General features: G+C 46.9%; 1 long non-coding RNA gene across 1 annotated transcript; it reads left to right on the top strand.

The window, feature by feature from the left end:
- The first annotated feature begins 15,786 nt into the window (after positions 1-15,786).
- On the top strand, positions 15,787-45,523 carry LOC142852957 (uncharacterized). Its single transcript, XR_012911036.1, has 3 exons — positions 15,787-15,869; positions 32,923-33,032; positions 45,102-45,523. It is a non-coding gene; the product is annotated as an uncharacterized LOC142852957 (long non-coding RNA).
- Positions 45,524-72,089: the final 26,566 nt, after the last annotated feature.

The raw sequence follows: 72,089 nt of genomic DNA, 5'->3' as shown, positions 1-72,089 counted from the left end.
AACACAAGCATTTATTTTACTTTGTTTTATTCCCTGAAGGCTCTGAGATGACTTAACAGAAAACATTCAATAAAGTCATAATAACATATGAATAAAAGCAACAAGGGAAGACATTGTTCACATCAGACGGGTGTATTTCCTGTATCTTCTGACCCTTCTGAACTGTGTTTCCCTTCATTTCTCAACTCTTGGGTATAAAGAGGTCTCACAGTCTCGTGTCCTAAGGAAAACACATAACACTGTGTGCACTCTGAGGCTTCAATGTAAAGACGCAAGGCTTCCCCAGGCTCTCTTGGGCATATGTGATCAGTAGGTTCCTTCCAGTCAAAACCACTAATTCAGAAGGCGAGCCACTGTCAGATTTTTCTAACACTCTCATCTCCTCTTCTTTATCAGCCTCTTCCTGATGAGGTGATGAGATGGCTCTGCCTGCTCCCTTTAATCTGGTGTCTACAAAGGGACAGTGTCAAAAGCACTGGGGACAGATCCAAAAGCATGGACTAGGAGTTCCATGCCAGGCACCAGAAAGGGTTCTTCTTAGGGCCCAGAGTCTGGGCTGCTGAGCCACAGGAGCACTGGTCCACCCCATCCTCACAGATGAACATTATCTGGAAGCCACTTCTCCTCCTGGAGCCTTACTGAAGGATGAGGATGCTGAGCTATGGAGATGCCAACTTATACTCGCTCGGTGACCATGAGGTGTGGGAACCTGGAGCAGGCTTGACTGAGCTCAGAGATCATCATAGTGATGCCCATAGAGACATCTCTCTCTTCTGTTAAGTAAGTGACCTGCAGCTCCAGCAGCAGAGGTGATTTGCTAGCATATATGTGATGAAGCAGGGGACTGCACATCAGTGGACTTGGCCACTAGACATGAAAAAGGCGCTTTGACGGACATCCTATCTGTTATTCCTTGGAGGTGTGGATTGGGAAATCCCGAGGGAGGGATCTTAGAAAGGGCCAAGTTCAGCCTCACCTTTGTTCTTGATTGCTCTGTGGCCTTTGACATACTCAACCTTCAGGCATTTGGAGTGGGACTGAGATATTTGAGCTTGACACACATGGCATTTGCAAAAGATCCAGCCACCATAGAAACCTTTGCTCTATTTTTTTTTGTTGTTGTTGTTTTGTTTTTTGAGATAGGGTTTTCTGTAGTTTTAGAGCCTGTCTTGGAACTAGCTCTTATAGACCAGGCTGTCCTTGAACCCACAGAGATCTGCCTGTTTCTGCCTCCTGAGTGCTGGGATTAAAGGCATATGCCACCACTGCCCGGCTCCTCTGTTCCTCACCTTAGGTGGGTAATTTATAAGCAGCAGAAAGTTTTTCCATAGTTCTGTAAGCTGGACAGACCAAGATCAAGGCACCAACAATTTGATCCAATGAGGATCCTGGCTCCAGCTCAGCTTTGGGCTGTGTCTTCTTCAGGGGCCAGGTACTAGGGCATCACAAGGTGGGAGAGTGGAAGAGGTAGGCAGGAATCAGCTCTCTGAAGCCTACTAACAGGCTACTAATCTCATTCTCGAGGCCCAGCCCCTTACAACTGTGACATCAACAGTTAAATTTCAGTCCCAGGGGATATTTAGACTACAGCAGAGCTGAATCAAACAATCCTTGGGTCAAGTTCTTCCATTGTAGGATGCTCCTGCTTGCATGTTTGTTGACACCCGGTAAAAGCTATGCTCTTGGCAGACAAGTTCCAAATCATTCCTGGAATCCGAGAGGTGACACTTGGCCCGCCCAGAGTAGGCAGTAGTGGTGGGTGGGGTTTAAGGACAGGTAAGGAGTTCGAGTGTGTGGTCAGCGGAAGGGCCTCTTAGACCTCTGAAATGGCGTGAAAGAAGTGAGCCAGTGAGACAGCTGGACACGGGCGAGGGGATGCCAGGGAGCAGGCAGTGACAGAGGAGGCTGGATGCATACCAAAGGGTGAGGTCAGGCCCTTGCGGATTACCAAAGCAGGGGCCTTGGGCCTGGCCCTCTTTCAGCCTCTCTTGACTGTGGTATCCTAGCCAGCCATCTGGGCTCTGATCCCCAGAGACATTTGAAGTCAGTCTTCAGTGGCTGATGTGGTGCTTACTGTCTGGACACACACATGGGCTTTGTCATGCTCCGGCTTAAGATCTTTTAGTGGCTCCTCACTCCCGTGACTGAGGCACTTCATAGCTGGTCTTCAGGGCCCTGTGTGAGCTAACCTCCACTTCCCCATCACTCCTCCCGTCTGCTTTCCTGACACATCCTTCCCACGTCCCTTTCCCGATCCCTCTGTGGATCTTTGGAGCTCAGCTCAGGCGCTGCCTCCTCCAGAAGCCCTCCCTGACTCCCAAGTCCCAGGGTCTCCCATAATTCCTCATCTTAGCACATTTCCCTCTCCACCTTGTCCATCTCCCCCAGCAAGCTGGCAACACCCCTAGGCAGGGATGGGCCTGTCCTTTCCCACTATACTGGCACTTAGTTGATGCCCATAAATCTTTCTGTAGGAATAACTGATCAGGGCAGACTGTCTATCTCCTGCTGGATCTCTGCTCCCTCCCAGATCCCAGCTGGGACCCTGCACACTCCCTCCGATGCTTTAGAGATCCCAGAACTAAGGTTTTCCGCCACAATTCAGCACAGGTTTTTATTCTGTACGTCCCTATTTCTGGCTTTTCGTTTTCACTGCACAAAAGCACTCCACTTCCCCACATCCCCCCAGCCCACCCACTTTGTTTCTGATGCTGGAGACCCTCGAATTCTTCAATGTGAGGACTTTTCATCTTCTCGGGCACAGCCTTCACAGCCTTCTTAGAAACGCCTTTCAAAGCTGCTTGAAAGCCCGGAAGGTGCGGCTTTGATGTCTGTGTTGGCTTCACTGCAGGGGACAGGCCAGCTTACTCAGGTCCCCTGGGGCCTGGGGCTAGGGAGGCAGGGCCCCTGTGGGATCCTGGGGAGGTATGGAGGGTCCAGGGCCAACCAGCTGGGCTGAATGTGGTGAGGAAACTTTTCCCTGCCGTTAGGGAGCTCCGGTCTAGACATCCTCAGAGCACTGGTTCTGGGTCCCGGCTGCTGCACAAAGCCCATCTCAGGACCTTGCCCCAGTGTCTAGTGCTGGAATAGCCTCCCAGCTGCATTCCCCACTAGAAACTGTCCTTGATCAATGAGAATCTTTTGTCTCAGGTCCCTCAAGGTTGAATCTGTTGCCATAACTAATGACTGGCAGATACTCTGTGGGGAGTAGTTATGAAGGCCTGGCTCTCTGGCCTCGATTTGGGCTAACTTCAGAGGGGCCAACTCCCCCCTCCCCCCAAGCCATTCCCTGGACTCAGCTGTAACTGCTATCACCACCCACTGTGGTCCACTTTGACCAGCCCACCCCACTCACACTTCCTCAGGGGTCTCTCCTGGGCTCTCTATGATCTTCTCTAGCCCACGGGGTCCACTTCCTGAAGTGCTCTCTTGTCCCAGAGATATCAAAGCCTGGAGTCCTCCCATAGGGAAGAACTCTGGAGAGGGCCTGACAACGTGAAAGTCCTCCTCTGCTTCTGGTCCCAGCCCATTTCTTTCTCCCTGTCTGCTTCTTGTAGGGTCTGAGCTGGGGCATCACTGCAGCCTGAGGTGCTGGCTGAACTCTTTCAGTTGGCTTTCAGAGAAGTCTGTGGTAGCTGTTCTGGATTTTGCAGGAGCAGTGGGCAAGGCAGAGTGAAACACAGGCTTGTTAGACGTGGGACCAGCATGTGACAGGCGTCCCACAAAAGGCGCAGTGGACCACGGCTTGGCTCTTAGGTCTAAAGGAAGCCCCTGACTCCCATTGCTGCATAGGAGGTCACCACATCTGCAAAACAAGATGGCTGTCGAGTCTGTTCTTGCTCAGACAGGATTCAGATGTGGGAATTACAGAAGTCTCCTGGCTGGTTTTACATCAACTTGACACAGGCTAGAGTCATCGGAGAGGAGGAAGCTTCAATTGGGAAAAATGAAGCTGTAGGACATTTTCTTAATTAATAATTAATGTGGGAAGGCGCAGCCCCTTGTAGGTGGGGCCATCCCTGGGCAGGTGGTCCTGGATTCTATAAGAAAGCAGACTGAGCAACCCTTGGGGAGTGAGCCCATGTGCACCCCTCTCAGGCAATGCTGATTCTAGCGCTCTGCACCATTTCCCAAAGTCTCCTATAGCCATTGGGACTTGATTCTGTCACTGCCTTCTGATGATACAGTGGCTGAAAACAGAAAGGACCACCTGCAGTTCCTGCAGATCTAAGCCAATGTCAGGGTATTGCAGGAGGCCCTTTCCTTGCTCCGCACTGGCGGCCTGCCTTCCTCAGCTTGGGACTTCTCTCCATCTCCAAACCCAGTAATACAGATGCATCTTCTCATCCTTTCTCTCGCCCTACTTAGGGTATTCCAGGATCCTCAGGGCTAGATGGTCGCCAGTCTCGATCCCATCTGCGATTTTGATTTCCCTTTGCCCTGTAATAACACCTAGATATAGGTTCTGGGGATTAGGAGGTGGCCATAGGGGACACTCTCCTGTCTCATTCCCTCCGCGGTGGCTGCTCTAGGAACCCACTTTTTCTGGATGCTTCCCCGGAGTCACTTTGCCCAGTTTTCTTCTGGTGATCTCCTGGGTGAGCAATCTGCACTTGAGCCCTTGCCTCGGGGTCACGTTCTGGAACACACACTAGGGGGATGGAGCCAAATCACATGCTCAGCAAACATGAATGACAACGTCCAAATTAGTAATCCTCGGTGACGAGATGATTTAGAGCGCTGTGTGTTTCCATTGGACACGGCCCTGCGGCTCCCGGATGGGCAAGAAGCAGCCTTCCCAGCCAGCAGAAGGAAGTCCAAAGGAGGCAATGGTTACCCCCCCCCCTGCACATCTGTCCCCACCTGCAGGCCTCCCTGATCCTGCCAGGTAACGCACATGACTGTGCTAATAAATGCCTCTCATTCTCCTCAGTTAGCAAATTCCAATGAGAAGTAATTGCTTGAGTCAACGTTATTAATTGGGTCTTCAATATACTTCAGAGTGGAAGTTGGTTTTGATTCGTCCCCATCGCTATTAAAACTGAAATGTTTTTCATTAGCTGGTGATTTTCCTCCGTAGTTTAGTCACCATTGGGCACAGAGTCTGTCCTGCACCCTCCCAACCCCTCTCTCTTTCAAAGAAGTGTTTCATGGTCACATCTCTTCCTTGCTATAGTTAGGCAACCAGTGGACACCTACTCTTGGCCCTTTAAGAATGAAACTCAGAAGAGCATCAAGTCAAAAGTAACAATTCCCCTCTTTCCCCCCTTAACATTTAGCATAGTTGCCCCGAATTGCACTGGTATTAAATGTCTAAAAAGCTCCATTGCTCATGAAAATATTCAGAATATAGCAGGTAAACCTTTGGTCTCCCTCTCTCTAAATCCTAATCCCCTCTCTTCTTCCCAGCGGTATTCTCTATAATGAGTTTGATGTATTCAGCCCTGAAAGAAAGAAAAGCCGTTCACAGGCGCTCACATATCCATAGGCAACAATGACATCCCCGTGTGTGTTTTCCGGTTCATAAATGGCCTTATGTGATTCTCCTCACTCCGCAACTTGCTTTATATTTCGTTCCACAATGTGATTTCTGGTTCTATGTCCAAACTGGAAAGTCTAGTTGATTTAGAAAAAAAAACCTACTGTGTTCTATATATATATATATATTTTAAAAATTCATCCTATTAATGAATGTGCAGGTTGGTTCCCAACTCTCTCCACTCCGTGAATCAAGCAAGGCTGTAGGGAGCATCCTTCTCTATGCATCTTTGTGCGCATATGTGAAGGGATCTACAGAGATCCCAGGGGGAGAAACCATGCAACATTACCATGGGATGGGATTCACAGTCAAAAGCGAAGCCACTGTTCAGAGAGACTGTGACAATTGTACCCCACCTGCAGCCTGTGCGAGTCCCTCTTTCCCTACGGCCCCATCTGCCCTTATTAGTGTCTGATTTGTCAGCCTGAGAAGACACTATATCCCATATCTACTTGGAAACCAGGTTAGTCTTCCTGGAAGGCTCCCTGTTTATTATCCCCACTTCCCCTCAGCTGCTTATGGGAGGGAAGGGTTGGTTAGGGAGGCTTATCGGTGTAAGATGTGGGGTGAGTTGGGATCCAGGGCTACAGGGTAGGTTCAGGATGGAGAATACTGACGAGGGTGGCCAGGATGAAGGGGTAAAAGACAGAGCTGGGCTTGCATCGAGCCTACAGCCCAGGAATTCAGAGCTGGGAATGCAGGGCTCAAATGCAGCTCGGAGTCGAACAGGAGGGCTTTGACGGGTGCACTGGTCTGGAAGCTGGCTCTCCTGGGACTACAGAGAGGTGCATGAGTGGAGGGGGTTCTGGGGTCCAGAAGCAGGACAGATACGAAAACAGAGAATGAAATGAAGGCTAGACCCTGGGTATCCTCTGCTGACCCGTGGCTGGAACAGAGTCCAAAGGATGGTTTGCACAGATGCGGTATGCAGATGACATAGGGGCATAGCCCATCAACATCGAGTACTGTGTCTGTGGTCTTGGTACAAATCCCATTTCATCCCCATCAGAGACCTCTGGGCAGAGTCACCAGAGGGCATAGCACCAATCAGAATTCTAGCCAAATTCTTGCCAAAGAAGAGTCATGGTGGCCCTGGTGACCATTTCACAGGGAGACTCAGGTAAGAGAGTTTCTTACTCGAGAGAGGCGAGTCCTGGTGTCTTTCCTGTTGGCCTGTCCCCTTTGCAGTGAACCAGAGGCAACACTGGGCAGGAGAAGCCTGGGCAAAACGATGTCTCCAGCTTCACCCACTTTCTCGTGCTCTTCCTACTTGCTCTGGTCTGCCTGGGCTGGCGAGAGTGTGGAGAGGAAGCTGCCTGTGTGGGTGAGGGTGGATGCTTCCCTAGCTCAAGAGCTGGGGTGGGCACTTAGAGAGAGGGTATGGGTGCAAGGGAGCCCAGGGAGCCCAGGGAGTCCAGGGAGCCCAGGGAGCCCAGGGAGCCCAGGGAGCCCAGGGAGCCCAGGGAGCTTCAAAACAATTCTGACCTGAAATGTGCATTGGTGGCAGAGAGGCGGAGATTCAGAGAAGTGACCATCATTAAAGGAAAACGGAGGCATGGTTTATTCGCCAAACCGAATTTAGTCTTGATTTTGAAAGCAATAGAAAACCTAAGTCATTAAGTAGGGCATGCATTATGAGATCACCCGTCTCGATACCTTATCCTGGAGACTGGCAACGAGAGAATTTTGGACTGATGATGACAACTTGGCTCTTGGCTTTGCTCGAAGGATTCACATATATTACTGTAATTATATAATTTTTCCCAAGAGAAAGGTGTGTCTGACATCTGTGGCCATGAAGTTCACACAGCTGCAGTCTGTCTGGGGCATCTCGCCTCTGGGCATAGATCAACTGAGGTCTCTTCTACCTGTCTTAATCTAGGTCCCCTACTGGAGGCATAGTGTCTTCTCATAGATATACTTCTTGGGGTGGTCACAGCAGCCTAAGAAAGCAAGTCTCTGATATTCATGTTCAAGTCCTCTAATGTCCCCGAAGGAAGTGACACCATTCCACCGTGAGGACACAGAAATTATGGGAAAGGCTTTTTGCAGCTGGGACCAGCATTCACTCCTCACAAAGGGACTTACTGTTGTCTCCATTTTACAGAGGAGGGTAGAGAAACAGTTTGTTCCAGAGATCATAGCCAGCATGCGATGACCCAGGCTAGTTTTGCTTTGGGGTGGGACTGGGGATCTGCCTTGTGGATTCTTCTTGGCTCTTGTGCTGATGTTACATTGAGGTCCACCACGGCCGTTGATGTACAGTCCCTAGGCATGGGCCTTCTCGTTGCTCATTCCCATCAAGGAGGATCCCTTTCTCTGACAATGTCCCTTGTCCTGCCCAGTGTGTGTGCTGACCAGCCAGTGTGAAAGGGTTCCACGCTGCTCCGGGAAATGAAACCACCCAGTTCTCTGTCTGAAACTGACTCGTCTTGCTGTCTAAGGCCGTGAGGCCATGGACACTGTCCCATCCGAAAGGATTCTTTTGGGGAGGCTTTTCTGGGTCTTAGTGAGTGAAAGCTTTGTGGAAACTTTCATTCAGAGGCATAGAGCTGGGTCCAGGTCCTTAGGAAGAGCATGTTTTGAGAAGAACAAGCTCCCCTCCCCACCCCATACACTTGGCAGCAAGCCTCTCTGAGGCAGAATAGTTCATTTTATAGATGTCTGTCTGCTCCTGTGATATTATTTGCCTAGTTAACAAACAATCACAGCACATGCTGGCTCTAGCCCCGGCTCCATCAGTCAGTTATATGCCTTAGAAGGAACAGCTTAGAGGCCCCAGGACACCCTGGATCCTGGGGAGAATATGACCGTGGGTGGTCAGTCTTGAGTGGGACCCTGCCGTGGCTCTGAAAGCACCCATTATTGCTCATGATGGCTCATGATCCATTGGAAGTGAGTCTGGGGTCACCCAACGAGCATAGTAGCTTCAGGGGATGGTGGTAGTGGAACATACCCCCTCTCCACCTTCCGCAAGGCTGGGTGAAACTGGTCCCACCCCCTCAGGATGTCAGAGGTCATGTTAATCTGCCGCTTTGTTTTTCAAACATGCTGCAAGCCCTGCTGAAGAAGCTTGGTCTGTTTAATAGGAGTCTGGGGAAAGATTCTCGATTATGGAAACACACCCACACAACAAAAACGCCTAGGAGTTCCTGTTGCCAGAATCAGCCTGAGGCCAGGGTGAGGCAAGGAGATAGGATCTTTTTTATTAAAGGCAACACGATTTTCCTTTGCTGCCTGCCTGGGGGAAGCAGACGCTCAGGAGACTGGCGAAGTCCCAGGGCACGGGGGCATCATCTAGGTGGAAGAGTGGGGAGTGGGCTGAAGTATAGACTCGCTGAACTCCTTGGCTCCTGTCACTCCCGCTAATCCTTTCCAGTGAATCCTCATAAGCACCGATTTGTGCATGCTCAGTGTCTGTTCTGCGACCATGAATGGACGATCTCATCCAATCTCCTGTTAGCCTTCTCTGGTAGATATTAAAATGCTCCTCCCCCACCTTATTCGTCTATAAGATTCCAGCTTTGTCCTGCCCCGCTGGCCTCCCAGGCGCATCTGTGCGCACGTGGATGTTTCTTTGATTCTCTGGTCTCACCTGCTACAGGACCCTTAAAGCTGGGAACAAACCACCTGGATTTTCCCCTTTCGTTCTCCCTTCTGTCTTCGTTCTGCTTGTTGGTGTCCTCAGATTGTAAGGTCTGGTTGGGGATGGGGTTCACTGAGAAATGCAGCAGCTTTGCTTAGCATTCTCTCCTCGTGCCCCCCAGTTCCTTCTCTCTAGTGCCTGGTTCCTCAAATCTTTTCTGTTCGTCTCTGGTCTATCGTGATGCTACTCTTCTTGTTGCTGTGAGCAAACACCCAGTAAGGAACGATGCAAGCACAGAGGGGTTTTATCTGTGCGTGTGTGATGTGGTGTATGTACAATTGTGTGTATTTAATGTTAGGTATTTTCCTTGACTACTTTCTACCTGAGTTTTTTTGAGACAAGGTCTCTTACTGTACCCGGAACTGGTCAATTTAGCCAGTGTGCCACAGGGTCTACTCGTCTCTGTAACAGTCCCGCCCCTCAGTGGGGTTGTAAACATGTATCACACACCAGGCTTTTACATGGGTACTAGTGATTCAAGTGCAGGTCTACCCACTGAACAAGGTGCCCTGGCCTGTTAGTTCTGGCGTGCATATAGAGTATGGTGTATGATAATCCTATTGGTTGTTTAGCTTATAGCAGAGTACCACAGTCTGGGAGTTCTGAAGGCAGGAATTTAAGATAGAAGTACAACCGGGGCTTGTTTCTGGTTAGGACCCTCTTCTTGGCTTGTAGACTGACTATATTCTTACTGTATCCTCACCTACCTTTTCTTTGTATATGTGCAGAGAGCAAGAGAAAGAGCAAGAGAAGAGAAGAGAAGAGAAGAGAAGAGAATGCATTGTGATATTTCTTCCTGCTCTACCATGGACACTAGTCCTGTTACTCCAGGGCCTTGTCTTATACATATGACCCGTTTTGTTGTTTTTAACCCCTTTCAAGGCCCATCTCCAGTTGGGAGATAGGGAGATCGGAACTTAGGGCTTCAGTATGCAGAGTTAGATTTCAGTAGTGAGTTTTGGGAGGACACAGTTCCAGGCTCTCTTTTTTATTCTACAGGTCTATATACTCTTCAGCCAACTGGGGCTTTGTAATGTGTTTTCACACTATGGAGTCTGAATTTTCTGATTTTTTTTTTCAGATTTTGACTATTGGTGAGTTCTTCTAGATTTCATATACATTTTAAGATGGAATTTTTTGTTAAAAGTTCTTCTAGATTTCATTCCTAGATGCATTTTAAGATGGATTTTTTTGTTGGTACTGGGATTTTGATGGGGATTACATCGATTTGTATTATCGTTATTTTTAATTGTCTTCTATTAAGGTTTGTTAGTGTACAAAGCAATGGCTCTAATTATGATATTTTCCACATATATAAATCATTGTACTTTGCTTGTCTTTGCCACCCACTGTTCTTTGACCATCTTCCCTCTTTCTGGTCCCTTCCCTTTCTCCAACAGTATCCCTTGTGTTGCCAGGATAATTCCCAGTTCCATCATTTTTTTTCTGTTATGATATAATTCCATTCTTCTTTATAACTGGATAAAACTTCATTGTGTATATACATCACACTTTCTTTAACAACTTGTTTGTTAAACTGCCATGTCAGCAATATAAAACTTTCAAATGCACGAACGTGAGATGCTTACATTTTCAAATGGCTTCATGTTGTGGCCTTTGCTTCAACTTTAATGATTTCATGTGGAGTTTTCCCTGCATCCCCTGGTCACCCTTAGTGGAATTAATGCTTTCAGTTTTTATTTATATAAGAACATTTTAGCTGGTCAGTGGTGGTGAACACCTTTAATCCCAGCACTTGGGAGGCAGAGGTGGGCGGATCTCTGAATTTGAGGCCAGTGTGGTCTACAGAGTGAGTTTCAGAGCAGTCTCCAAAGCTACGCCGAGAAACACGGAAGAACATTTAAATTTTCTCCTTGGTTTTGAATGATCTGGTGGTTCGGATGTGTCTCCCCATTGCCATACACCCTACGAGGTCACTGCTGAAAAATCTGCAGACAGCTATAGAAGCTTCCTTGTATGTCATGAGTCACTCTTTTCTTTGGATGTTCTGAAGTTCTTTTCTTTATCTTTAACTCTTATAGTTTGATTATAGTGTGACTGGATATAGGTCTCTATGTAGTTCATTGAATTTGAATTTGTATGTTTAGCTCTATCCTCAGACTTGGGGAGTTTGGGCCATGTGTCTTAGCCCCCCTTTGAAACTTTCAGATTTATATAATATATGTATTGTTATTGTGGAGTTTGGTGAAGTCTCCCAAGTACCATAACTATTCTCATCTTCCTTCATTCTCAATGCACAATCTTCAAGAGAGTTGCTTCCCCACCTGTCCTAACCTGCTGTTGAACTATTTAACTATAAATGATTTTAGTGCTTTTTTTTTCCATTTCAGTTACGGTTATTTTTCAGCTCCAGAATGCTTTTGAGATCATTTTGGTGGCTATTCTAATTTTGTTCATGTGTCATCCTGATTTTCTTTTCTTGTCTATTTATGTTCTTTTCCAGCATTTTGAGAATTTAGCATGGTTATTTTGACTTCTTTGTCATGAGTTCAGCCATCTGTATTGCTTTAGGGCTGTTTTCTGCAGTTTTATTTACTCACTGTTTGCCGTGCTCATGTCTTTATTTAAGGGTCTTGGGGGCCTTTGCTGCGATGTGAGCATCTGAAAAGAACAACCTCCTGTCCTAATGCACAGGGACTGGTTCTCGTGCAGATGAAGGCTTCTGCGCGGATACCTTTCAAACCTTCCCTGGGAATATGTCTGCTCTGGGGTGTGGAGGGACCCTTTCTTTTCAGGAGATGCCTCTCTACTGCCTACTACTGTCCCTGTGTGGAACTGCATAATCTTTGCCTTGGGTTGCATGGATGCAGGGGCTTCCTATGCTTCCATTCGTATCTGTGCTTAGGTCTGGAAGAAACCCTGGGCAGGTCCCAGAGAGTCCAAAATATTGAGTGCATGGCTCATTCTTTTGTATCACCTTGAGATAGGAGTCCCGGTATGGGGCATTTTCTCTTGGTTGTGTCATGCCGCACTAGGTCCAGGAATTTTGTAATAAATAAATAGTATGCCAGTTGGTAACACTGTGAAATAGTTGTAATGTCTTTTTTTACATAGTCAAGAATGACTAAGTTTATAGAACATATGCACAGTTGTAGGTGACTGGACTCTGAGCTTCCCAAGTCCAAGGGAAAAAACACAGCCTCCTCCTCCTTCCAGCTTCCGTTCGGTTGCAGTTTTGTTGCCCATTGCTTTTCTTACACCGGCCTTCTGGCCTTTCTCGACATTTTAGATAGGCCTTGCTATTCCCATTACACAGACAAAGGAAGTGAGGCCCAGAGAGCCTAGCACGTCCTACGTTAGAAACAGTTGGAGATGCATGTGAACGCGGGTCTATTTTACTGCAGGGTTGCTTCTCGGTGTGACACAGGGACCCGATCTTAGTCATATGTGTCCTTTAGTCACCTCCACCATGCTTGGCAAACTCCAGGAAGTGTTTACCACATAAATAGGCTCCGAATGGAGGGTGTTGGGAGCATAACACGAAGGTTCTTGTGCCACAGATCTCCAGAGAAACCAGGAATGTTAAGCATTCAGGATTGCCTTTCCAATGGGAAAGATGAAAAGCCCTGTTCTTGCATCCAGGAAGCTAAGAATTGGAAGAAATTAATAGCCTGGTGATCTGTGTTATCTGTTGGACCAGACTATATAAAGCTAGACAGACACACACAGCCAATCAGGACTGGAGGTGACCAATATTCTGAATGACCCTTACATTATCCATATAGTAGGGGTTCCCTCAAGCTCCCACAAGCAAGACCAGAGGTGGCTAATGGCCCAAATGATCCCTATGCTATCTGTATGGTAGAGAGCAGGCCAGACTCTTTCTTAGGCTTTTAACCTAGTACAGGTAGCCTATCTCTAGAAACCATCTTCTTGGAAGAAATGACATGTACCTCAAGTTGAGTTTGGATGTAATTATGTTTCCTTGTGCACAGGGGATTGTATTACTCCAGGAAGCTTTCCCCCAGATTATACTGTGTTTAAATTTGTTTGTAATAAACCACCTGGGATCAGACTCCCCAAAGTCTTGATCTAGGTTGACAAAGTCAATCTGAACCGAGTTTTCATTTTTACCTCTTTATAGTTCACTTCCCGGACTGTTGTGGCCACTCTTCTGGCACCCAGCATGGGGTCAACCTTACAATATTCATTCATTCATGCAGTCACTTACCGACTTACAAACTAACCAGGTAATCGCTGTCTCTCCCCCAAACCATCCTTCCTGTGGTCTCTGAAGGATCAGCAGAAATAGAAGCTGGGCAAATGTCTGGGCTGCAGCAGGGACCTCTGGTCCCTTCTCATGCCAAGCCTTCACCAGCTCTGATGTTAGCTCACCGTAGCCCCTGGTAACCATTTCCTGTCAGCTAAGACTCACCTGGCCCACACAGCATCTATGCCAGGAAGCTGCTGTTCCTCAATCCTAGGCCTGTCTGCATTGCGGGTCCCTCTTAGTCCACGTAAGCTTGGCCACATGAGTCAATTGTTAAAATGCGCCCAGGATTTGTTTTTAACAAGCTATGATGAGAGACATCTAAAAATGGAAGTGATTGTTACATGGGAAGGCATTCCCATTCACAGATCCCTAGGGACAGAATGGAACGAACTCTGGAAATGTCAGGTTTGGTCTGGGGCCAAAGAGGCGAGGGAGAAGAGAGCAGAGTGCGGGGAGTTCATGGAAGGGGCGAGAAGGGCAGGGGGACACACTGCCAGCTAAAGATTGAATCGTTTGAAAAAAAAATTGGAGTGTCCGGCTCTGGGTGATGGGGGGGGGAAGGAGTGTGGGGTGTGGGTTGGTTGGTTTGTATGTCAAAGGTTCCACGGCTTCACTATCCCCAGAAACCAGGCAGTCTCTCCTGAGTCAAGGCCTCAAATGGTAGAGCATACAGAACACAGAAAGTAGAAAAAGAGTTCACATAAGGCACCGCCTCCTCCTCCAGAGCTTCTGGCAGCCAGTGGGGCCTGGGGCTGATGGTGAAGCGCTCCACTTGCCGGTCCTTCAGGGGGCCCATTCCTGGGCCTTCCTTCCTGCCTACAGCGGCTACCCCAAACACTTTGAAGATTTTGTCTTCCTTCTATAGCTGCTCCTTGGGCCTTCACTCTTATTTCCTGAGATTCTAGTTGTACCCCCATCTTAGAGTCTTGCTGTTGTACCTGCTGGGGAACCCACATAAACTACCTGGCTTCTCCCTACAGCCTTTGGAGCTGTCATTATCATCGTCTTTTTCCTCCTCCTCCTCCTCCTCCTCCTCCTCCTCCTCCTCCTCCTCCTCCTCCTCTTCTTCATTGTGGCCCACATACATCTTTCTTTCCTCCCTCCCTTCCTCCTTTCCTCCTTTCTTTCCCCCTTCCTTTCTTTTTTTAATGTTTTTAATGTTTAATGTTTTGCCTTCATACATGTATGTGCGCCACACGCGTGCCTGGTGTCCTCATCCGATCCCCTGAGGTTATGAGCCACTGTGTGGGCGCTAGGAACTAAACATGGGTCCTCTGCAAGAACAAGTGCTCTTAGCCACTGAACCATCTCTCCACTCCCCCCCCCCCCCACACACACCTTGGAACTTCATACAGGCCTCAGGAAAGCACCCTTGAGAAAGCCGGAGAATGTTTGATATTGTGTGTAAGGGCAGCTCAAGCAGGGAGAGCTGCAGAGCAGACCCCCCCCCGGGGGGGGGGGCTGGAAGGAGAAATAGCCTAGTCCATGAAGCCTTTCAGAGGATCCTTGGACCCTGTTCCTGCCAGTTTCTTTCTGTTCTCACCACTTCACAGAAACAAGATTCCCAGCATGCCTTGTACCAAGATCTAGTCACTTATCACAAAGGGCCAAGCACGTCTGAGTGTAGACACACGCCTATTCAATTCTAAGGTGTGTGGAGGTAGGTGAGCTCCTGTACAGTCAAGGTCAGAAAAGCATAAACAATTAGATTTAAGAAGCAAATGCTCGCCTTGTTCCACAGGGTAGCGGGAAACAGTCTCCTTTGCCCTCCTTCCTTCTGTCCCCAGAAGTTCATCCCTTTCACTGTCCTGGGGCTGTCACAGAGGGGGCTGTGCCTGCTTCCCAGACCACTGGCTGCAGAAGGGCATCCCCGATCCTGGTCAGTTTAATGTGGTAAGCCCACCCGGAGCTCTGACTTCATGTTCAAATCGGGGATGCCAGGCTCTGAAGAGCCGGAGACTCAACAGTGTTCTGCCCTCGCACGCAAGCTGTGGTGCCGGTACTGCCTTGTCTTAGAAGTGGGTTTTGTTTCCCCTTGTATCCCTTTAATTCTAAATCTTTTGGATCAGAATTGTGGTGTTTAAATCTTGACGGCCTTGGTAGGACTGGGTAGTTCCTTTTGTTATCTCACCCACATAGAGATGGCACTGCACTTGACCCCAGCGACAGGAAGAGGCCTGATGCCACCTGGCTGGCCCTTTCCCCACTCACTCTCCGGGTGGAGTGAAATGTCTGAGGCTGCAGCTATTCCCACGTATTGTTGCCTGCACAGGTGTCCTCGCGCGAGGATTCCAGACGCCGCCAGGGGGCGCTGTGGTCACGCGGCCGTCCGCTGGCGTCCCCCGCCTGCTGAGCCAAGCCTCCCTGCGGCACCCGGTGGAGCTCTGACTCCGCAGCGCAGACTGGGCTCTTTGCGGGCACGCACGTTCCAGCTCTGTCCGCCAACACAGGTGGGAACTCTGATGAGATTCGTTACCCTTCTGGTCTCTGTTTGTGAGTCTGGAAAGTGGCTCCGTGCCGCTGCCCACTGCTCCGTGGCCACTCCTCAGCTCCATGGAGGCTGGTTTTTCTTCTCAGGTTCACTGGGCTGTGGAACTCGGACCGTAACTCGGGTCCCTTCAGTTGTTCAACTAGAGAAGGCTACTTCTTCTCTTCTCCTTCCTTCCTCCCACTTTTCTCTCTCTCCTGTAACCCCTTCCCCCCATTTTTTCTTTCCTTTCCTTCTGGTAAACTGGGGACTTAGTTCAAGTCTGGCGTCTTCTCTCCAGAGGAAACCTGTGCTCTAGACCATGCATGTCTCAGCCCCAGACCCATTCCACAGTTGCAGTTGTCTACAGGGTGGAAACTTAGACGCCTCTTACAGCAGCCTTGCATCCGCCGCCCCCCCCCCCCCCCCCAGCCCTTTCCCAGGAGGGAACAGGATCTTGGGACATCTGAGTTTCAATCAGACCGGGTTCTTCTGAGAACCACCTGGCATCTGCATCGGAATGGGCGATAAAGGAGGCTTAAGTACTTGTCCTTAGGGGGTGGCTCTGGACCACTGCTGCATGCTGCCTCTGAGAAATGGTTACTGAGCTTGCGTTTTAACCTTTCGCTCCCCAGCGATGTTGACCCAAGAGACCTGCTGCTCCAAGGAAAACCTCTGAAGTAGATGGGAGGTGTCGCTCTAGCAATCCCAGAAGGCGCAGCGGCCTGGATCCTAGGGAAGAAGGTTGGGAACCTGAGATAAAGGGGAGAGGGAGGAGCCACTGCTGACTGCAAGGGTTGAGAGGCTTTCCTGGGTCGGCAGGGCCGGCGATGGGAGCCCCTCCATCACTTTTTTTCCCCAACCTTCTTCACATTTAGAGCATAGGGGAAAGGCCCAGAGAAAACCCTGAAGTGGTGTGGCCATGAGAAAGTGGTGATGGGTAGCCTGGACAAGGGCCCTTGTCCATCTCTTCCCGGGAGAGGTAGCAATGAGCTCCAGACGGTTGTGCCTCCCACGGAGTCTCCTACCTGAGGGCGGAGAAACAGAACAGATCTGGAAGCTGAGGTTGAGTGAAAGGGGACTTTGACACCAGAGCACACACTGTGCTCCCTGCTGCCCATCTTTGGGATGCAGGCCTTCCTTTACCATCCGCCTCCTCGGGGGCTTTCCTGAGGAGCCTGCTATGACAGGGTTACGGGGAAGATGACAAAGGAAGGAGGATAATTTAGAAACGCTGGACCGGGGGCCTTCGATTCATACATTTAAAGGCAGATATAAAAATGGAAAGGGTGTAAAAGCGTGACTCTCCCCCGTCCCCACCCCGACCCTGGCCCCCCCCCCCCCAGTGTCTTCCCCCAGGCAACAATTAGTACCAGCTTCCTGCGCACACAGCTTTCCACATACCGTGCCGCTACAAACACGTAGGGCCATATGTCTCCGTTTTAAAAATACAGCGCATTATACAGGCTCTTCTACACCTTGCTTCGGCCTAAAAATACATTTTAAAAATATAACTTCCAGACAGTTCGGTGTCACCCTCTGAGGCGGCTCTGTGTCTCCCCGAGTGGTTGCAGCTGCGTCCCTGGGGACCGGGGCTCCTTCACTTCCCGACTGACCACAGGCAAGCTGCTTCCACATCCTGTTCTGGGCACCAGTTGCTCACTTAACAAACAGACAGCGACAGCAGCGATAATCCGTGATTCAGGAGTTCATGAGAATTCAAGATCTTGAAAGCAAACAGTTGGTACCAAGCCTGGCAGGCAGCAAGGGCCCGCTGAGTGTCGGTTGTTCAGGTCATCCCTCTTTAAATTTGGACGTCCTGACCTGTACTGGTTTTTGGACTTTGGAGGCCTTCCTTCTATACTGGCCTCGCCTCTCATCAGCTGTGCGCCTTTGAAAAAAATGATTTTCCATCCTCTCTGGTCCTTCCCGACCCATCTATAAAATTTGGTTTTAGCCACTGGCAAGGTGGTTGGGGGAGGGGTGCGGGTGGATGAGATAATGGAGAAAAAAGGCCCCTGGAGCAGGGCCTAGCCTGTGATGGTGATGGCAGTAATATAAGAAACAGCAGTAGTAACTGTATTTTAAGCCCTTACCGTGGCCCAGAGTGGGACATAAGTGGCGTCTTGTGAGCCCCTGGTAACCCTGTGCCATCTGTCTCCCTGCTTTCTCCAGCCCTCCTGTGTCTGACATGTTTGTGTTTCTCTGTGGGGTAGCCACTATATTATCGCTATTTTACAGCCAAGGGGTCAATAGCCATGAAGAGTCTAGTGTAGGAGCTGGGAAGAAGGTTCAGCAAGAGTGTGTGTTGTATACACACAAGAACCCGAGCTTGAATCCTCGGTATCCACATATAATCCAAAAGGGCGGCTATGGCTGTGCATGCCTATAACCTCAGCATTGGAAGGCAGAGACGGGCCGATTGGTTCCCAGGGCTCCCTGCTCAGCCAGCTTTGCATACATGGCAAGTGTTTGGTGAGAGACCCTTTCTCAAGGCAATAAAGAGAGCAGTAGAGGAAGACACTGGACGTGTCCTCCTTCGGTCTCCACATACACAGGTAAGTGCACACTCACATTCGTGCAACACAGACAGACAGACAGGGAGACAGGAAGAGAGAGATATTAGAGTATGAATGATAGGTAGAGAGAGAGAGGGAGGAGGGAGGAAGAGAGGGAGACGGGGGGGGGGGAGTGAGCGAGCGATTAGGGCATGAATGATTCTAGCATTGAGGGTGTGCCTGAGCATCTCCTGAGGTTCATAGCGACCTGCCCCAGGCCTTCCCATCTCTATCTCTCCTCTTCCCTTTCATCTCATCCACTCTCCTCTCTTCTCTTTTCTTCTCTCTGCCTCTTAATTCCCTTCCGCTATGTTCTGACACCCCTGGCTTGTTAGACTCGGACGTGTCCAGCTGACGTGCGCATGGCCTCTAGGTATAGGAGCCGAAATCCATGAGCAGATGGATTCTGCAGCATAGCCAGCCTGTGCCCCATCACAGCTTCTGGGCAGGCATGCCCGGACATGCTGTGTGTGGCGGCGGCGGCTGCCTGTGGGTAGCAGGTTCTGAAATATGCCCCATCCACGTGTAGAGCAAATGGCCTTCCGTGCCCAAAGCTTCCCCCTGTTATTTCAGATTGGTTGACCAGTAGGCCCTGGCCACCCAGCCGAGGAAGGTGACCAGTCTTTGCTTTCATTCAGCCTGGTGTACCTTTCTCTTCTGTCGCCTCCATAGGAGTCAGGCAAGCACAAGGGGGAGAGTTCAGCAGCCAGGAACTGTACCTGGTTTGGGGTGTGTACACCCCTTTTCTAATAGTCACTTGGCAGCCTGAATCCTTGACTTGCATGTACTTTATACATTCCTCTGTGAGCAATGCCTCTAGAAACCCGAGGACCCCCCTCACCCCACCTACAGTGGACTTACATACATCCCTCCCTGAACATCAGTGTAAGTTCCTCTGTGCCTCAAACAACCAAATTTAGACAGTTTTCCTTCAAACATATTCCCGATAAATCCGGGTAAGAAGACCCGGATCGGACCTGAACTGGATTTTGGTATATGTGCTGTAAAGGCAAACCGTGTCCTCACAGTTAACTTCTAGGGAGAGCCGCTAAGTTACCACCTTATGCCTATGAATGATTGGCCGCGCATGTGATTAAAATTAGATGCACCACAGGAAGGGGCATGCGCAGTAGGAAATGACGATTTGATCTAGTCTCTCCATCAAAGTAGAGAATCACCTAACCTGCACCCCTTTGGAGCCAGCCTCTCCTTCCTGTAGACCCCACAAAAAGAGACCCCAGGTTGAAACCTGGGACCCTTGAGCACCCTCACTCTTGTGACCCAAGGCTCCCTTCCAGTGTTTCCTTATCTGTTCTATTGGTTTGTTTGAAATGAACTTTCCTTGCTACCTCTGCAAATCTGTGACGGCTTTTATTTCAAATCTTTGAATAATATTAAGACAAGAACCTGGAAACACTTGACCCCCGACCCAAACCACTGGAGATATTTAATAGTTTTTAACTATGCAGCCTGGGTGGAAGTGGGCTGGTTTGGGGTGTGCACACCCCAAACCCTAACAACTGTGGAGTAGATCCGGTTGTGTTTGCATAGAGTTTGTCCCCCAAAGGCTCGCGCCTTGGTAGCTTGGCCCGCGGAGCGGTGGCATGAGAAGTAATGGGACCTTTAAGACATTATTCTTATCCTGTCCCATCCCCCTGCCATTGTGACACCATCGGCTCTGAGGTCCTCATCTGAGCTGAGCCATGCTCTTGAACATTCAGAACTTGGACCTGGGTAGACCTCTCTTCTTTCCTCAAATTAGCTTGCCTAAGGGATCTTCTCATAGCAGCAGAAGACAGACTAATACAATTGAGAAGACCACGTCTAGAAAGCAGTTTTCAAAGCACAGATTGCCACAGCGTGCCTCGGCCCATCTGACTGTTCAAACCCACAGTTTGCTCTTGCAAGGGTTATGGGAGTGTGTACTTATACTCCCCCTACAGTCCAGAAAAGCTGGCATCCCCAGCTGGGAGAAGTCTCCTGCAGGAGCCAAACTCAGTCCCTGAGACTGTAGCAGCAGTGAGCGGGTGAGCATACACAGCCTGTGGAAAGAGCCTGGACTCAGCATTGCAGTCTGTCTGGGGCCTCAACTGATGAGGATATGAAGTCATGTCTACAGAGGTCTGTGGGTGTGGCCTGGAAGCCTGGTGGCACCAGTTGCTAGGTTTTCTAGCCCTGGCTGCCGGCATCCTTCCTGACCAGCCCAGTGCGCACACATCTGGATACAATTGTCCGAAGCTGCTGGGGTGGGGCGCAGGCTGCGGCAGGGGACTTGTGCTGTGCAGACCACACAGGGTCCTTCCTTTCTTGGATACTCAGCATGGGTCAGGAAGGCAGAGGGGAAGGAATGAAAGGCCTGGGGGTGGGAGGATGTGGGACGTGCCAGGCAGGTCTCTTTCTTCTGACTTCTTGGCTTTGCCCAGCTCATCAGCAAAGCCGAAGGAGGAAGCCGGCAGTGCCGTAGCCACACCGTGCCTAAATCAAGCAGACCCGCCGCACACATGTTTCTACTTCTAAAGCCATCAAAGGCTCTCAGGCCTGCACAGAGTCCTAAAAATACACCCGAATGCTGCATGCTCCACCCTCCCCCTCTGATTTTTCTCCATCGTGACTTCAACATTATCAGCAACTTGCTCTCTTTCTCTTGCCTCAAGCGGCAGTAGAGCCTCATTCAAAGGTTTACGACAAATAAATTTACTGGTTTAGTGGGACCGGGCTGGGGAGACACTGAGAGAAATGAGTTTTCTTTGGCACAGGGGGGTGGTTAACAACTAGAGAAAAATCCAGCCCAGAGAGGAGAAGTGACTCCTCTCAAGATTCACCCCAAAATGATCCATTGCAGAAGGCTTGGAGCTGGAAGCACAGCCCCACAAGCCATTTATACCCTTGCTGGCAAAACTGGGACAGTGTCTTAAGTCGTTGGAGCCACAACAAGACAGAGCAGGGAGACTTTATGGCGGGAGGCACCAGGTATGGCTGGAAGAGAGACAGCCTGGTCTGATTGCCTGGATTCAGCTTCCTAACTTGTTGGCTTGGCTGTAACGGACCCTCAGGTCTTTTATGGGAAGTAGTGGTGTAATAGGGATGATGCTAACACTTGTGGCTTACTGAGCAATGAGCATGCACGCCCCCACGGCTCTTCCCAGCTGATCTTCCAATTTCAGACAAGTATTAGCAGTTCTAGGCTGAAGAGAAGGAAGCTGAGGCTCAGCCAAGTAAATTGGCTTCTTTAGGACGCAGAGTCAGTCTCAAACTCAGGCCTCAGTGCCCATAACCTTCTCCCTGCCTGCTGTTTCTTTGCTCATAGATTTGAGGGGACGGTTCGCAGGGATCTTGGGTGGGGTAAGGTAGAAAGGCTGTGTTCACCATTACAGCAACAGAACCCTGCAAGGAATGGAGGTAGAGGAGCCAGGGCAGAAATCCTCTCTTGCTGGGCTGCTCTCCCTTTCCTCCTGGGGTCCCGCAGTCTCTGCAGCTCAGTCCTAGCCCCTCCCAGGCCTCCTGACTCCCAGACTACATCAGGGATGTCATCTGAGGATGAACTTGTGGGGTGGGCACTTCCATGCTCAACTGAGCCAGCGAGGCTCATGGGCAGCCCCTCCCTGAAATCTGCCCTTGACTTCTGGTTCTGTACTTCACCCTGGGGATAACTTAGCCCGCTGGCTGCTAATGCTTCTGCCAATGCAAAATCAGCTTGTGCAGCTCCCGCAGAGAGAGGGCACTTGACCAAGCACTCTGCTCCCTTCCTGGTGGCTGGCCTGCCTAGGTCCTTCCAAGTAACTGTCAGGAGGTCAGGGATGACAGCTTGGGGCCAGTGCCCACAACATTCTGGGCAGCAAGGAAATCACTCTGGACTGCTCTATGCTAGAGTTGCAGAGGGCAGAGCTTCTGATTGCCACCTGGCTTGGGCAGGCTCTTCCTACGCGATACTGACTAAGCAAATGAGCTAGGGGCTTCCCAAACAATCTTCCCTCGCTTGTGTACCAGGTGGGATCTATGAGGCTGGCTTGGAGCACACCGTTGCCTGCTGCTGCCTGCACATATTATTTTACTAGGTTTAAAAAAAAAATCTCCCTCCTCGGCACTGGGCATTTATCTATCGCAGATGAGATAAGGAAGATGGGGTTGCAGGAGGTTTGCAGCTGGTAATTGGAGGGCAGCTCAGCCTCCGCTTGGAGCAGCTGCGTGAGTTCTGCAGTACGTTGTGTTCTGAGGCGCTAGCTGAAACAATATTGGAAGAGAATTGTAGGTTACCTTTCAGGGCAGCAGGCAGAGCATCTGTAGCCTCTACCACCCCAAGGCTTCATTTCCCTCTTTACCCCTGGCCCAGAGGCCTAGGGATCAACCGTCCTTGGCTGTTGGAGCTTTTGTGTACTCCATCCTTTCTGCAGGATGACTGTAGCTTCTGAGCTTTCTTTACCAAGTTCTCCTGGATGGATGACATTGGGGTAGAGTCTAATGAGTTGCTGATGAAGGATTCTTTCCCCAGCAAAGTCCAGGCTCTGACTTGTCTTTAGTGGCAGCTTCAAGGAAGTGGTCTGGATAGCTCTGAAAAGGCATCTCTGTGATGCCCTCCTAACTGAAGCAGTGAGGGAGGAAGGGTGCTCTTAAAGCTCAGGAAGCTAAGAAAACTTAGCACTGCATCATCTCGTGAGGACGGGTTGTTAAGGAGTCCCTCCATCTGTTGGTGGACCTTGGTGTCTAGCAGAATCCACATTTGTGACTTGGTGACTGACAGGGCCAGCTCTCCAGAACTGAGGGGCACACACTCTGCCTGTGCAAAGCTGACCAGCTGCAGAGCTAAATCAAATCTCTAGGTGAATCGTGAGCCCACACTGGGGTAACATCTGTTGGGGGGCAGCCTTGCTAGGTTCATACCACGTTCCAGGGTAGGGGGCTGTGGAGTGGAAATATCAGGCAGAGGAAACAGAAATACAAAAGCCAAGGACAGAGACACGTTTATTTTTCACAAGCTTTATATACCCCAACCTAAAAGTCAGGAAAAAGGCAAGTGCAAAGTCTCTCAAAGGGGAGTTGATGGGCAGACAGTGGGATTAGCTGCTATTAAGCCTTGGGTTTTACAGTGTCTCTCTCCCAGGAGAGCCAGCAGTGGGTTTGCTTCTTTCCTCTTCCTGAATAAGGCAAGCCCTATAAATAGCAGCTGGGGTTCCATCATGAGTGTGTGTGTGTGTGTGCGCGCGCGCATGTGTGTGCATGCGTGTGTGTGTCAGTGCATAGGTAGAGATGCCCAAGTGTCCATTTATTTGGTTTGGGCTGGGCACATCCCCCTCTTCTAACAATGCATTTGGCAGCCTGAGAAACCTAACCTGCTTGTAGTGTGCATGCACACCCCATCCTGAACAATGGCACACATTTCTCTTCCCCTTAATAACCACCAAACTTTGCTCTAAATGTGTTCCCAGCACATCCTGGTTTGGTAGGAAGGCTGATCTGGCTGGTCTAGACTGGCTTTGGGTATATTTGTGAGAGGGCGAAACTGCTCACCTCTGTGAACATTTGTGGAGAATCTCCAGTTTGCCACCTTAAACCTATGCATAATTGGGCAAATATGTGATTAAAATCAGATGTTTCATGGGCGGGGAACAAGAGCAGACAACGACTATTTGATCGAACCTATCGAATCAAAGTGGAGAACTTCCCTCGCCAAACCCCTCCTTCTCTTAAGATGCCAAGCAACAATCCCAGCTCTTAAGTATCTTCACACTTGGGCCAGGCCCTCTTGTGTTTTCTGACTTGTTCTGTAGTTTTGTTTAAGTAAAGCTTACTTGACACTTTTGCAAGTCTATAAGCACTTTTATTTTAATTCCGTGAACAAGAGGCCAAGAACCTGCAAACACCCAGTGCATGTTACCAGTAATCCTATTACGTAGAATATATATATATATACACACATATATATATACATATATATATGTATACACACACACACACATATAATGAGAGAGAAGAAGGAGGGAAGAAGAAAAAGAAGGGAAGGAGGGGTGGGTGAATGGATGGATGGATAGATTATAGATAGATATAATGTAATGGATATCATGTAAAGGTGGGGAGCCTGGATTCAGTTGTTTGTCAAGACTTTTAGGAAGTCATCCAGGGCCCTTTAGAGATGGGTCGGAAGAACGGTGACAGGCTGGCTCCCAGCCTATCATCTTGGCCATGTGTGAGGGCCTATGTAGCTTAGCTTGCAATCACTCCACCCTACGCCCTCTACCTATGAAGCTCTTGGGGCCAGTGTTAAACGAATCTTCAGATTCTTCCAGCCCTGCAGATCCTGGTTCTGTCCCCCTTGTGGGTCTGGTGTAACTTAACATCTTCATAAGTGTCTGCTTCCTGTCTTTAAGATAGGGTGTTAAGAACCCCATGGATTGTTCTGGAAGCTAGAGGAGACCTTGCAGAAGGATACTCTGTGGCCTTGGAGCTTCAAGACCTCTCTGTGCTTCCTTCTCTGCTCTGGGCAGAGGGGTCACCTACCTGAGGGGGAGTCCTCAATTGGGAGAAACATGTCTGTTGGGGTTTAAGCAGGCTGGGGCTGTCCCCTAGTCATCAGCTGCATAAATACAAGGTTGCTCCTGGTCTTAGGGCAAAAGCAAGGACCCTAGAGGCAGACATACTAGACTCAGGCTCCTGTTATACCCCTGTGTGACTTGAGGCAGGTTCCTTGGCCTTCTGGGTCTTGGTCCTGTGCCTGTAAACATGCTCTGCCTATTTTACCTGCCTGGCTTAGCAGACACTGCTTTGAAGAGTTCTAACCAGATGTCTGTATGTCTGGCTACTATATCAACTTCAGTGTAGTCTACACATGCTGTCCTGAAGTTCTGGAAGTCAGAAATCTGTTGAGCCCCTTGAGCTGAGGATCACATCTGTAGGAAACAAGATGCTCCCCCAGAGTCTGCTTTCTTGCATGCCCGTCTCCTCCTTACTAACAGAGAGTACCCAGTCCCAGCTTTGCTTCCTTCCTCACGTCTCCTCCTGAGACTCCATGCCTCCTATCCCTCATATGAGCACCTGTCAGCTCCCTGGGATCCCATAGTCTTGGATACTCTCCTGTCTCCAGATCACTAACTTAATCCTATCTGCAAAGCTTATCACTTAAGGTACCATGTTCCCTAAAAATTAGAGCATGGCTGTCTCTAAGAGAGTGGCTGTGGGAAATACTACCCTGCCATCCCCCACTGAGAAGAGGCTGCTACCACCAGGAAAGGAAATGGAGCCTAGGCGACAGCAGCGAGCTAGCCCCGTGTCTTTTCAGTCATTGCACAGACTTCGACCGAGTGCCTACTGTGCGCCTATTAAATCTCTGTTCCCAGAGAGTTGATGCGTGAATGAGGGACTTGGATAGTAAATATATTAATGTAGCAGATGTGACAAAGTTAGGAGGAAAGTCAAGCTGGGTGGGGGGAAGCAGCATTGGGTGAAAAAGTGAGCGTTCCGGGGCAGAGCCTAGAATGAAGGAAAGGGGCAAGAGAGCCATGTGGACTCTGGGGGCAGCAGGTGTTGCTGTTGTTTGGGTTGAATTGGCACCCCAGAAGTTACATTCTGCCCTGATGCTGGCCCATGAGTGTCATCTGTCGGAAAATGGCATCACTGTAGATGTAATTAAGGGGTCAGATAAGATGACACAGGACATCCAAACCCAATCAGGATTGAAGCCTTGAGCTAGTTTTTCTATAGGAAAGATGAGCACATTGTCCTGATCTATGCAGCTTTTCTCTGTCGCCGTAAAGAAACAAACAGTTACAACAGCCAGTCTTGGTCGTTCACGGTCAGGCACACCGTGAACACACCTCATTCCCTCTCTCACAGCTCTGTGAAGTGCTTTTTCTTATTGTCCACTTCACAGGCAAGAAAACTGAGACTTAGCGACTCAAAGTGATAGGTGTCTCCACTCAGCTACTCAACTGGATTTCTGAGGCTTGAGCCCACGTCATTTTTGCATCCAGGATTATGCTATTAATCTCAGCACATCCCTGTTCCACCCTGGAGCAGCTTGAAGGTAGGGACTCTTTTTTTACCCCCTCGAATGTTTCTAGGTATCCAGCCTCTCACCTAACACTCAGTTAAAACATATTGATCTTTGCATTCGCTAATGGGCTCTTAAGTCTTGACAAGAGAGTTTAGTTCAATCAGAACTTTTGACAAATCCCAGACCAATCTTCCCTACTCCGTTGATTTATTTATTCTGTAAACATTTGTGCAGAGTCCCTGTGTGCCTGGGATAGGTTGTGGTGATTTCTTTTCTTTTCTTCTTTCTCTCTCTCTCTCTCTTTCCTTCCCTCCTTCCCTCCTTCCTTCCTTCCTTTCTTGTTCTATCCTGAACAGACTCACTAAATCTGCAGTTTGAATAAGGCGATGCTTTCATTAGTCTTAGAGTAAAACACCTAAACTGTCCTTTTATATTTTGGGCCTCATGGTGACCCAAGATAGAGAGCTGGAAGCCTGCCTCTTCCACAGGGACACATGCTTTGGTTCCTCCCACTTGTGGCTTTGGGACATTTACATGGCTTTGGATCAACTAGACTCCCCTGGTGGCTGTCAGTTCTTTCTCCTGGGTGAACAGGGTGCCTTCCTGGCCATTAAGATGTTGCCTGTACCATTTGATCATAAGGTTTGGTTGAAAAGTCTTTCTTTTAAATACATACTCTTTCTACTACTACTTCTGACACTGTTGATAGCAGATTGCAAGGGTCATCAGGTTGGCCATATTCTGGGTATCTTTGGTGGCCTTAGAACCCCACATCAGTTGGTCTAAGCATCTTGGTTAATGACTAGAAAAGCTAGCCTGTGTCTGAGTTAGGATGTGTGGGCAAAACATACATGTTTGGTGGTGATGAGTGCTGAGGAATGGGGCATGAGAGCTTCCTTGAGGTTACCAAAGAGAAACCAACTCAAAGGATGAGCTTTTGTTTCTTGCCCCTCTGCAGCAGAGAAATAGCTGCGTGACAATGCTCAGGCTGCATGGTCTTTCCTCGGAACTGTGAATTATAAATGGTGCAACTCCTCCAAAGAGCAGTTGAGTATCGTGCGCTGAACCTTGAACAAGCTCATGGCCTTTTATCTAGCAATTGCTTCTCCAGGATGGAAGTTGGTTAAATCACAGACGCAAAAAGCTTTAGATGTAATGTTGCTTACCAGTCACTATAGTAGCTGAGCTTTGGAAAGACTAAGTGTCCAACAATTGAGCAAGTGGTTAAATAACGTCCTCCAATCATCCATTCAATAGATGCTCACATGCATTCTTGTTGCTGGGGAAACATAACCATCATGATACTTGCTTTTGTAATGTGCCAGGCACTGTTCTGAGGGTTCCCAGGAAACGACTTAGTTAATCCCAGCAACCTTTCCATTCAGGCACAGTGTCACACTGACGTCACAGACAGGGAAATGGCCACCTACAAAGGAGACAATTCAGGACTTACTTGCCTCTGTAGCATTGTGGATCTTAAACCCCAACTATTTCTTGGTCATTTACCACTCTGTCTTACTGTGACTACAGAAGTAGAAAAACAGAAAACTCTGTCCAGTCAGTTTCAGTGTCTCAGGGAAAGAAATCTGTTACCTACTGAGAACGAGCAGGAAAGGGCTGAGGAGGCTACGCCATTGGTACTGTTTGCTGTGCAGGCGCACGGACCTCATTCAGTTTCCGGTACCCTCATAAAAAATCAGGCACGGAGACATGAATTTGAAACCCTAGTGCTGGCGAAGCGGTGACGGGGATTCCTGGAGTCTGTTCGTCAGCTAGTACTGCCAAAGTGTGGGGCTTCAGGTTCAGAGTCCTAGTGCCGAAAACTAAGGTGGGGAGTAATAGAGAATGTTACCTGTTGTTGACCTCTGGCCTTTACACACATCCACACTCACTTGAATGTGTTCTGTGCACACACACTAACGTGCGCACACACAGAGTCACACACAGACATACACAAAGCTATCCACATAGCTCCACACACACATATATAGCTCCTCAAACCACACACAAACACACACACATACAACTGCATACAGAATCACATGCAAATGCAGCCACGTACACATACACTTGTACACACAGCAATGCACACACATACATACACATACACACAGCTACACACACACATACATACAGAGCTGCATTCGCAACCACATACATACAGCCACACACATAGCCACATGTATATTCATATACATATACATACAGCCACATACAGTCCCCCCACATATACACACATGTATATGTGTCCATGCATACACACACACAGCTAAGCACAGCATACACACACAGCTATATATAAATACATAATCAGACATACAAACACACACACCATTACACATACACACAGAGCTACAAGCACAACCACACACAAACAGTCACACATACAGCCACAGCCACACACACATACATAGCTATACATACACACACACATACATAGCTATACACACACACACACACACACACACAGTTACACATACAAAGGAAAAACAAAGGCAATAAAATCCTCATTTTTTTTCATTGCTACTGTCTGTAATAGTGGGCCCTGAGTAGCTCAGGTTAGGGGACATTATCTTCTAATTTTGGCTACCTTATAGTGGCTACTGTAGCTATTCTCATGGTCATCCTTTCTCAAAAAACCCCCAAACCAGCCAACCAACCAACCAACCAACCAAACAAAAAACCCTTTCCTCCCTGAGTACCCAGCCCTTGTCAACATTTAAACGAGTAGCACAGGGCAGATCCACTGAGAGCCTTCCTAATTTTTCTCTTCCCCATTAAGACGGACATAAATGAAGACTGCCAGCTGCCAGGTTTCCTTAACCATTTCCTCCTAAAGATAAAAGCTACTTCATGTATCTGGGATGGTGGCTCATCTGGTAAAATGCTTGTGCTACAGGCACAAGAACCTGTGTTCGAATCCCCAGCACCAATGTAAGAGCTAAGATGTTGAGTCAGTGCTGGGGTGGGGGAGGGGTGGATACAGGGGCTTACTGGCTAGTCAGTCTAGCTAAAGCACAGTCTAGTTGAAGTGGCGTGCACAGGCACCTGAACATACTTACGCAGTGCACACATGTGTACACCAATGCACAAGAATATTGTAAAAAAGCTGCAGGAAACCTGGCTTAGGACAGCCTTGCAGAACCTCAGATGGTCTGCCATGCCTGCCTTCGTTCCCACTGTTTTGCCAAATGCATCCTTTCTTTGCCCTCCATCTACTGGGCTCCTTTTCAGTGGTGAGCGAATGGGCTGGATTTGGTAACATCGCTCTTTGTAGCGCAAGCAGGAAGGAAAGGCCCAGGAGTATCTGTCCAGGGGGCAAGAGAGCCGGTTACCCTGCTCCTGGCTGTTCATTTCCTCTGAAGTGAAAATCAAAGAACCAAATGCCTGACCCTGTTGCAGTGTACTGGGGATTGTCAGGTCTGAGGTGTGAATTCTCTTGAGAGGCTGGTTTGGGGGCCTTCTTTCCTCTAGGATCTCATAGAAATACAGCATTGGGGTTACAAAGAGGCCTGAAGGTTGTGTGGGGAACTGGCTGGTCTTCCCTTCCTTTTTCTTAGTGACAGACTGCTTCAAGTGAGTCTTACTTTTGCAGCATGGCCAAAACAATGATGCTGACGGTGATGGTTCGAGATTCTTATAGGTAAGGGCTGACTTTATGTAGGGAAGTTTCTTGATTGGCCCCTTGTGGGGAACATATGATTCCGTGGATTGCAATCTGCTGGGAGGCAGAGGCAAAAAAGGATTGCTTTTGCTCAGAGATAGCAACTTTGGGGATGGAGGCGGGACAGGGGCAGGAGTAAGGCCTTGGGTACCAAGGCAGCTAGAAAAACTGTTTTGAGGAGATATCCAGTGCTCCATTTCAAGGTCTTTGCGTTGCTGTGATGTCCAGCATCAGCATCACGTTGCCATGTCCTCTTAATAAGAGTCACCCATCTCTTTAGAACTACAGTTGACCGGCAGTCGGAAGCCACCAGGAAAGAATGGTGGTGGTCCTGGTCTCCTTTGCAGATAGGTCCATTCTTTCTCCTTCCTGGCTCTTGATCTTTATGGCAGGTGTATAGGCTTAGCCTGCGAGAAACATTCCCTGGAGACTGGAAGGGTTAGAAGGCAGAAACAAGAATAGCCCCTCTCAACTTTGCCTGGTAGAGTTTCAGGGCAGATTTTTGGCAGTTCTTTTTTTCTTTTTGTCACTATGTAGCCTTGTCTTGCCTAGAACTAATTGTGTAGACCAGGCTGGACTCGAACTTACAGAGATCTGCCTGCCTTTGCCTTTGGAATGCTGGAATGAAAGGTATGTGACCTGGTGGCTGGCTCAGGCAGTTTTTGTGTCTCTTTTTGCTTCCAGCTCCTCATATAGAGATCTAACTTCCAATGAGTGATCACAGGCTTAGCCTCCAGTAACATCACCTCTTTCTTTTGGTCCTGCAGTCCTGAGATGGTAGCTTCCTGCTGTTCCTGACTATGTTATGTCAAAGTCTCCAGGTTGGTTGGTTTAACAGCTCTCTTATCAGCTTTGGGATTAGTCTGAATATTCCAGACTGCTAGGAAACTCACACACACACACACACACACACACACACACACACACACACACACAGAGAGAGAGAGAGAGAGAGAGAGAGAGAGAGAGAGAGAGACAGAAAGAGACAGAAAGAAAGAGAGACAGAAAGAGAGAGACAGAGAGAAAGAGACAGAAAGAAAGAGAGACAGAAAGAGAGAGACAGAGAGAAAGAGACAGAAAGAAAGAGAGACAGAGAGAAAGAGAGAGACAGAAAGAAAGAGAGAAAGAGAGAGAGAGACAGAGAGAAAGAGAGAGACATAGACAGAGACAGAAAGTTGGTCCATACAATTGCAGGTGCTGGAGACCCCAGTTCTGCAAAAGGCTGAAGACTAACTACCTAGAGGGACAGCTGCCTTCTGAGTCTTGGAGCCCTAGAACCAGGAGCCCCAGTGGTGTCAATGGATTTTGGTTTAAGTCCAAAGGCTAAAGGTCAACTTCCAACCTGCAGACCTGCAGGCTTTCACACACAGAGAGTGTATCTCCCTTTCTCTGACAAATTAAACATCCTATTTCTTGTCACTCTGACCAAAATAACTTGAGGGAGGGAGGGCATGTTTAATGATGGTTTCAGTTGGGTGTATATGTGGGGTTAATCCATCTTGGTGTGGAAGGCACTGTGGGTCCATCTGTCTGTGGTGGCAGAGACTGTGGACTAGGAAACTGAGTTCATGGCCTGAACCAGGGGCAGATCTGACCTTTAAAGCCTGTCTCTAGTGATCTGCATCTGTTATCCAGAGCCCACATCTAAAGGCTCCATAGCCTTTAAAACAATGCCACATGTTGAGGAGGGAGCGCTTAAAACAAGAGCATGTGGGTACCATTCCAAACTGAAACCTTAGCAACCAACCACCCTTTTATTCCATGAGGGCCATATTGTGGAGGGTAACATGTTTTACTTGGTAATACTGAATCAAATGCCGATTTCACCCAGGAAAAACAATCTCATAGACACATCAAAACGGCATCTAACCACATATCTGAGCACCCCTTCATCCATTCCATTAGATACATGAAATTAAATTTGAGACTTATTCTTTGAATTTGGTCCATTCCAATGATGTTGCTTCTCTGGTTGGACTCTGTCTGATTCAGGGATGAGAGAAAGTTTGCCTGTGGATGGGATGGCTACATAGACAAATGCCAAATTCAGTGATATTTCTCAAATCATGAGTCACCAGTGATTAAGTGATGATGTAGGCTATTATGATCCCATTTGCAATGAGTAGTAACATGTCAATGTGTATCTTAGGGACTTACTGTTCATATCTAAATTAAGGTCTACTCCAAATATAGGTATACATTCTGGAAGCATTATAAAATGAGTTGTTAATATTAAAATTTCATTAATTGTTAGAATTATGAACTATTGCAAGAATAAACTATTGCAATAATTAATTTGGTTGATGAAAGTTAATTTTATTTATTCAGTCCTCTTCAAGTATTTTCAGTCAACAAATAAATGGAGAGATAGATAACAGTTAACATTCAAATATTGAGAGAATAAACTAGATAGCTTTAGGAAGAATATTATTTCCTTTCTGAGACAAGCAATATTTATAATTTTAAATAATAATACAGAACAGAATAAAAGGAATTAGATTGTATCATGATTACAATATTTGTGGAACCTGCATTCATAACATTAAACAAAACAAGCTTTAATAACTGTATTTAATTTTTAGCCATTTAATCTTATCTAGGAATTCTATCTAGGTCATGAGAATTCCAAGAAAAAATATTTGAATTTTTTGATATCCTGAGAGAATGAATTGGAAGTGAAATATTATTGCCTTTGCTGCTTCAAAACAAGAGGGAAAATCTCCCAGCTTGTGTGTCATATTCAAAATGAATCTGATCCAGATGCAATAAGGGTACAAAGCATAAAGAATTAGAGAAAGAGGAGGTGACCCAGATACTTGTTTCTTCACAGATCTGAGCTGAGAGGTGCTAGGACCACCCTCACTGCTGACAGCCCTGAGGGATTCTTGTTCCTGCCTCAAGACAATGCCTCCCCCTCCAGTAACAACAGAGACCCGAAAGGTAAATTTAAATAATAATAACAACTGTGTTTTTATTTTGTTTTGTTTCTTGAGACAAGGTCTTGTGTAGCCCAGGACAGGCCAGAACTCACTATGTGTGTACCTGAGAATGTCCTTGAACCACTAACCGGCTTCTACTTCTCAAGTGCTGGCATTAAGGCTTGTGCCGTTGTGCCCAGGTAATCATAACAAATATGTTAAATAAAATGCAAGAATTATTCCTGGGCAGAATCCTCCTCCCTAGTCCCAACTATCCTCACTGGCACAACAGTGCCCTTTTAGCCTAGAAGCATCCCCCTCCCTCCAACAAGACCGTGGTCCACCATTTCACTCTGCCCCTGCTAGGCAGAGATCCCCGACATCAGGAGCAGTTCCCCCTGTTGGGATCACAGAGCAGCAGCTGGAAGAGATGTCAAACCCTCGTAGGCTGAGGCCTTCTGAGACTTGAGCCCATGGTCCCCAAACAAATTGTGAAGGCTTTATTGGTTAAATAAATTTGTTTGTCACTGACTAGGTACCAACAATTACAATCCACATCTCTCTCCTCTTCCTTAATCTAATCGCCTCGACCTATGAGATCATCAGCATCTGTTTTCTCCTTTTCCAGAAGAGAAAGCAAAGCTCACCCAGCCCAAGTAATTTGTCACTTGCCCCAATTTGTAGGGCTGGCAAATGGCAGAATTTGGTCTTAAACTGTGGTCCTGCTGACTGCAGTGCACACGCGCCCCTCCCGACTCTGGCAGCAGGCCTTCTCCTAGGATGTTCAAGGCCATGAAACCCAGCTCCCTTTTCCTACCGAGGAAGAAAGGGGGAGGATCAAGGTCAACACCCAGAAGGTCAGCATCACTGGAGGTTAATTTCGAGTCTGAGGCGGTGTAGCCAGAGCCAAGTCGTGTCAAAACAGTTTCTGTTGTGTCTCTTCTCCAGCACCGTGCTTAGGATCCATCGAGCTAGATGCTGCGGGCTTTGGGAGCCCCCCACAAGTCGCTGGAAAACAGTCTGCTCGTTGCCAGTTGGAGAGGCAAACGCTGGTTGCTTTTTAATTTACCTTGTGAAATGGCCGCCGCTGGGCATGCGCAGGCTATGGATGGCCACGAGATCACAGGGCCGAGAGCCAGGCACTTTGGCCTGATCCCGGCTCTGGATGTAGCTTGGGTGTTTGAGACCACCGCCTGGAAACAACTTAGCAAAACCTCTCCGAGCATTGTCAGACGTGCTTAGGAGCTGGCTTTTTTGCTTCCAGGCATTTTAATTACTCAGCGAAGTGGCGGCAGGGGAGGCAGGCCAGGCTTGGAGACATCAATAGTTTGCCTGGAATGAAATGACCCAGATGTTGCTGCCGCCTCCAGCTCCTCTCTGCCCTGAAATGTAGGGCTAACACTCCAGAGTGCTGCTGTCCGGTAGAAACATAGCAGGAGCTACATACCTCCTTTTAAACGTCTCTAGCAGCTACGATGAAAAAGCTAAGGGATTCCGGAGGATGAATCTTTACAATATATTTTGCCTACTCGAATACAGTCATCTCTTAGAGTTCATGGTGGATTTCTTCCAGGGCATCCCCAGGTACAGAAATCCATGCTGCTCAAGCCCTGTATAAAATCGCACATAACCTACATCATGTGCTTTAAATAATCTCAAGATTATTTATAACACCTAATACAATGTCTGTGTTATGTAAGTAGTTGAGATTATGCGTTGTTTAAGGAATAGGTAGATACATCTTCTTGGTATGGAACCCTGGGCTTCTCGTATAATACACACTGTACCCTGAGCTACACCTTAACCCAGGCTGTTTAGAGAATGTTGACCACAAGAGCAACAAACCTCTACATGGTCCTCTCGGTAGCACAACACTTTCCATCGTCCTTCTTCACTCAAAGGCTTTCAGTAACTCCTGCTGTTGGAACCAACCACGTGTTGCAGCAATTCATGCACCTTCCTGCCTCCCTCTGTAACAGAAAGGAAGAGTTCTTTTTTTTAATTGATTTTTTTTTATTGAGCTCTACATTTTTCTCTGCTCCCCTCCCTGCCTCTCACCTCCCCCCTTCAACCGTCTCCCAAGGTCCCCATGCTTCCAATTTACTCAGGAGATCTTGTCTTTTTCTACTTCCCATGTGGATTATATCTATGTAAGTATCTCTTAGGGTCCTCATTGTTGTCTAAGTTCTCTGGGATTGTGGTTTGTAGGCTGGGTTTCTTTGCTTTATGTTTAAAAACCACCTATGAGTGAGTACATGTGATAATTGTCTTTCTGGGTCTGGGTTACCTCACTCAAAATGATGTTTTCTAGCTCCATCCATTTGCCCTCAAATTTTAAGCTGTCATTTTTTTCTGCTGTGTAGTACTCCATTCTGTAAATGTACCACATTTTCCTTATCCATTCTTCAATCGAGGGGCATTTAGGTTGTTTCCAGGTTCTGGCTATGACAAACAATGCTGCTATGAACATAGTTGAGCACATGTCCTTGTGGCATGATTGAGCATCCTTTGGATATATACCCAAAAGTGGTATTACTGGGTCTTGCGGAAGGTTTTTTCCTAATTTTCTGAGAAATCACCACACTGACATTCAAAGGGGCTGTACCAGCTTGTACTCCCACCAGCAATGCAGAAGTGTTCCCTTTTCCCCACAACCCCTCCAGCATAAGTTGTCATCAGTGTTTTTGATCTTGGCCATTCTTACACGTGTAAGATGGAATCTCAGAGTTGCTTTGATTTGCATTTCTCTGATGACTAAGGATGTTGAACATTTCCTTAAGCCTTTCAGTCATTTTAGATTCTTCTGTTGAGAGTTCTCTGTTTAGGTCTGTACTCTATTTTTTTAATTGGATTATGTGTTCTTCTGATGACCAATTTCTTGAATTCTTTGTATATTTTGGAGATCAGACCTCTGTCTGATGTGGGGTTGATGAAGATCTTTTCCCATTCTGTAGGCTATCGTTTTGTCTTGTTGACCGTAAAAGGAAGAGTTCTTAAGAGTGTTGGGTAGGGCATTATTGCATACCTATCATGCCCAAATTATAAAACCTTGGGTTCCTTGAGCTATGTTAATTTTATTTTCTGCTGCCCTCCCACAGCTTCCTGGGATGGAAGGATGCACAGGCATTGTGTATGGTTCTCTGATTTTATTGTTGGGACAATTACAAAACAGTGGCATTTAAGCAATGGAAAATGAGAGCTCGGTGCAAAATACTCAGTCCAAATCTGCTGATTCCATGTTTTGGGGGCAACTGCCTTGTGCTGGGCTCACACTCAGTGTAGGATCTCAGAAGGTCTGCGTTAATCCTAAGTTTTGAGCCGCTGTGTCTCATTCTTCCTTTGGATGAACAGTAGGCAGATGGAAGCTGCACAGGACAGAGCCACCTCCTGACTCCTTTTCCCTTTCTGATCCCAGCTTGGGCTTATTGGAGTGCTGATCATTGTCTTTTTGGGGAGCTGGGTAGAGCGGAACCAGCTCTCTAGGCAGCTAGGCAGCAAATTGGAAGGGCATGTGTGATAAATGTCTTCGTGGTGCCACACTCTCTCAGGATGCTGATGCTGGCGCTCTGCCCTTGGGCTTCCCTAGACATGGCTATATTTATGAGATGCGTGATCCACCCTCACTTACTGCCAGAGAGTACAATATGTGCTTAGGTACTGCATTGAGAGCACAGTGAAAATAGAGATGTGCTACTAATAATATGTCAATTAGTATTAGAGGATAAAGAAAGGAAAAGACTGACGTACATCCTCTCAGTGATTTCTTTCTAATTAGCCAAATAAATATGCAAGCCTCCCACTCGGGTGTGTGTTTGTTTGCTTTAGAACACTGTAATTACATCCCCACCCACAGCTTTAGAAGCTTCTGGGAACCGGAAACTTCCACACATGGGCTTTGGCTAAGAGGAAGTGAGCCAGCCAATTTGAACTGGGCTGAAACTCCCTCCTGCCCACTGGTGTAAGTTCCTGGAGTATGGGAGATGAACTGATTAATTTCTGTCACCTTGATACAAGCCAGAGTCACCCGGGAAGAAGGACCCTCAACCGAAGAAATGTCTCCATCAGATTGGCCTATGGGTATGTCTGCGGGGGCATCTTTTTTTTAGATTGTTTATTTATGGAGGATGGATCAGACTACTTTGGGCAGTGTCATCCCTGGGTAGACAGACCTGGGTATCTGAGCAAGCTGTGGAAAACAAGCCGCTGTGTAGTGTTTCACTGTGGTTTCCACTTCAGTTCCTGCCTTGTCCTCCCCGTGGTCCCTCAGTGGCTATTGGCTGGAGGAGTGGAAGGACCTCCCGCAACACCCAGTGATGGGTTGTAACCTGGGAGTTGTAAGATTAGATGAACCCTTTCTTCTTCAAGTTGTATTTTTCTTCTAAATTTGGTCTATTAGTTAATTAATTAATTGATTGATTAATGTATTTATTTATGTGTATGTGCCTGAGTGTACATATGTATGTGCAATATGTGTGTGCAGGAGCCTGTGGAAGTCAGAGGAACCATGGAATCTCCTGGAGCTGGAGTTACAGATGGTTGTAAGCTGCTGTGTGGGTGCTGGGAACTGAACCCTAGTCCTCTGCAAGAGCAGTCAGTGCTTTTAACTGCTGAGCCACACTGCCCCTTCCCACACTGATTTTGGCCAGTGTTCTATGACAACAAAACAGTGTTCTATGACAACAAAAGGCACACGAGAATGTCTGCCATCACTCTGGTGTTTTCTGTGGCTCCCTTGATCCTGCTGGTAAGGATACCGATTCCACTCTGTACAGGGGACAGTGGACTAGGAAGGGACCCCAGAGAGATGAATTATGTACGGCTTTGAGCAAAGCTCTGAAATTGCCAGCCCCTACTTTCCCTTTTGCTGGGTGGAGGAGGGTCTAGCCATCCTGGTCCCAAGGCAGCATCCATTCATGTTCCATCTTTGCTGGTTCTCCACAACTCCTAGGTTCTTCAAAAATACAACTTCAATTTGTGTTTAGTTTGTAACCATTTCTTCCATTTTGGGGTGTGGTAGTTTATATTTTGAGAAATGCACCTCTCCATACAGCTATGCTGTGAAGAGAGTAGAATGTGTAGATGGCTTAGTAAATACCGACCCACAGGTTGGTGATGTGTCGTGAGAAAATGCGTTATCAAAAAGCTGTTCAATAAGAGATAGAGAGACAGTTGTTCAATAAAAGAGATAGAGAGACAGCTAGTTCAATGAACAAGGGCCATTAAGATGAGTAATCTGGAGTCAGAAGACCAACTTCGGGGTCTTAATCTTTCCTTCTGCTAAGTGCATAGCCTGAACAATGTTTAACCTTTCTTGTTCTGACAGAGGCAGGGTCTGTTTTTGTGGGCTTAAATTTTTTATTACTTATTGTGTGTGCATGAGTTCGTGTGTGTATGTGTGCGTGTGTGTGTGCATGTATGTGCATATGTTGTACATGGGACCCAGCCTGAGGGTGGAGGTCAGAGAAGAACTTTTGTGGCATCCCCATTTGTTCTTCTTTTGCTGTTCGCATGGGTTCTGGGGATGGAGCTCAGTTGTCAGGATCTCGCAGTAAGCGCTTTGCCTGCTGAGCCATCCTCTGGCCCTTGGTGGCCATGGTTCTGAAGGCTGGAAGACACAACGAGCATGGAAAGAACTGGGCAATGGCATCTTCTGCAGAAAACAAGGGGTCGATTTGATGGATCAGAATTCTAAGAAGCAGGTCTTCGTCCCAAGAGGAACTCAGAAGATAACTTCAGAGAGACCAGGCCGTGCGCAAGAGTGCACAGCCAGCATGGGCTAGCACCCAGGGTTTAGCCTCAAGGTTGTGACTTTCTCCACGGCAGCCTGTTCCTCACCAAGGCTCAAGCCTTGTCCTACAGTGTGTCTGTTCCTCATTCTGCTCTGTATCTTGTTGCCTACCTCAGTTTACTCAATAAGATAACCATTGACCTTATCTAATGAAAGGAATCAGGATCCAAGGGATCTATTTAACTCATTCTCAAAGATCATTTCCTGTTATTCTCTCCCCTGTAGCAAAATTAGCTGTTAACTCTCGTGTTAGCACATCTCAGTCAGTCTTACTAGGAAATGAGGAAAAAATCAGTTCAGTGATATGTGGGCTGAGCCCAGGGAATTCCCCATCCTTGGTGCATATTAACATTATGCCTTAGAAGTTAAGGGAATGTTCTGTTAAGTGGAAAAAGAGTTGCAGAAATTTTACTTTCAAAAGTCAAGTTAAAAGTTCCTTTTTTTTTCCCAAGTCAAATTAATTTTTGTCTCAGGGCAAGAAAAAGTAAATTAAAAATCACAGACTGCCTCCTCCTCCCAGGCCCCATCTCCTCCTGGGTTTCTATCCCTCTTGGATGGAGTGCCAGGTTTCACTGGCCCAGTTTGGGCCTTCGAGAATCCCCAGCCTCATCAGGTTCTGCTCCAGGGAGCCTCTGACTATGGCAAGGTTAGGAAGTCCGCCCTTCTTTCTGTCTTACCTTCCAGAATCTTCTCCTCCACCTGAATGTGTGTACTGTGATGTGCAGTAGGCCCAACATCTGGAACTGTGGTTTGGGGATGCTGGCCACTCCTCTCTTTTCTGAGCAGCGAGGTATGCCCAGCTGCAGGAGGGCAAGCAAGAGGTTGGAGGTCTGTCCCAAACGCTGGTGGTGAGGAGTGCACATTTGCACTGGAAGAGTGTGCTTACCGGGACTATGCCTGTGTGCCTGTGGAGGACACTCTGAGCCAAGAAGCCACTAGATTTGGAACAGATGGTCATGGGGTATCGTTTAGTCTCCCGGTGGCCATAATATCACCTGCTTGCTGGGTTCCGATCTCTTTACCTGGACCTTTGCCAGCTCTGGGATTCTGGTGAGGTTGCAGGAGTGACCTGGAGGCTTTGCCACTGTTGACTCCAAGGTCGTGGGGGAGCCTGAGTTTCTGTGATTGGCCAGGAGCCCTGGACATGGGCTACCCTGTGTGGTGTCTGTTCTGTGTGGTGGGAACACAACTAGCCTCCTAACACATCTGCTGTGGGACTTGCAGCTTTTTGAGTCTGGCCATTCTCATGAACACTAGAGATGGAAAAGTCCCACAATGCCAGAACATTCTGTGATCCAGGAGCTCAGAAGGGAGCTGACTTGTGCTCACGTGTTCAGAGGTTTCCTGATTTTAGCACTGAAGTCCTGGACTCTGGAAAACCCCTCACACCCACAAAATAGGACATCAGGTTACTTAGATACCTTTACCATCTTAAAGATGGAGGGCCCCTGGGGATCTGGAAGGAATCTCAGACAATAAAGTGTCTACTGGGCAAGCCTGGGGACCAGAGCTCAATCCCTAGAACCCACGTGAGAAAGCCAGACGTGATGGTCCACCCTTGTGGTCTGAGCACCGAGAAGGCAAAGCCGGGGAGGAGGGGTTCTTGGTGCCCACCCAGCCAGCCTAGTTAGGTCCGTGAGAGAAAACAAGGGTAGATGGAGCCCAAGGGGCATCTGAGGTCAATGTCCCATCTGTACATGTATTTGTGCGCACACATTTATCCACTCCAACCTACCCACCCCACCCCCAAGATGGGAGGAAAGACCATAGAGTAGAATCTGGTTCGAAGTCAGAGGGTCAGGGAGTGGTGTACATGAACCCAGCTTTCTGGCCAAGGACAGAATCAGGGCTCCACCCACAAGCCCTATATAAGCATCCGATGAGATAAAGTTTTCTTCTGGCTCATGTCACTTGTTGGTATCTGACTTACAGTTGTTCTCTGTTAACTCCATTATCTTTAATTTGCTAGGAAGCAGCCAGCGAGAAACCTCTGGACACTTTCTCTTTAATGAAACACAATTTGATTACAAATCATCACCATTCCCCAGCAGACAGCCTTTTCTGGAGGGCGGCAGCCTGCTGCAGCCCTACCTGCATGATTTCTGCATTTCAGGGGAGCCCAGTGGGGCCTTCTGAAGTCTTCTGCCAGGGAATGGCTCCCAGAACCTAGGCAGCCTATGCATTAACGCCAGGTAGACATACCCACTGTTGAGCTTTTATGGGTAATGGTTCTTTGTAGCCGACCCCTACCCTCCCTTAATTCAGGGATCCAGAAAGTCATGCAGGTTCATAAAAGAATCTTAAATTCACATGTAAGAATTGTTTTTGAAGTTCCTGTGACGGTACATTCCCGTACCCAGCATTGAGTAGGTGGAGACAAAGTACTCAGCATTGAGTAGGTGGAGACAGAAGGGTTGGGAGTTCAAGGTCAGCTTTGACTACATAGCAAGTCTGAGGCCAGGCAAGGTTACAAAAGATTCTGTTCTACACATAAAATAATTATTTTATTTTTTTTGTTACAACAGCCAATATACACTATCATGGCCTGTCCGATCTGTCAGACTACATATGGATCTGAGGTCATACATTCAGTCTAAGGTCAAAGCTTGAGCCGTGAAGCTCAGTTGGGAGAACATCTGTTTCTGTGGATGTCAGAGTCTTGACTTGTGAATATATAAGGTGACATGGGCGATGGTAGCCTTCCTCCTAAATATTTTTCAGGCTAAAGGACACAACAGGGTGCAGTGTCTTTAATGGACCATGCAGGCGTCATGGTGAGACTTGGACACACAACTCCTGAGACACAGTGGAATAATTACCGGGTAGACTTTGGGGTCTGTCACTTTTGTCCTTTTGTGCCGATGAAACATTTGCCATCCAGTTCTACAGTGGCCCCAAATTCCTGGAAATTGAGAACCACGGTTCCCCAATTTTCTCACGCCATTTCTTGCTCCTTAGGTTCCACACTCTTCTCTAGACCCCAACCTTTACTGTACCCCCCCCCATTATCTCAAGGAGACATAAACCCAAACTACAGAAGACGCTACAGCTGGCAAGTTTCTTTTAAACAAGGTCTGAGCCACACCATGGATTCGTGAACCCTACTGTGGATGATGTTGCTTCCTAGTGAGGCTCTTGTTCTTTCTGGAGATGCTTTCCTTCACGGGAAAGTTGGCTTTACATGGGGGCCACAGGGATGGCGAATGAGATGGAACAAGACAGGGTTGCTAAGAGCAAGTAGATATGGGTTGTAGCAAGATCGCAACTAAGTACTGGTCTGCCCTTTGGTCCTTGCTGGTCTGGAGGAGGTGATTTGATGTCTTTAGCTGTTGATGGGGACAAAAGTAGCCCTGACTTGAGGGTGTTGTGATAAGGAAGGACATACAGGTATAAGTAGGTGCAATGTTTAGCGCATACCAGAATCCAGTGTGGATACTGTGTGCTTTGTGCTGGACAATGTGGTGATCTATACTTTACAGACCAAAGCTCTTATTATACCGCCAGCCCAGCCAGGGGCAGCAGCGCCTCTCTCCTCTAAATCATTGACTTGAAGGACCAGAGCCCAACAGTAGTAGAGACAACTGACCCAGGGCTTCATGCGCAGTGAAGTCGAGGCCAATTCCAGACACAGCCTCCTGTGCTTTCTGATTGGAGGATTAGTCTGGGCCTGAGAGGAGGCTCTTGCCTATCTGAAAGATGGGTAGTTGAGCTTAGCATGAAATATTCATGAGGTATCCAGGAAACTGGCTAGGAGGACAGACAGGTTCATCCTAACCCTTATTACAGAACAAAGAGCTATGTGTCCCTGGGCAGGTCGTTTCTTTCTGGTCCACCCAGTGTCTCCTTGGAACACGCTGAAGAATTAGATTAACTTATTGCTAGGGTCTGTCTGTGTTTCCCATATGCAGTTTTCTTGGCACCATTTCTTTGTTTCTTATCATAGTCTCTAGTCACATCTAGAATGCATGTTCCTTTGGGCCAACACAGCCTTCCTGGAGAAGTCTAGAAAAATAGGATCAGAGTCTGGGCTTACATAACGGTAAAAGCAGTCGCCTATGGGGAGGCAATATGGGGGACACATGGGTTGCCTCCATTCCCCAGTTTCTTAGAGTCAACAATATTGTAATTGCTGGAAACATCGCAGATATACCCAGCAGCCTGTGAAAATAGCTGCTTAAATCCCATTCACACCAGGCTGCATAAAGGGCAAAAGCTTCCCATCAAAGACAGAGGCTGGAGAAAACAAAGCGTGGGCTCTTAGCTGTAGGCCCACTCAAGATGACACCTCTGTCATCCCACAGTGGCTGAGTGGCTGGGACTCGGACATCTGTCACTCACATGGGCTCTTCTGACTTTGAACTCTTACTTTACTGCACTCTTCTCTCCCTCACTAGTTCACATGTGAGACATAACTGAGTGTACTTTCTCTTCGGTTTGAGACTGTGCTGTGATTGCCTGGCAGAGGGTCCTGGTTCTAAGATTCCTTTCTTCTTCTCTCCTCTCCTCCCCTCCTTTCCCCTCCCCTCCCCTCTCATTTCCTCTTTTCCCCTCCCTTCCTTTTCACTCCCCTCCCCTCTCCTTTCCTCTCTTCCCCTCCCTTCCTTTTCTCTCTTCTCCCTCCTCCTCTCTCATTTTATCCTTCCCTTCCCTTCCTTTCCCTTCCCTTCTCTTCCTTTCCCCTTTCCTTCTCTCCCTTCTATTTCTCCTATCCTCTCTTTCCTTTCCCCCTTCTTCTCCCTTCCCCTCTCCTTTCCCCTTCTCTCCCCTGCCCTTTTATTCTCACTACCTCTGTTCTCCTTTCCCTTCTACTTTCTGTGGTCCTCAATAGATAGATATCATTCTTTGAAGGAGGTCATACAGTGATGCTTGGGCATAGATTCCAGCCTTGCCCTAGAAAACAGGACCGGGCCCTGTGGAAGCAGTCCCTTGTCTGTTCCTTGCACACCTGACACTACATGGTTATGAGGTGCAGAACTCTGGATGAGAAGGGAGGGGGAAGTGTCATGGGGAATGATTATTTCCGGAGAATTCTCGACTTGATTTTTATTCTGCTGAGGGCCGTGGTGATTCTATTGATTCACCATCCAGGACTCAGTTTCACCATATGAAAAGTTAGAGCAATGAAATCAGTAACGCATAGCATTCATTTTAAACCAGAGAGTAGCTCATCAGGTCTAGTTGGCATCAGGCAGGTCCTAGGTGCTTCCTAATACACTCGGTTTAGCTTTCCACACAGCCCTTCGAGGAAGTTGCTATTAGCCAGGTATTTAGAGTCGAACGAGCACAGTTTGGAGAGGGTGATGCATCTGCCCAGTGAAAACAATATATGAAGCCAAACTTGAGAGCCATTTGTTTTTTTAACTGACGGGAACTGAACCCAGGGCCTTGCACATGCTAAGTACACACGTTACCGTGGAGTAACTCTCTCTCCCTAAGCCAATTTCTTTTTCTACCTGCGAATATAATTCTCACTGTGCTCTCTCAAACAATGAGGTGAGAAGAGGTGACTTCCTTCCCTGCCTCTGTTTGCACAGTAGGTCCTGTGTCACGGAGGATTCTCTTTCGACAACTGTCCAGAGGACAAGCGATGCACTGTTTCTTCAGTGTTTGACAACTTCACAGAATGGCCTCGGCAGACCCTTGGCATTTCAAGCATGCATGGTTATGGAATGTTCTGGTTTAAAATTTTAATCGAAGGCCCTTACCTGAATGTGCCTTGATTAGCTGGTGTCCTGTCCCCAGCTCCCAGGGAGCAACAGAGCCCTACGGTCCTTCTTGTTCATCTCCCTCTACACAGAGAGAGGGGCTGCCCTCCCCGCCTGCCTAGCTGCAAGCTCTATTCTATTAGCACAGCCAAGAGGCTCCACTGGGGCTCTTGAGCTCACTTGCAATTTGGATGTCAGTAGCTGGGAAAAATCAAGCTTAATATTTGATGACATTACAAAGTCAACCTGTTCTCTTTTCATCCCAGACACAATCCAAATGCAGAGTCCTTACCAGGACGTTCCCTGAGGAAGCAGGAGACAGTTGGTCTGGGCGCCGCAGCAGGTTGGTGATGAGCATGGGGCACAGAGGTAGCAAGCTTAGACTCTGGTGCTGCTGGCCAGACTGTTGACCTTGGGTGACTCTCACTGGTTCCCTCTATGCATTAACTTCTTCCTCCACAGATAATTGATCTTCCAGACTCTGTGTACTTTGGTCTGAAACTATACCTCTTTAACACAGGTTGGCTTGGAACAGTCTCTCTATACCCAGTGCAAACTTTCGGAATGGCCAGTGGTTTTTAATTTTATTTCATTTTAGCGGCAGAGTCGGAAAAGTAAGGATGGCACACTGGAGACCAGATGAAGAAGATTGGAACAGGGAACAGCTCTGCTGGAAGGAACTACAGAAGGATCAAGATGGCCTGGGATCCCTGTGCCTGGGATCCAGGCTGGAGTTCAGAGGCCCTGGGAATCTACAGGAGAAATGGAGGAATTCTGTGGACAAAGCAGGTCTTTACTTTCCTTGTCTATGGCTTCATGCTCAAGAGAGGCTCTGGGTTCCATTGTCATTGCAGTGTTCACACTGTTCCATTCCCCTGCCTCCCCAGCATCTAAACATGTCCCCACGTAGTGGTGCACAGTGAGATGGTGTCTCTCCGGACCCTGGTCCCAGGGTTCAATTCCTAGCATCCACATGGCAGCTCACAACTGTCTGTAACTCTTTTTTTTTTGGTTTTTCAAGACAGGGTTTCTCTGTGGCTTTGGAGCCTGTCCTGGAACTAGCTCTGTAGACCAGGCTGGTCTCGAACTCACAGAGATCCGCCTGCCTCTGCCTCCCGAGTGCTGGGATTAAAGGCGTGCGTCATCATCACCTGGCCCTGTCTGTAACTCTTGCCTCAAGGGGAATCCCATGCCCTCTTTTATCCTCTCTGGTTACTGCATACACCTGGTGTGCAGCATTCAGGAAAACACTCATATACATAAAACAAAAAGAAATAAAATCTCCTCCTTGTTACCCGACTTCTCGGAATCTTCTTTAGTACCCCAAGGAAGGCCACATGTTTTACTGACTCAGAGAGTTGCGTTTGTTTCATGAAAGGGAACCAGATTGGAGTTTTCGGGAGACCCTATCTGACCAGAGGATGCAGGGTGTATCTACAGTGCCACAGAAACATGGACACACTCTACAAGCCAAGGAAATGAACTTCCCTGCAGCTGGGATTCCTGGATGCTCCACTGCGTCCCATCCTTGGAAACAAATGATCTGCCTTTCAGCTTCCTCTTGGGGATCATGGTCTTCAGGGAGAATGCAGGCCATGCTTTTCTGTGATTTTTTTTTTTTTAGTTCAGTGGTTTCTGGCTTAGCTTAGTCTCTTTAAGACCTCATGTGAAATAAAGGATGGGAGACATTTTCTTCTTATAGACTATCTAAGGTATGAGACAAACCCCAGAAGCTTAAAAAACCCAATATATTCCAATACATTAGAAATAGTCATAGTTTATGCTAACACGGGTTGGGAAAAACTCACAGGGTCTCAACCCTACACAAGGAACTGCAGGCAGCTAAGGAATTCTGAGAGTGGGAGGCATAGACTTCCCCAGGGATAAGCACACCAACTGACATCCAATGTCAAACAGTTAGTCATGAAAACATATACACGAAAGCAACATTGTACAGACTGAGGAGGTTGCATTCATGTATTTGGGAATATAGATACATCCATACATGTATGTAGGTAACAACAATTAAAGACGCCCTCAATTTGGGAGCGATGGGGAAGCGACATAGATGGGAGGTTTTATAGGAAAGAAAGGGGAGGGGAAAATGATGTAATTATATTATAATCCCCAAAACCAAAAGATTAAAAAAATATACATAAAATACAGTCACAGCAGAACGGCCATGAACAACAACAACAAAAAAAGACACATAACAAACTCGAAACATGCATGAGTGTTATTTCAAAGGTGGAGCTGCTTTCTCTACTATAGAAACAGCATTTATAAACCAATAAGAAAAACAGGCAAGGACGACCAGCAGAGCCTACAAACAGGAAACAAAGCTGTGTTTTAAGCATATGGAAAAGCAAGCAAACATGACCTGAGTCCAGTTCTCAGAATCCTGTGAAAGGCCAGGGGTGGTGGTGTGTGCGTGCCCTCTCAAGGCCAGGGAGGCAGACCCTGGAGGAACTCTGCAGCTTGACGGCCACCAAGCTTCCCCAGATTTGTGAACTCCAGATTCTGTGAAAGGCTTTGTCTCAAAAGAGATGGTGGATAGATGGGTGAGATGGCTCAATGGGTAAAGGTCCTTGTTATCAAGCCTGACAGCCTTCATTTGAGCTTCAGAACACACGTGGTAGAAGGAGGGAAAAGACTCCCTTAAGTTGTTCTTGTTCATGTCATGGCATACTCATGTGTGAGTAAGTCTACACACACACACACACACACACACGCACACACACACTCACAAACACACAAACACACACACAGAGAGACACCGCTATATGAAGATAATGTTTTTCATTTCTAGGTTAGTAAAGATTAGAAAGTTTGAAAACACCAGGTGTGTGTGTGTGTGTGTGTGTGTGTGTGTGTGTGTGTGTGTGTGTGTGTGAACATGGGTATAATTTAACTAGAATGGTTGGCAATATCTCATTTACTTACAAGTCAAAATTGTGATTGTAAAGCCACACATGATAGGTGTGCCCACACAGGCTGAAGTTTCTTACGTACTCTCTCTGAAACAGCTTTTCCTAGTATAGCACCGAAGATGTTCCCAGGAGCCTAGACAGTGGCAGGTGTAACAAGGGAAGTGTCTGGACTGTATTTGGGAGCTGTTGGCCCCTCCGTGACCAGCTGTGGTGATGCCCACTGCCCCTCTTCGGAAAGACCCACTCTCCATCCCCATCTCTCTCTCTCTGCTCTTGAAATGCTCTCCAACCAGGAGACCAGAGCCAGCCCTTCAAACAGATTCAATACTCAGGGGAGTTGCCTGGGGACAGGCTGTGCTCCCTGTGACAGGGACACGGAGATGGCAGACCCCGCTCTTCCAAGAGCCTCCCTGATGTGCCGCTAGAGACCAGAGACTTAACTTCACAGCATTAATTAGGAGAGGCGCAGCATTTGGAGACAATCTGTTCACAAATCCTGCCCAAGACCTGTTTCCACCCTGGTCTCTGTTGTTGATCACTGCCAGGGACCTGACTCCATGTGCCTCGATGGGATTCTCCGGCAGAATGTCTCCAAATGTGTGGACAAATCTGTCTCCTGCTTCTTCCCCTTTGCTTCAAGGTGAAACAGGGGCTCCTCTGGGAAGGAGACGAGTACTAATCACCTGCTCGCTGCTGAGCTGTGTGGCTCCCCCCACCCCATGTGAACTGCCTAGAGGCTTCCGACTGCTTCTGGAGAAGGTGGGAGTCCACAGAAAGATGACTAGTCTCCTGGGCTCCATGGACCAGCTCATTTATGCTTCCTCCTCCCGTGATGCCCCCACGGGGAGCTAGGCCTATCTGCCAACCACTGCTGACTGTCCTTTGCCTCCCAGGGAGCTGTCTTTCATTTGGGGTGATAGCCTTGAATGTTAGTGTCCATTAGAATCCCTGGGGGGACATTTAAAGAAATTCCAAAAGGGGCTAGACCTTATCAACATGGGCTGTGGTTGAATTAAGAGGTAGATGCACCTCCCTGGCATCTCTTATTTGAAGTGCTCTTCTGGCTTAGGAGGGTCATACTCACTGGGATGCTCTTAGCAGTGAGTGGAGGTAGGATGAACCTTTATTTGGGGGCACTCTATATAAACTGGACTAGTTTTTCTGGGATATACATGATGCCCAGCTTTAACCTCGACGGAACCCGGCAGTCACCCACTAAGAGCCTATGATCATAGCTGTCTTCATCTATGTGGCGTGTTTACACATTGCATACAGTTACGTGAGTGTGCTGCGAATCCGATTTTGAATTCTGTTCTCTTTCTGATGGTCAGAGATTTGTGTTACACATGGAGTGAGGAGGGATGCAGATTCCAAACATGCTGAACCCTTGATATTCCTCTCCTTTTTTAAAAAATTTATTTATTCATTAAAGATTTCTGTCTCCTCCCCGCCACCGCCTCCCATTTCCCTCCCCCTCCCCCAATCAAGTCCCCCTCCCTCGTCAACCCAAAGAGCAATCAGGGTTCCCTGCCCTGTGGGAAGTCCAAGGACTTCCCACCTCCATCCAGGTCTAGTAAGGTGAGCATCCAAACTGTCTAGGCTCCCACAAAGCCAGTACGTGCAGTAGGATCAAAAACCCATTGCCATTGTTCTTGAGTTCTCAGTATTCCTCATTGTCCGCTATGTTCAGCGAGTCCAGTTTTATCCCAGGCCTTTTCAGATCCAGGCCAGCTGGTTCCCGATAGAACATCCCCATTCTCTCAGTGTGTGGGTGCACCCATCGTGGTCCTGAGTTCCTTGCTCGTGCTCTCTCTCCTTCTGCTCCTGATTTGGACCTTGAGATTTCTGTGCGGTGCTCCAATGTGGGTCTCTGTCTCTGTCTCCTTTCATCGCCTGATGAAGGTTAATATTCAGGAGGATGCCTATATGTTTTTCTTTGGGTTCTACTTATTTAGCTTCTCTAGGATCACTAATTATAGGCTCAATGTCCTTGGTTTATGGCTAGAAACCAAATATGAGTGAGTACATCCCATATACTTTCAGGGATCATTTCTATAGTTCGATATTCCTCCCTTAACGGTGGGGGAGGATATTGTAGAGCTTGCCTGTCATATTTACAACGCCACTGTCCTTCCTTTAGCGGCTTGGGCCAGTAGCACTGAATCTGGCTTCAGGAAAACCCTCTGACCCCCCCCCCCCCCGGTTAACTGATGAGGATAAATTAAATGAGGACTATATTTTAAGCTTGTCATGTCAGGAGACACACTTCAGCATGTGCTGAGAGGGTCGCAAAGCTGGGGCTTACTGTTGAGCCACACACAGAGGACAGACCCATCCCCACTCTCAAGTTAGACATGCCTCTGCCACTGGTAGTAGGTTCCTGTGCTAAAAGCTTGTCTTCGGTCGATGGCAGTCTTTAAATCCTTGTAGGAATCATGGGTAATAATTCCCACGTTGCTAAGGAGGCATGAGTGAAGGTTTCATACTCATGTGATACTTTGAAAAAAAACCAAGTCTGGTACAAATCTTTGCATAATGTGTTGCTTGAATGGTAAAAATAAATTTTGAGCCTGTCTGTCTGTTCTACAGATGGGGAAACTGAGGTACCACAGGATGGAGAGTCTCACGATGGGGCACTGCCACAAAGAGGCTGTCTCTGTCTCCTGGGAGTCCAGACTGAAACAGGCAGATGTCATGATCCTTCCTGTGTACACAGCTCAGTGACATGAACAGAGCTCCCGGCTGATATGAAGGGAGTGAGCACCCTGCCCCTGGAGAGATCAGAGCAGAAGCCAAGATGCCAGACAGCAAAATGGTAGGAAGCCTGGCACCAATGCCATCAGGAGAGACCCTAGACCTCCTAACCAATGAGAATAATACATGTTCTTAGTGTAGAAAAGGTTCCTTCCAAAGAAACCTTGTTTGAGATTTCTCACACAGTACAAGAGGCAAGATGGTCTCTGGGGTCTCTTCTGTGGGGACCATAATCCCACTCATGAGTTCTTCCACAACCTAATCACCCCTTGCTTCTTACTGTCACAAGGGTGAGATTTCAGCCTGAGTCTGGACATGGGAGAGCAAACACATTCAAACTGTAGAATGGGAAAGAGTCTGCTGTTTAGTGAGGATCTTGGTTTGTTATTTTTGCTTCGCTTTACTTGACCAGGTCACCTCAGCTGTCCCCCAAAGCTGCTGCTGTCACCCCTACATCTGGGCAGGGGGAACAGATTTATAGAGACCATGCAGCATCATGGTCAGGCAGGCTCTGGTTTGGATTCAGCTTGACTCCAGAACTCAATCCATCAGGTGTGACCATGCTTCTTAGGTCCAAATCTGGGATTGTCCAAAAAAAATTCCTAGTTTGATTACATCCCTTCATACCTCAACTCCAGTGATGATCTTGAAAGAGATAGTGGGGCGGTGACACTCGGGGTCACAGCTTTATGAGGTGATGCCTTCCACCTTAGCCTTACCCTTTCCCTAGGCATTTATTGGCCTCCAAACCTGTTGAATTCTGTGTCCCACTCAATAATGTCTGTGACCTGGTTCCTGCCCTTAGAGGGCTTCCAATGATCAAGGGAGGCCTTTCAGAAAGAGGCGAAACCCATGGCAGAGCGAGGGGTCTGTCCAGTACGGTGGCCAGGGAGAGGGTGTGCCGGCTTATCAGCCTGCAGCAGGGGGCCCTAAACATTGCTACCAGACAGGGAATCCAGCAAGGATGAGGGGAGTTTTGAATCTCGGCTTGGAACCAAATTCAGATTGAGGAGGGGAGAAGGTGTAGACAGACAGAGGCATGTGTGTGATAGCATGCAGAAGAAAAAGACACTTTGTGCCTGGAAGACAGGACCAGTCGGGCTATGCAGGGTAGGATGGACACGGGGGCAACGGGGTGGGGCGGGAGGCAGCCCCTAGGCTTCCAGGGCTCTGTCTGCTCTGCTGCCATGGATTCTGCCAGCACATGGCCTCTCTTCCGGCAATTCACACTCAGCAGGCGAAGCTAGCCTGCCCCCCCCCCCCCCCCCGCCACGTGTCTTTTCAAATTAGGCTAAAAAGGGAAAACGACTTCATCGTGGTTGTTTTCCAGTTGCTCCATCTCCCAGGACCCGTCCGGCTGCAGCTGTCTCAGGTTACCCAGAGAAGATGATGTTTGCGGCCTTCTGGATCATTCCATCTGCCATGCAACAGTGACTTCACTAAGCTCCATTCTTCAGGATGCTGTCTAATAGGTTCCGCACGTGTCTAAAGTTCCCGCTCATTCAAAGGACCAGGCTGGGAAATGGATTCTGCATCTGTTTCTTTGGAACAATAGAACACATTGAAACCATGCTGCCGTGGCTCTCTGTGTTTTATTAGCATTTCACCTGTGGTTTGGTGACACACACAGGCTGTCTCGAAAGCCATTGAAGTGGGATTCTTTGTTGATTAATTTGTTTTTCTTTCTTATGACGCTGCCACTTAGGAGAGATTTAAATTGTATTTTGCCACTTTTTTGTGTGTGAAACTAGTCTGTACAGGCAGAACATGGGTATTTTTGATGATGTAATGGGGAACTGGATTTGAGATGTATAGAATAAAACACACTGGGGTCGAGGTGGGAGGACTTCAGAGACCTGAGGTCCCGTGTCTCTCCTGATGGCATTGGTGCGAGGCTTGCTACCGTTCCTGCTGTCTGGCATCTTGGCTTCTGCTCTGATCTCTCCAGGGACAGGGTACTCTTTCCCTTCATATCAGCCGGGAGCTCTGCTCATGCCACTGAGCTGTGTACACAGGAAGGATCATGACATCCGCCTGTTTCAGTTTGGACTCCCAGTTTAAGACAACAGAGCCCCACCCACAATACCTCAGAGAAGACACAGAGTTTTATATAGAGTAATATGTCCTCCCCAAAACTCCTGGAGGACAAGTAGGAAGTCACTGGAATCTACTGAAAGCTATGAATGCACAAATATTCAGGATCCAGGGTCCAGGAGAAACAGATACCCCAGAACAGACTTGGTTACAAGGACAACATGTGGAAAGTTGGGGATTCAACCGGCCCAAGGGGAACATCCTTGTCTGCCTTTGTTAAGGTCACTTTGAATCTGCAAAAACCTCTGTGTGCCACATATCACTCACAACATGGATGTTCATGTGAGTTCTAGAGGGCAAACTGCAATGGAGTATTCTCTCTATAAACTGGGCACAGCTATATCTTAAAGAAAGCATTGGAGTTGCTCCTGAAGCATTACAGACGATGCATTCCTAGACCAAATACCGGGAGTGTGATTGGATCCTGGAGGTCTGGATCCTGGGCAGGCCGGAAGAGATAAGAACTGACAACTGATTTTGTAGCACCCTTCTCAGAGCCCCTGGGATGTTTGTTAACCATGGAGATTCATGGGATCTGGGGAGGGACTTGGCACTCCAGTCCTAACAAGCTCCCCAGGAGCCCCATGCTTGAGAAAGAGCCTTTCAGAGCATTGCCTTGACAAGGCAGGCACATTGCCACATCTGGGCTGCTTGACACAGAAGTACCATGAACAGTGAAGGATGTTGCACTCATGATGACGTGAGTGTAGATGGGGTTGGGAGCCAGGCTGGCCATTGTGGGAAGTGTTGAACAACCCTAACCATTGTCCTGCTGGTCTGCAGAGAACTGTAGCACTTAAGAGTCCCCTTTTGAAGGCTGGCCAGCATACCAACAGCTACCAGAAACAGATACATCACTTCTCATGCCTCACCCTGCTCTACACCTGGAGAAACTGCTTGTCTTGTCCACCACTTCAGCCCCTGGGAACAGCTGGCTAGTCATTTCTTGCATCTAGCCCATCCCAGCCATTTTCTCTCTTGTGGTCCTGGGCAGAGATGGGTAGATAGCTGTGATCCCACTGTTCAGGACGCAGCCTTCAGTTGGTGCCTTGATTATCAAGACACATGCCGCATGCTCCTGGAATCCAGGGAGGTGTGAGCCAGGCTCACTGGGAAGATGCCGTGCTGAGACCTGCTTTCTCACTTTGGCTTTCCACACGTCTTTCAGAAAGTGTCACTGAGGTGGGAGCTGCAGGTACCAAGGTGTGTGACAATGCTCACTGCAGGGACAGTAGCTGAAAGGTGATGTCACAGGGAATCCCATGGAGGTTTTGCACCCTATCACACTTCCCGCTTGTCCTCTTTGGCTCCTAGGAACCTGCAATATTCCTAGTGGACATTCACGACCTTCTGTCTGCCTCTAACAACTTACGTCTTGACTCTGGCAGTGGCAGGGGACCTTCACAACTCTCAGAGTGTCAGAGTCTACATTAGTCACGTGAGGGTGGTACCAGGGGCATTGGTGAAGGGTTTTTATGCAGTCTCTCTCTTACTGGAAACTTGTGAGCATCTCTTTTCCTACCTATGAGAACAGGGCAAGGTTCTGTACCTACTCGGGCCTCTTTTTTGCACCTTGCTCAGAGCTGGGCATGGTGGAAGAAGCAAACAATCAAAATAAGATCTCCAACACTGTGTGACCCCGGGTTCATTTCCAGGTTGGGACAAGGGTTGGGATAAGTTACACTATGGGATTGGGCTGAGTTGACACCTGCCTAAGTTAATGCATACCCAGTCAGTCCGCCTGTGTCAAAGCAGTGAAGCTTCCTTCCCAGCTCTAGGTCTGCTTGTTGCCTCTTCCCAGCCCCCTTGTCCACTATGGAATCCTGTGCTCACAAACCACTGGCACTTTGGAGGTTAAATGGTATTTCCATCCCAGTGCCTTGACTTTTCCAGCTTTGAGAAAGTTCCATTAAACTAACTGAGCAATAATATGACAATGACGGGGGCTTCAAAGACATTTGGTAAGCAGACTTGGCGTTTTCACCAACATTCTTTCTTTTAAATTATTCTTCACGTCTTTCACACCACGTCTGCTGATCCCACTCATCTCCCTCCTCACTCCAAGATAAAACAAAATAAAATTTAAGAGAAAAAGAGGGAGAGAAAACGAAGAAGGGGAAAAAAATCTCATCAGAGAAGCTGCAGTGTGGCACAGTGAGTCACGCAGTTTATCCATAGATTATTCCGTGTATTTTTGCATGCAGGCATTTATAAAAAGCATTATTGGTTTAGTTCAAGGCCTTGGTCTCTGCTGTGCCATCCATGCTGGGCCCTCACTGGTAGTCTTCCTGCACATCCTGTTGCTGCTGTGTGTCATGGAGATCCTACAGCTCTGGGTCCACAGGATTTACTTCCCCTCACCCCATACTCTGGCAGATCACAGATGGGGTGGATTTTGGGGTGGGCCAACACATAACCCTGGCTTTGGTTCTGGACAGCTGCAGGATTGGTGAGCTTGCCAGTTCTCCCCTGTCTTTGCTACCAGGGTGGGCTCTCCAGCATTGCCCTGGCTACTTCATCCCCTGCAGTGATGAGCTTATGAAAGACAGGGACAACTCTCCTGCTCTTATGACTTCAGGGCCAGCTCTCCCACTTGTCTCAGGGGGTGATGGGGGGGTTCTCTCCCCTGCCCATGCCTCCACAAGACAGAAAATTGATGGGACAGTTCTCCCATGCTCACACTGGGGCTGGCACACCCACACCTCTGCCAAGAGGCTCAGCTCTACTGTGTTGCCCAGGCGAGGGGCAGGGCTTTCACCAACGTTCTTATTTTGTGGTAATGAGTTCCTAACTTGCTGGCTAGATTAAAATGTTATTTTCTGATGCTGCATAAATGCAGTATGTATGCAATTGAGTCCAAATAAAATTACCGTTTACGTTTTCATCAGGCGGGGAGCAGGCTGCTGAGGACAGTTGAAATGCAATTTATGATTATGTAAATGAAGCTAGCTTCAGGACACTAATATGTAGATAAACGAGACTTTCATTAAGATGCCGTTAACCTTGAAAATTATATACAATTGCCACAAATATTCCTTAAAATATAAGAGGGACCATTTCCTCTCGTTTTGTGATTTCTTCTTTATGGGTCATGGACCATGTCTGAGGGTTCAGTTTGAGGACAGAGCTTTCACGTTTTAACCACTATTGGTATTTGCGTCCCTGACTGCTTAGAGCTCTGCCCTGGACCCATACAAACAGGATTAGTGCTTTTAGTCTGGATATCTTCTGCACTCATTTCCCGCGGAGCAGCGATTTCTCCAACACTTGCTTCCTGGCTGTCTATGGTTGAGACTTTCATGAGGTGCAGATAAGGGGAGGACAGCTCAGTGCAGTTCCGATTCTATTTCTAAGTGGATAGGGAACCCCACCTCTCATGGGCTTTGGTTCTCTGTGAAGTGGGCACTGACAGTTGTGATCCACTAGGTAAAACTCTCTGCTTGGGTGGCAGTCCATCTTCCTTGTCAGGTTGGCCAGATTTGGAATCACATATGAGACTTGTGAGGCACACCCCCAGATGCGCGTCTGTCTAGGGATTCCAGACAGGATTCCTGAGTGTGGGTGGTGCTATCCTATGGGCTGGTAGGATGGATAGAATCCATGTGAGGATGGGGGAGTGCTAGCCAAGTGTTGGCATCCTTCTCTCTGCCTCCTGGCTTGCCACAAAGTGAACAATCCTCCTCTAACACACGGTGCCACTGATATGGTGCTTGGCTCGAGTTCCCAGGTTCTACTCACTGGATCCATTTCCTGTCTATTTAATGGAGAGGTAGGGATAAAGCAAAGCTCTGGGTTCAAGTCCCTACTCTACCATTTTATGGCTGTATGAACCTGTAAGCTAAAATAAACCCTCTTTTTTAAGGTGTTTTGTCTGATGTAGGCTGTAAGCAATAGACTCTGACCTCACCTAATTAAAACCTCTGAGGGATTTGTTGGAAAGAGGTAGATAGAAGAAGTCGCAAAACATAGGAAAAGCTGAAGAAACCTCTCTAGATGGCTAGAAGTAACGACCCTGGGGCTTTAGGCTATCTCTGCTGGGAGAAGGGGTAGAATAGTTTGGCTGAGGTTATTGTACCTTGTGATTGAGGACATCCTGGGTGGGTCTGGTTGGCCTATGGGAGCCATGGGCATCCACCTCCTGCCTGACCACATGCAGAAGGCAGGGGGATAGAATCCATTCGTTAAACAGCAGTCTCTTCCCCATCATTGAGAATTGATGCACATGGCCATGAAGTGGCAGAGTCGGGGCTTGAACCCAGAGCTTCTGCTCTATCCTTACCTTTCCATTACATAGACAGGAAAGGGGTCCATTGAGCAGATGTGGGGATGGGACAGAATCCCCACGTAATCAGCCACTTGCAGCAGAGGGGCTGGCCAGAGAACATCCAGAGCTCTGGCTGCTGGCTTTGGTTGAGCTTGACCTCTGATCCAAGGTAGATGGGGCCTGGCTACTCTGTAGGGATAAATAGGTCCAGCGATGGGGCCAGAATGTCAGACTCTGCATCGCTTGACCTTGGTTATATGTGGGCATCTGCTGGGTATGCTAGAATCCTGTGCCTGTGCCCGTGTCCCACTGCTGACCCATGCCCTCTGGATAACTGCGTAGGCCAACATTTAAAGGCTCCAGGTGATCCCAGCAAGGACTGGGAGTTCATTTCTGGTTGCAAGAGGCAGCTGATGTGATTAGGGTTAGCTAAAGTCATTAACAAAGGGATTGAATGGTGGAATAGTGTTTCCTTGTGTGTGTGTGTGTGTGTGTGTGAGAGAGAGAGAGAGAGAGAGAGAGAGAGAGACCAGAGGTGACACGTATGTTTCCCCTCTTGTTACATGATGTCCTTCCTTGCTTTAGGACTTTCAAAACAGTCATGACCAGATACGGCCTCTTGATTTTGAACTGCAACGAGGAGTGAAAATAAATTTTATCTCTTTTTTCTTCTTTTTAAACACTTTTAATAATTGTTTATTTATGTACATTGGTGTTTTGTCTGCATGTGTATCTGTGTGAGGTTGTATTAGAGCTACAGACAGTTGTGAGCTGTTGTGTGGGTACTGAGAACTGAACCCAGGTCCTCGGGAATAACAGCCAGTGCTCGTCACCACTGAGCCATCCCTCTAGCCCTAAACTTTATTTCTTTAAACTCAGTGTTTCGTTTTGTGGTAAAGCAACAGAAAACAGAGCAATGCGCAACTGTATCCCGGTAAAGGGATTAGTTAGGGAGAGTTCATTCTCTTTGGACAGGGCCATGACCAGTGAGATGAGGGTCGGTATCAGTGTCTGGGGCAGCACAGTTGGGTCAGGAAGTGCATTGTATTGGGCTGCGTCAGGGAATGTGTTCCATGGGAGGAAGCTCTGGTCGGCACAGAGGTCTGGAGAACAGGGTCCTGCTAGGGTGAGCCCAAGGGAGTGAGGAGAGGAACCAGACAGGCCTGAGGTTTAGGGCCAACATGCAGTACCTTAGAACAGGCCCCTAGTCACTGTGTAAACAGTGTGAAAGATGGGGAAACTGAGGTAAAAGTGAGGGTGGGAGGCCATGCCAGGTTAATGGCATGAGCAGGAGAGTCCTTGTTTGATAACAGCATGACTAATGCCAGTATCCCTGCCTTTAAGCATCTCTGAGACTTACCCTACACCTCTGCTTCTCAGCTCTCTAGCTTGTTAAAATGTAGATTGTGACTTGGTATGTCTAGGTGGACCCCAAGTTGGGCATCTCCAGCACATGGCAGGTGACAGTTTCATTGCAGGCTCACAAATCCTGCCTTTCCTCTCCCCACACGTTGGTTTGACAGGTATACCTGATTGTTCCATGACCTTCTCCCTCCTGGTCTTCCTGATGAGTCCTACAAAAGCCCTTTGATAGGAACCCTCATCTCAGAGTCTGCTTTTGGGGACCGACCTGAGACAGTTCTTCTATGAGATGGGTGGGCATTGCAACAGTCCAGTTTAAGACAAAGAACTGGAGCTCAGAGCGGGAAATCCCTAGTATAAAGACACACTGTCAGTCTGAGGTAGAGGGAGTGACAGCCAGGCCTTTTAGAATCATAAACCTAATCTTGTCCCAATATACTACTTCTTCCTGGAGCTTCCAGCCAAACCCCTTGGCCACAGCCGGCATCTTCTTACAGCCTCTCCCCTCCTTCCCAGCCCTTTGAGTCAAGACAGGCGCAGACCAACCCACCCGCCCCTTTCAATCAAAGCTTCCAGGCTAGCGGACTTTCATTGTGCAGTACAATACACAAAGGTCTAACTCCACGGCAGCTCCAGAATTCCGGTCTCCCCACACTTCTGAGGTCCTCTCTCGGCTCCGTTTCCCTTTCCTTTTTGTCCTAAGACAGTTAAGCAGTGGGATCTGTGGAAACCATTAAATCAGGCAGAATAGGAGACCCGAGGGCAAGCTCTTCCATTCTTTCAGCCAGGGGCAGAGGGAGCAGAGGTCAGGCAATGTGCTTCAAGAATGTTTCCTGGGCTCAAAGCACTGCCGCAGCCCTGCCCACCCAAGGGCTGGGGAGTCGCATGTGGCCTCAGCGTGACATCTCATCATCTCAGATAGCTCTCTCCTGTTCCCCCGGTGAGACGTGTTGGTGGCTAGTGCGGTGTCCACCAGCTTACAGCTGTTCATGCTGCCCATCGTCCTTCACAGCCGCACTGTCTCAGAGCCCCAGACCAAGGCGAAGAGGGGCAAGGTTTGCCTTCTTGTTCCACGCAAACACACCTGCCTCCTTGAAGCTGCTTTGAGCTTTACATACAGAATCACAGAGCATTTGTGGGCATTTCTCCAGTGTCCAGGCAGGGCTCCTTGTGTTTTGAATGTTGATCCATCTTCCAGGTGCCAGTGGATTCAAGGCTCAGATGCTTGTTCCTCGTGGTGCATTCAGTGCCACAGTTCCAGTCACCCAACTGGTCACCCCTTATTTCTGGAGGTTGCTCAGTGCTCCCAGGGTTTGCTCTGCTCCTGTGAAGTTCACTGTCTCAGGCCTAGTCTGGCCTAGGTTTTCAGATCAGACCTTTTTCTGTAAATATCTCTGGTCTATATCTGCTCCTGTGGAGGCCCTTGGTTTGGGGTTAGTCCAGCAAATATCTCTGGCTCCGATCTACTCCCTCGAAGGTCTCAGACTCAGGTGTGCCTGGACTGGCAGAGGTCCTAGCTAGGCCTTCTTCCTCAGTGGTCCCAGACTCACACTCAGACCTGCAGAGGTCTCTGGTTTCTACCTATTCCCTGAGAGGTCCCAGACTCACACCTGGACCCTAGGGAACCTGGCTCAGATCCACTCCCTTGAAGGTCCCAGACTCATGCCAGGACCTTCAGAGGTCTCTGGTTCCTGCCTACACCCTTGTAGGTCCGAGACTCATATTTGGACCCACAGAGGTCTCTGGATTTGCCCCCCGCCCCCCCAGTAGTTGTTCCTCTGTACCTGCTCCTGTGGAGTTTGCTGTCTCAGGTCTGCTCTGGCCTAGGTATCTGGCTCAGTCCTGCCCCTGTAGAGTTTGCCATCCAAGGCCTTCTCCCACCCAGGTCGCTGGCTCAGTCCTGCCTCCACAAATGTCCCTGGTCTGGATCTGTTCCCGCTCAGTTCTGTTCCTGTGGAGTTCACTGCCTCAGGCCTTCTCTGGCTTAGGTTGCTGGCTCAGTCCTGTTTTCACAATGTCTCTGGTCTGGAACCGCTCCCACTCACATGGAGGTCTCTGTCTCAGACCTCAACCTATTTCCATTTATATGTGTATTATATCACCATGAGGCTGTGGTTTACTGGAAAGTTCTGGCAGTGATGTCTTTCTCCTTCGGCAGCTACATGGCATCTCTTTGACTCTGCCATATATATTCAGATTTCCCACCTGGCTTTGCTCTGCTAAGTCATTGGCTGAAAGAGCTTTATTCATCAAGCAATAAAAGCTACACATATACAGAAGGATATCCCGCGTCAGTACTTACTTTAGCTTAGGAACAGGAGTTTGAGTTAAAAAGTGGTAAAAGATTATTGTTGACTTTTTCCCTCCAACCTTTCTTGGTGTCTGAGACCCCACATTTAGGAAGTCTCTTGCTTGGTTAGAGGTAAGGTTTTCTCTGTTACACCAGTCCTCTGTAAAGGTACAAACCTATTATATTCCATCAGGGATGCTTTCAAGAAAGGCATTGCAAAATGGGCCACATGCTGGGTAGTTCTGCTCTTCTCTGTAATACAGGAAGAAATCTCAGCTGTCCTCACATGCTTAGAGCTGACCTTTCTCTGCAGTTACCAGCAGGACTGATATGGTCTTTAGGGGTGGCCACTAAACCCAGTGTTATGAATAGATTTTGTTTCTCCTTAACTTGTTTGAAGTGAGATGAGGAGCAATTTCAAACTTTTATTAAGAAACACACAAAGTAGTGAAATTAGAGATAAAAAAATAGAAATTCTAACAGAAACCAGTAGAATCTAGGGAATCACTAAGAGATGATTTGAAAAATTGTATCTTAAACAGGTAAAAAATATAGAAGTAGATAAATTCCTAGACAAAAATTTTAAAAAGATTTATAGCAAGAAATGAGTTTGAAGTAGTAATGAAGAGACTCCCAGGAAAGAAAAGACAAGAACTAAAGACCTGAATTCTATCATAGCTCGAAAGAAGAACTAACACCAATATTTCTTAGCTATTCCACAAAATGAAATGATTGCTTCCAACTTATTCTATAAAACCAGTATTATCTTGATCCCAAAGCCAGATAAAGACATAACAGCAACCACCAAACTGCAGCCTGATTACCATTACGAACACAGATGCAAAATTTCTCTATAAAGTACTTGCAAACCAAATTCAATAATACATTAAAAAGATCATATACACCACAATAAACTACGTTTCTTTTCAGAAGCCCAAGGATGGTTCGGACTATAAATAGACTTAGGTACAGAAATAGCATGATCATGTCAACAGACACAGAAAGGTCTTTGGCAAAGCTCAACATTCTTTCATGATAAAAGCCTAGAAAAAAAAACTAGAAATAGAAGGAACATATCTCACAACAAAAGGTATATGTGACCAAGGTGAGGCAAAAATACTTCCTTTAAAATGAGTGATGAGACAAGATGCTCACTCAATTTTATTCAGTATAGCACTTGTAATAAGTCAAGGGGATCCATGGAAAAGTTTATATGACCTTATACTTAAATCACCCTAAAGATACCAAAGAATGATTATATCTGATATACATTTTCAGCTAAGTAGCAAGCTACAAAATTTAACATTCAAACAGCAGAAAATTCTATTTTCTCAATAATGAGACTGATGAGAAAAAAATCAAGAAAAATAACCCTACTCATAGTAGATTAAAAATACCTAGGAATAAGCCTAACCAAGGAAGTAAGAGACCTCTATAATGAAAACTTTGAATCTCTGAAGCAAAAGATCAAGGAAGACCCTAGAAGATGGGAAGACCACCTATGCTCTTGAATTGGTAGAAGTAATATAAAGGTGGTTATATTTCTAAACGCAGTATGCAGATTTAATACCATCCCTGTCTATATTTCATTAACTCTCTTCAAAGAACTAGATTAAAAAAATCTTAAAATTTGTGCAAAGACCCAGAAGACTCTCAGCATCCAAGGCAATCCTAGACAGAACAACTAACACTAGAAATAGCAAATTGTATTTTAAACAATTTCAAGGAGCCATAGCAACTGTGGTTGTTTGAAAGAAAATGGCCCGATAGGCCCTTAGGGAGAGACATTATTGGGAGGAGTGGCCTTGTTGGTGTAGGTATGGCCTTGTTAGAGGAAGTGTGTCACTGGGGTTGGGCTTTGAGGTCTCAGATGCTCAAGCCTGGCCAATGTGAGTCAGTCTCTTCCTGCTGCCTGCGGATCAAGATGTAGAAATCTTAGCTACTCTCCTGCACCATATCTGTCTGCACGCTGCCATGCTTTCTGCTATGATAATAATGAACAAAACCTCTGAGCTGTAAACCAGCTCCAATGAAATGCTCTCCTTTATACGAGTTGTCATGGTCATGGTGTCTCTTCACAGCAATAGAAACACTAATTCAGACAGTGACAATACCAGGGTGGTATTGTTATCAAAATTGACAGTGGGATAGAATGGGGCCCAGAAATAAACACATGCGGCTCCCATCCCTCTGTTTTTGACAAAGCCGCCCAAACCACCAGGATTTGTGGATTTTCTTTTTCCAGTGATAAAACTGCATAACCAAAGGTAACTTAAGGGAGAATTTGTTCTGGCTTGCAGGTCCAGAAGGCTAAGAGTTCATGACAGGGACAACATGGCTGTAAGTGGCAGACATGGCAGCAGGATCAGAAAACTCAGTGCCTTCCCCCATGATGTCCTTTTCCCAGTGTGTGTGTGTGTGTGTGTGTGTGTATACACACATGAATGTCTTCAAACAGCACTAGTAACTGAGACCAAAGTTCTCCATGCCCAGGACTGTGGGGTGCTATTCTCTGTCAAACACTACACACATGTTAGAAGAAAGAAAGCCTCTTAAACAAATGGCACCTGGAAAGTTGGATAGTCATCTGTAGAAGAATGGAGTTAGATTCCTATCTCTCATCTCAGGAAAAAAGATCAACTTAAACAGATTCAGACACTTTAATGTGGGACCCTCCCCTTTTAAGTTGTAGAGGAAAATGTAGGGCAAACCCTTCAGGAGGGAGGCATAGACAAATGCTTCCTGGGAAGGAGTCACCGAATGCAGGGGATCGTAACACGAATCACCAACTGGAATTTTATAAATTTAAAAGGCTTCTGTAGAGTGAAGGAAATGATCAGCAGAGGGAAGAGATGGGGATTAATATTTAAATATATAAAGAACAGCAACACCAAAACCCTACTAAAAGATCCATTTGATCAATAAATGGGCAAGTGAATTGAGCAGATAGCTCTTAAAAGGAGAGCAAACGGTTAGCAAATATGTAAAAAATGTTCACTATCCTTAGCCAGTAGGGCAATGCAAGCTAAAATGAGATGAGATTCAGCCACAAGGAATGGAACTGTGTAAAACCCGTGGGAAAGCGGATGTCACTGGAGTGTATGATGTTAAGCTAAGCCCAACACTGACAGGCAAACACGACATGCTTTGTCTCAGACGTGAAAGCTACTTTACAAATATGTACAATATAAAAGCAGGATGGGAACTATGAGAGGAAGGAAGGAATATTTCTGATGGATGAGAAAACTGAGGCCAGGACAAGGCAGGTAAATTACTAAAGGATGACCAAATGGAAGGTAGAGAGCATGCATTGAGATTTCACATGAAGGGCTGTGATGATACTTGGTCTTGGATAAGGTAGATCATAGACCACTTTCCTAAAGAAGAGATGCAGCAACTCAGCCCTGAGTTATTAAAGTTATTAAAGTTATTGGGGTGTGGACCAGCACTTGCCTAGCATGGTCAAAGCTCTGAGTGTGATCCCCAGCCTGGGGGCCAGTGGGGGTTATGAAAAGCAAAGATTCGCTGTAATGATTGTGGTGAAAATTTCAAAGACTACACAATTTCATACAGTAAAAAAGTCACTGTGGGTGGCATGGTGTTGGCATCGTTTTAGAGCTCTCAAAATGCAGATGAAGTGACCACAGAATAAAGCAAAAAGTTCACGGGCATGCACAATAAAATTAGGAGATAGGACATCTTTGCAAACCTCAGACACAAGATTGTGAGGAAATACTGCTGAAAGCTGTGTGATCTGTATGGAACATCGGGGTGAGGAGCAGAGGGAAGCATTGGAATATTTGCCAAACTGGAGAACAGGGTTGCCCCAAGTTAGCCCATATTTAGCTAGAGAGCAGAGCAGATAAGTTTGAGAATCTGTCTGAAACTGGGAGTGAATTTGCTCAAGTCGAGAGAGAGAGAGAGAGAGAGAGAGAGTTAATTCAAGGGGAGTCATAGGGCTATGTTGATGGGTGCCTGAAAACTAACCACACACGCTGTCTGTCCAGAATGGCAACACTCTCTCGGGAGGCACTGTTGATGGTGGAATCAAAGTCAAAGAAGAGAGGGCCAATCAAGAGAAAGGGAGACAAAGCTGGGAGAAAGTTTCACAAAGCAAGCCCTGGGTTCTTGAGCTCTACAACAAAGGTGCAAGGCATCCTGGGAAGGTTTCTAGCTTCTGGGAGATGCCTTCTAATGGTTCAGGAAAATCCATTGTGTATAAAAATGAGTCACAGGAAAGAATCAGAACCAAATCTAACACACACATACACACACATACACACACTCACACTGTCACACACACTACACATACACTCACACACACACTCACACAGACTACACATACCCTTACACACACTGCACACACACTCTCTCATACATATACACTCATACACACACTTGTTTTAAGGGAATAGGAGAATTAAGGAGAAAAAGACCATTTTTACACATAGGAAGCCAGGCCACAAAGCAAGTGAATGCTCTCTTCCAAATGCAGAAAAGGCATTAGGAAACAGAAAAGAACACCACATGTCAGAATTAGAAAGACACAGAAGCCAAGAGACAGAGCCTGGGAAAGAGTCATAAAAACAACAACAACAACAACAACAACAAACCCTGGAAGGAGAAAGATGATAGGCTGACTTAAGCTGAATTGATGGAATTAGACACTGAAAAAAAAATGAAGATAATCAAGCCAGATGAGGCAGTATACATCTGTAATCCTAGCACATGGGAGGCAGAGGTAGGGACATCATGGCTTTGAGGCTGTCTGGGTTCCACAGAGAGTTCAAGGACATCATATGCATCTTCTCCTCTGCCTCTCACAAACAAGTGCAAAATGGGGAGAGATCCAGGAAAAGAAAATCTTAAAGACAAAAGACAATCCTGAGGCTGCAAGGCTCAGCAGCTAAGAGCAGGGCTGGGTTCCCAGCAGTGGCTCAGATGGCTCAGACTGTCTGTAACTCCAGTTCCAGAGGATCTGATGCCATCTTCTGGGCTCCGTGTGCACTGTACTCATGAACATATACCCCGTCCACCCCCCATAATTATTAAAGAAACCTTTTCTTAAAAAAGAAAAAGACAGCCCAACATATTCAAATTAAGAATCATTGAAGAAAAAGAACGCAAGAGAAGAGCAGAGCAAACATTCAAACTCTTAGAAACTTCCTTGAAATAAAATACAAACCCAAAACCCCAACTGCAAGAACATGTTGCGGCTTTGAAAATATTGATACAAAATAACCAACTGTATGACCAGTTCTAGTAATCTACTAGTAAGATGTCTATCTCTGGAAGACAGGAAAAAAAAATAAACGATTTAGAGTACTTAGGTCTAAAAGCTGTAGAAGGTGATTCTTCCCAAAGGATACTAAGTAGCACATCCAAGGCACTGAGAGAGTGCCTGTGAGCCACTAGCTTTATCTCCATCAACACCCACATCCCAGCTGATGGGAGAGCTAACTTGGGCACAAGTACTCATGGAAGGCTTCCTTTGGAACTTTCTTTGAAATTTTATTTATTTATTATTATTGTATGTGTGAGTTGAGGTCAGCGGACGACTTTAGGGAGTTACTTTGTGGATCCAGGATCAAGTTGACATGATCAGGCTCACATTGCACGCAGTGGTACCCACTGACCCATCTTGCATCCTCCCTTGAGACTTTCAAGAGGACTATGTTAGCAAAGGAACACTAGGCGACTGCCAGAGTACCGGAAAGCTGGAAAGATACCAACACAAAGACATGTAGTAAGTATTTAATATCTAATTACTTACACACCTCAGAAAAATATCTATTTTTTAATTAGAGAAAACAATGCATAGAGGCTAAATGTCCCCGCAGCGAGTGAGATGCATGCATTCTACAGTTATAAAATTGGCTACAGAAAGAAGATCAAAAGCAAAAACCAATTTATTTTTGGCTTTCAGTCATCTTATTAGTGGTGGCACCATGTTGGTGACTGTTGTTGCGCTACCCCAAAATTGGTATGAATTCAACGTGTTATAAAGCAAATGAGTAATTATGGGATATTCAAATCTATTACCTTCCGAGTCTTGAGAACAATTATGCCTTGTATGGAAGAAAGAAGACATGGATTAAACGCACAGAAATGGTTATGTGGAGACTTTGCAGTTTGGGCTTCAAATTAAACATGCCAAACAGTATATATTCACGTTATGGGCATGCGTTCCAACATTAACCAAGATTTGACTCTTTCCCTCCCCTCCCTGATCTCCTCCTCCCCTTTTGTCCTCCGTCTTGTTTGAGAAAAAAACATTTATTTAAAGAAGTTTATTTACATGTATATGTATGTGTTGTGTTAGTGTATACCACATATGTGTGTGTGTGTGTGTGTGCCCTGGAGACCAGATGAGGCCATTACATGTCCGGGAGCGGGAGTTACAGGTGATTCTGAGCTCCCTGGTATGGGTCGTGGGAATTAAATTTGGGTCCTCTGAAGGAGCAGCAAGTGTTCTTAAGCATGAAGACATCTCCCCAGCCCCCAGCCCTGTATCCCTTTAGTCAGGGTCTCCCTCTGTGACTCAGAGGCCCTTGATCCTCCTGCCTCAGTTTCTTGAGTGCTGGGATTTTGGGTGTTTACTTTCATGCCTGGTCACTACCTCCTCCTTTCTCCTGGTTAGATAATATTTATTTATTTATTTATTTGTTTGTTTATTTTCCTCCTCCCAGTCTCCCACTCCTCTCCCCCTCCCCCACTCATTAGATAATATTTAATTGCATATTTTTAAAATCATAGTTAATTAAAAATGTATTTCTTTACATTTCAGTATTGATAAATTATGTGACACCATATCCCAGAGTAGGTGAGGGCATATTTTAAAATGAGAAATTTCTAGAAATTGATTGTAGGGTCAAGCATTGTGTTCTCTAATTAATATTAGATAATTGCTACTCAGAGCAGTTGTAACCACTTGCATTCCAGTATACAGGACCCACTTTCCTGCTGACCTGTTTTCAGTCCTGTTGCCTTGCATCTATTATATAAATATAATAATACATATGCTTGCATGTTGATTTGCTCATTAAAGAGATTAAAAATTTGACAAGTTCACAGGTTAATTCCCAGTCTTTGTGTGTATATGTGTGTGTGTGCGTGCATGTGTGCGTGTGGTGTATATGCATGTATTAGTGTGTGTGTGTGTGTGTGGTGTGTGTGATGTGTGTGGTATGTGTAATGTATACGTGTGTGCATGTAGTGTGCTTGTATTTATGATCCGCTTACTTGAACTCTGACTTATTTGAAGCCGAGTGTCGTTGACTTCCCAGAACTTTCAACATATTAAAGCTACTTATTCTCCTTCAGTTGTAAGCACAACTCTCATTTTCCTTTTATTGTAAACATGTTTACATTTTTACGGAACCAGATTTTTCATTTCCATCTCCTTTTAGTAGTTTCTGAGTTTTTGTTAAACCTTTTTTTTTTTAAAGTTTTTAACCCTAAATCACAATAATTTTCTTATTTTCCTTTCTGGTAGTGCCACAGTTATAATTTTAACCTGTTGAAAATGTATTTTTGTGTGTGATAGGAGATAGGAATATATGATGTGTATGTAGTTTCTATAGTATTAGCCAGTTATCCATTTTAGTCATTTTTTAAGGCATCCTTTCTTAAGCATCTTCATCCATATTGATTTGGAGAGCCTTTTCTTGCTCATTTATTGCACATTACTGTATTTTTGGTATGGCTTTTTGTTTCACTAATCTGTCCTCATTTTTTTTTTCTAATTCCCTTTCTTCAAAACGAGGAACAAGGAACATGTATGGACTCACTTGTTTTTTTCCTGGCCGCAGATCTAAATGGACAGAGGGGAACCTGACAGCGTGCAGCAAACAGATCCTTTGGCAACAGCAATCTTCCTTATAAATCCCAGGCTCCCATTCTGCCTCGTAGTCCCCAGTCAAAGTCACACCAGACTCTTTTGCTTATTATAGATTAGTGTGAATTTCAACACCTGGAACTTGCTCTCGAGTTGCCGTCTATGTTATTATTATTTCTTTTAATGAATTTCTTCCTGTTCTTTCGCTCTTTTCTAAGTGGCCGAACACTGTATTTTCAGTCTGGCTCGCCTGTGTCTCCCAAGGGTTCATGCGTTGGAGGCTGGTGCTGGTGTGGCTACTGAGGGGAGCGAGAGCTTGAGAAGGTAGCGTACAGTTGGAGCGCGTGACAGTCAGCCCGGCAGCATTGTGCCGGAACACCTGAGGAAAAGAAACTTAAAAGAGAAAAGGCCTGGTTTGGTTCAGTTTCACAGGTTTTAGTTTATTTCCTCTTGGCCCAGTTGCCTGCAGGTTTGTGGCAGAGGCCATCACAGTGTTAAGACAGCTTTTATGAGATCTCTGCACGTTCCCAAGCCTGAGTTATTGTGGGTGAGTTGACTTATACCTCAGTCTCTGGCCTCTGCTTTGGCTATGCAATTTCTATTATTATGATGCTGTTAAGAGGCCCTCGCCAGAAGGCAAAACCAATAGAGATACCCCAAACTAGAACTAAAGACTCTTCTTTATAAGGCTAGCAGCGTCAGGTATTTTATTACAGTAACAGAAACATATACCAGTGTACCTTAATGCTCGCTTTGTTAAATAAATGTAACGAAGGGATTCTGCGTGAAGTGTTATTGTATTCATAAGAACAAAGAAATTTGCAGTCTGTGCTTTTACATCCAAGAATGTAATTTTTCATCTTAGATCTTTTGAAAGTGCCTTTTAGTACATTTTCATAGAATGCTTATATTTTTCTTGTTAAATGTATTTTTAGATGAGTTATAATTGCTGTACATATTTTGAATATGGTTTTGCTTTTCATTATGTTTTTTTCTACACTATATTTTACAACTGACTTTCGCTTATGTAAAGTTGAGCTATCACATTTAAAAATATTTACCCTTGCCACAGTTTAGGTAGAAATGTCCCTGAAAGCTCACATGCTTAGGGCTTCGTCCTAGCTATTGGGAGGTCTTAGGAGCTTCAGAGTTGGGGGTTAGTGGGGAGTTTCAGGTCACTAGGAAGTGGCTTTGAAAAGAACTATTCCTCTGCTTTATTCTCAAACTGGCTCTCCTGCACAGACTCATCACAATGTTTTGCAGAGGCTCAAACCAGTGGGTCCTTAAACCTCTAAAACACTGGCAAAATAAGTAGTTTTTACAAGTTGATTACACCAGGTATGTACAATAATAACAGAGTTCTTGCTTATGCAGGTCTTGAGAGACGGGTAAAGTGGGGGAGGAACAGGTAACTGTTGGGAGAATCACAAATGATTTCATGTCGTTCTCTTATATTCCAGTGGTGGTTGTGTGACATGGGGAGCTTCGATACAGGATGAATTAATTTGTATTTTGCATAAGTTACTGCACAGTAACTTACACTGTTACTAAGTCCCCACATTAGCTCACTTTCTCTGGAGCTTTCCAGAATCTCCAGGAACTGAGGAGATTTGTATAAAAGCATCGTCTGCCTCATCGTCTCAGAGATGGAGTATTTACAACTCAGAGATTGGGTGCTCATGTATTGTGCAGTGTTTTCTCTGGAGATGTAAGCAAACTTCTTTTCAATCCACGCAAAGAACCAGCAACAGAGGAAAGGCCTGATCCTACCCACGTCTCGCTTAATGGACAAGGAAATCTGTTACAGCAGTAGAGATGCCTCAGAGGCAGTTGCATCACCATAACGCCCATCTCAACACTGATGGTGGACATCTCGCCATCCATCCCTGGAGCTCCATACCCAACACACAGGCAGCTTGGCTGGCTTGGAGTCTTGCTCCTCAGCAATTGTTACTGCTTTCTGGTGTGGCCAGGTGTGAGTCAGGGTCCTCAGAGGGAGTAGGCTTGAGCCAGGACCTCTGTAGGTCCGGGCATTGGTCTGGGACATCAAAGGGAATAGGCAGGAACCTGGAACCTCTGCGGGTCCGAGTGTGAGTCTGGGACCCTCGAGGGAATAAGCAGGTCCTCTGCGGGTCAGGGCACACCCGAGCCTGGGACATCTGAGGCAGTAGACCAGAGCTAGAAATCTTTCCAGGTCCAACTCCAACCCAGGGACTTCCGCAGGAGGGAATCCAGACCAGGATTTACAGAAACAGAGTAACCTTAGTCTCTCCCCTTGTGAATCTTGTAAATCTAGATGCATCCTGACACTTGTGGTTTCGTTTACTTCCTGAACCTTGTAAGTTTCACTTTAAGAAGCCTCCTCTCTCTAGGAGGGATTGTTTCAATGCAGAGGGAATAGCAGCAGGCCACCAGGGCTCAGAGCTGGAGAATTCATTGCGCAGAGACAGGGTGCCTAGCATGTTCTTTGTGTTCGGAACTATCAGTGACTGTGTGTTCCACCTGCACTCAATATTTGATGAGTATTACATCATTTGTCTTCTCATAGAAGTTCTAAACACCTGTAGCAATCGAGTTGAGATATTTTCTGCCTTAGATGCTTTTAGGAGTTCTGGGATAGAGAATTTGCAGATTGCATATGCTGTGTTGTTGAGTCTCTGAGAATGTTGGGGCTGACCCAGGTGGGGGCAAGGTGTAGGTAGAGGCAAGTGAAGCTGTGTGGCCAGTAGGTTTCCAGCACACACCTACACTATGCCTTCTTTTGGACTAGGCTCCATTCCCAGGAGAACTAAGTTCCATGGAGAGCTTTCGCAATTAATATGGGAAACATGTAACAAGTTGTACAATTTGGTTTAATGGGACGTCTGATGAGTGACACATGGTGTTTGTCAACTAAAAATATCTTGAAGACCTTTGAACAGACTGAGGGGACCTCTTTGATTTCATGTCTCACAAGCAGCTGCACCCCGATCTCGGTGCACATAATTGGCAAAACTGATCTGCGAGGGCTGGAAATGTTGACGCTGTCATGATAATTTCCTGTGTAAATCAAGACACGGACTTGACAGCCTTTCAAAAATCTTACCGTGTTGCGTTTATCCTTTGTGTTATGAAGTAACTTTATCTGCCTCGGACTCCAAGCGACTCATATTCATTAAACGAATACTTCCTGAGTATTGACAGGAATTGTGGTGAAGGGCCCAGATCCTATCTTCAATGGCAGAGTATAGTGGAAAAATAGACAGATAAACACAACACTGAGCTGATATTTAGGCTGATTAATATAATGATAGAGAAGGAGGGATACATACAGAGTTACCACAGAGACTCACTCGTTTATTGTTCATTTGTTCGTTCATTCATTCATTCATTCAACGAAGAACAAACCTGGTGTGGCCCCTGACTCAGGGAACTCAGTCGTGGAGTAATTACAAATAGGCTATAAATATGCACACGCTGTGGTTGCCTGTAGGGAGTGTGGTGGGACAAGAAGAACAGGAAAGAGTTATTTTGTGTTGGAAGAGTTAGGAAAGACTCAATAGGCACAGTTGTGTCTGAAGCAAGTATTAGGAGACAGACAAACTAAGGTTTGTTCTTAGTATTACGAGGAACATTCAAGGTGATGAGAGCAGTGTTATCCAAGGACCTGGGGTAGAGAAGAATATGACCCTTGAGCTTCACTGTCAGGGGGACCAAACATGGAATCCCCCAGGAGACGCACCTCCTCGTGTGTCTGTGAGGGCACTCCCAGTGATGTTTTTCTGGGAAGAGAAGACATACTTTGAATGTCAGTAGCACCAAACTATGGGCTGGGATTGTACATGGAATTAAAAAGAACAATCAGGGAGGGGACCAGTTTTCATCTCTTTCTGCTTCCTGACTGCGGACAAGATGTGACTATCTGCTTCATGCTCCTGAGGCCACACATCCCGTCGTGACAGTCAGTACCCTCAGTCCACGAATCGAAGTAACCCCTGCCTCCTTTAGGTTGCTTTTGGCAGGGGTTTTGCCAGAGCAATGAGGTAAATAATTAATCCAGAGGGTGAGGCATATTG

The sequence above is a fragment of the Microtus pennsylvanicus genome, chromosome 6 (genome assembly GCF_037038515.1).
Source record: "Microtus pennsylvanicus isolate mMicPen1 chromosome 6, mMicPen1.hap1, whole genome shotgun sequence".
NCBI lineage: Eukaryota > Metazoa > Chordata > Mammalia > Rodentia > Cricetidae > Microtus > Microtus pennsylvanicus.
This window is presented reverse-complemented; position numbering and strand designations above follow the sequence as displayed.